This window comes from Aphelocoma coerulescens, chromosome 1, assembly GCF_041296385.1.
Source record: "Aphelocoma coerulescens isolate FSJ_1873_10779 chromosome 1, UR_Acoe_1.0, whole genome shotgun sequence".
NCBI lineage: Eukaryota > Metazoa > Chordata > Aves > Passeriformes > Corvidae > Aphelocoma > Aphelocoma coerulescens.
The window spans coordinates 818,428-879,375 of NC_091013.1; the positions used below are offsets into that span (position 1 = coordinate 818,428).

At 48.7% G+C, this 60,948-nt stretch overlaps 3 protein-coding genes and 1 long non-coding RNA gene across 9 annotated transcripts; all 4 read left to right on the plus strand.

Annotated features, from left to right (window-relative positions):
* Positions 1–6,818: 6,818 nt before the first annotated feature.
* On the plus strand, positions 6,819–19,439 carry IFNAR2 (interferon alpha and beta receptor subunit 2). Of its 6 annotated transcripts, XM_069004655.1 has the most exons (11): positions 6,819–6,960; positions 9,012–9,341; positions 10,506–10,602; positions 13,066–13,107; positions 13,392–13,521; positions 13,877–14,046; positions 14,601–14,789; positions 15,320–15,492; positions 15,752–15,914; positions 16,606–16,739; positions 18,104–19,439. In XM_069004655.1, exons 3-11 carry the CDS (start codon positions 10,572–10,574, stop codon positions 18,782–18,784), a joined length of 1,713 nt encoding a protein of 570 aa, XP_068860756.1. In that variant the 5' UTR covers positions 6,819–6,960; positions 9,012–9,341; positions 10,506–10,571; the 3' UTR covers positions 18,785–19,439. The 6 variants fall into 6 exon arrangements, with proteins under 6 accessions (XP_068860756.1, XP_068860485.1, XP_068860669.1 ...); XM_069004384.1 differs by lacking the exons at positions 6,819–6,960; positions 9,012–9,341 and having other exon boundaries at positions 10,514–10,602; positions 12,069–13,107; XM_069004568.1 differs by lacking the exons at positions 6,819–6,960; positions 9,012–9,341 and having other exon boundaries at positions 10,514–10,602; positions 12,069–13,107; positions 16,621–16,739.
* A 171-nt stretch (positions 19,440–19,610) lies between these two features.
* IL10RB (interleukin 10 receptor subunit beta) lies at positions 19,611–30,149 on the plus strand. The gene is made up of 7 exons (XM_069004931.1): positions 19,611–19,751; positions 21,946–22,069; positions 23,418–23,587; positions 24,436–24,623; positions 26,630–26,780; positions 27,043–27,200; positions 29,188–30,149. The coding sequence occupies exons 1-7, from the start codon at positions 19,703–19,705 to the stop codon at positions 29,398–29,400; spliced, it is 1,053 nt and encodes a 350-aa protein (XP_068861032.1). The 5' UTR covers positions 19,611–19,702; the 3' UTR covers positions 29,401–30,149.
* Positions 30,150–36,332: 6,183 nt separating this feature from the next.
* On the plus strand, positions 36,333–54,322 carry IFNAR1 (interferon alpha and beta receptor subunit 1). Its single transcript, XM_069005050.1, has 11 exons — positions 36,333–36,671; positions 40,943–41,063; positions 42,419–42,603; positions 43,923–44,080; positions 45,326–45,473; positions 46,558–46,672; positions 47,739–47,938; positions 49,214–49,368; positions 50,210–50,363; positions 51,791–51,945; positions 52,979–54,322. The coding sequence occupies exons 1-11, from the start codon at positions 36,473–36,475 to the stop codon at positions 53,204–53,206; spliced, it is 1,818 nt and encodes a 605-aa protein (XP_068861151.1). The 5' UTR covers positions 36,333–36,472; the 3' UTR covers positions 53,207–54,322.
* A 2,963-nt stretch (positions 54,323–57,285) lies between these two features.
* LOC138117605 (uncharacterized) lies at positions 57,286–60,735 on the plus strand. Its single transcript, XR_011154733.1, has 3 exons — positions 57,286–57,351; positions 58,553–58,646; positions 60,606–60,735. It is a non-coding gene; the product is annotated as an uncharacterized lncRNA (long non-coding RNA).
* Positions 60,736–60,948: the final 213 nt, after the last annotated feature.

Below are 60,948 nucleotides of genomic sequence, written 5' to 3' on the forward strand. Positions count from 1 at the left end.
ACCCCCAGACCTCACCAAAGCATCACCAGTGGCCTCCATCCCCTCTTTCAGAGGGGAAGGGAAGAACAGCGTGGGAGAACTTCTTGTATCACAGAATCACAGAGTATTTCACTCCTCACACGTGTAAATCAAGAAAATTACCAGCAGCAAAAGGCTCCCACCCACCTGCTGCTCACTGGAGCCTCAGCACCTCCTGTGCCACCATCCAGAGTCAGAAGCAGCTCAGTGAGTGCAGAGCAACTCCTGAAAGTTCCAATAATTACCTACAAAGAGAGTCCATGTTCCTTTCATCTCATTAGATAATCTGCCCACGTGTTTAGCACCAAGGCACCCACTCCTTAATTGGAAAAAGTCAAGGGCAGAAACTAATTAGCAGCATTAATCAAAAGCAGAGGTCTAATGATAATTAACAACACATCCCCACTACAATAAGTCCTTTTATTAGGAGGTGTTTCAAATTGTAAAATTAAATGAAGAGTTTTACAACAAGTGTTTCCAGTTGCCATCTTCTGGCAGAACTCTGCAGTATTTCCTCAAAATAAAGAGTAGGAATCAGGCTCAACACTGATTCTCCTCACAAGGCCTGTAAGTATTTGTCCTGTTTTGCTAAAAAAAGAGAAAGCTGAAATTCCCAGGTCACTCTCCAGGTTATTGCAGCCACTGGCCAGAGCAGTCTGGGTCCTGCCTTGGGCAAAATGCTCCCTCCCATCCTCACTCCAGAAAAAAATCCACACAAGGGGAAGGGGAAGTCACCAAGTCTTGCTACAGTGGGTGTTTTGCTGCTCTCCACAAGCATGGGAGGCTACAAGGCTTAAAAGGGTGGCAAGGACCTCAGATTTGGGGGGAATAAAGGATTAATGAACTGCAGAAAAAAACCCCCAAACCCCAGAGTCACCACAGAGGTCTCCAGGGAAAAGAGGGCTGGAGGGGAAATCCCCCCATCCCAGCTCCCCCCTTCAGCCCTGCCCTGCAGGAAAGTTCTCCAGGAGTGTGAACATGGTCAGACACATCCCAGAAATGAAATCCCACTGCTCAGGGTTTGGGTGCTCAGCAAACTGGGGCTGCTCTGGGTTTGCAAGAGGGAGGAACACGAACTGCACTCCTCCCATCCATGGGATGCTCCGGGGGGACTCCTTCCACACTCCCTCCACACTTGCACCTGTTCTTTCCTGGGATTCCCATTCCAGGGCCAACAGAAATGCATCTTCAGGGCAAGTGAGAAATTCCCATCCCATGGAGAGACAAGGTCAGCAGTTGGTTGCTGCCAGCTGAGCTGCAAATGACATTATTAATGACATTATTACAATATTAACAACAATTTCCTCAGTAAAAAGAGGCTCTGATGTGTCATTAGTGATTATTTACACACAGGAAAGCATCAAGGGAGGGCAAACCTCAAACACAGAGGCTCAAGGTTTCAGCCTTTTACACTCTCAGGAAGGAAATGCCCACAGAAAGTGAAATCTGTGCCCACATCCGTGAAGCTCCTTCCAGGTCCATCTTCTCTTCTGCCGTGTCCCAAGGGAAAGGAGGAGAGGAAATGGCCTCAAATGGCACCAGGGGAGGCTCAGGTTGGAGATTGGAAACAATTTTTCCCTGCCAGAGTGGTGAGGCCTTGGGATGAGCTGCCCAGGGAGTGGTGCAGTCACTGTCTCTGGGAGTGCTCAGGAGGAGTCTGGATGTGGCCCCTGGGGACAGGCTTTGGGGTGCTGCTGCTGCTGCTGGGGTGGCACTGGGTGATCCTGGAGGGCTCTTCCAGCCCTGGTGATTCTGGAATTCTGTGATCCTGACAGGAGACTTGCAGCCCTTCCCCAGCTGGGCAGCTCCTAACCCTGTTCACTGCTCGTTTCCCATCTACCCAAATGCTCCTGTGAGCCACAAAGCTTGGCCCAATTCCAAACTTAACAGGAGCAGTCAAAGACCAGGGAGAGCAGCAGAAATCTTTGTGCCACACCAATGTGTCCAGAGCCTGACAGCTTTTGGAGCTGAAAGTCCCACTGGAAATTAAAGTTCTCCACCCCTTCTGCATCTTTCTCCACTCTTTTTCTACCATTCCAAGCCTCTTTACTCACACTCATTTAATGATCTCATTTATTTCACTGAGACTATTCCTGTGAGTAAGAGCAAGGATGTAAAAGGATGAAAATGCTTGCAGGGCTACAGGAACACCGAAATTCCATCACCTTTATTCAGCACCCATGGGCTGGTTCGTGCATTCCATGTTAGACACAGAGTCTGTCAAATCCTGAGGAAAAACTTCCCAGGATGGGAAACCCACCAGCTGTCCAGAAGTTTACAGAAGGGAAAACAGAAATAAAACCCCCTGAGGTCCAGTCTTCACCTGTCCCCAAACCCAAGGTGGTGGGGATTTTCCAGCATCCTCCTCCTTAAGGACTCTTCTGGGACAAAATAAATCCGATTGCTCCAACACCACTTCTTCGTCATTTTGCTATTCCTGTGTTACACCTTAGTGAAGAGGCAGAGCAAAGCAGGAGAAATAGAAATTATTATTTCATCTGCTGTGTGGACGGAGAACAATCGCCATCCACATTGATTAACCCGTGGGGATTTAAAGCCCACAGGCTGTGAAATCCCAGCTGATGCAGGATCTGCTTTGGGTAACACTGATTGCATGTTGCTGTGTTTATATTTGTCTGAGAACACTGGGAAACCAGTGGTGCCACCCAGGGAATGATGTGCTGTCACATGCTCCAGCCTGTGCAGTTCCTGCAGCTCTCTACCCCTACCCGGTGCTAAGCAATGATTAAAGTTACTCTAAAGCTGAGAAATCGGAGAAAAAACCCAAACCAATTCGGAGATTTTAGCAGCCCCAGAAAGCATTTGATGGTCTTTTAGCTCAGTGCTGGTTTTTAATGAATATAAATCACCAGAGATTCTGCCCCCTGGCTGCAAACGCTGCGAGGTTCCTTGGCCTCGCTGAGGTGCCACAATCACACAGAATTTGGCTTAAACACTCGTAGAATCACAGAAATGTAGAATGGTTTGGGTTGGAGGGACCTCAGTGATCATTTAATTCCACCCCTGCCATGGCAGGGACACCTCCCACTGTCCCAGGCTGCTCCAAGCCCCAATGTCCAGCCTGGCCTTGGGCACTGCCAGGGATCCAGGGGCAGCCCCAGCTGCTCTGGGCACCCTGTGCCAGGGCCTGCCCACCCTCCCAGGGGGGGATCTGAGCCTGGAATGGGATTTTAAACAACCTTGCCAGAAAGAAGAGGGTCCTCAGCAAAAAGAAGAGTCTTGCCAGGTTTCTAAGCCAACAAAGGCACCAGAAATTTGCCTGTGTTTTGAGACAAACCCCAGAGGTGGCAAAAAGTGACAGGAATGAGTCATTTACTGAAGAAACACCAGAAAGCTGCTCTGGCTCTGGCCTTGCACAACGATTTCTCTCAAAACAAACAAGCAGAAGCAGCTTTTGTGGGGACAGAAACCACAGCTTTCCCACCACAAAGCTGTCAGCAAGGCACAGCACAGGGCCAGCACCAGAACACACACGAAGGATGTGCTTGAATAATAGTAGTAATTTTTAAAAATGAGTTACTGGCTTTTATTTTGAGTGTGCTGATCCATGACACAACGAAAGGTTTAATAAACTGAGTTCTGCTCAGACAGAACTCTGTCTTCCAAAGGGCTGATGAAAACTTGCCAACACAAAGAGCATAAATAGGTTTATATTGAATTTTAACACAAGTATTTCTTACCAGACTTCCCAGTGGCTTTTCCAGTGCTTTTTTCCTAGGGAAACAGCATCACCTTCAGGCCAAAAAAGGACACAGTCCATTTTTTTAATCGGGAAAACTTAAAAAATTACTTCTCAAAATCTTGTACATTTTTGATTTCTTTCTGATCTGAGATTGCAAAACATGAACATACCAAAAAAATTATGGGACTGAACAGAAACTAAAAAAAAAAAAAAAAAAAAAGAGGGAAGGATCAGTCTCTCCTAGTTTTGGATGCACTGAAGTTTCGGAAGAGCCCACAGAGAACAAATCAAGACAGCAAAAAGAGAGATACATACGTTTTTATTCTCCCTTTCTTTGCAAAGGGCCACTTTTACCAGCTACTGTGGCAATTGTTCTGCAGGTGAAATCCCCAGTGACAATAACACAGTCAAAAGGGCAATGTGGTACATGAACAGGAGAAAACAAGATGTTTCCGGCTGTGCAAGAAGACCTTCTCAGCAGAAATCAGATTTCTGCCCCAAATTCAGGCATAAAATACTAAACCACGGAAGGAAATGCTTCTGCCATTGCCCTAAAGAAAGAGCAAACCCTCTCTGCCCAGAACAGAGCAAAGTGAGCAGCCCGGGCTGGCGGGAGGTTCCCTGCTCATGGCAGGGGGTGGAATGAGATGAGCTTTAAGGTCCCTCACAACCAAATCAATTAAATGATTCATTGGTTTTAAATCAATTTTGATTCGCTGTACCAGGGCAATCCCAGTGAGCTCTCCAGATTGCTTTCTGTAACTTCATTTTACAACAAGAGCAGCCGAGAAACAAAGGGCAGAGGCTGCAGTGAACAGGAAATTCAGCGTTTCAGCTGCCTCCTCAAACACCTCGTTTCTCATGGTATGAGCTGCTCTCCATCCAGCCTCAGCCTGGGCAGCTTCCACATGGAACATCCCTGAGAGAGAGAGAGAGACCCACCAGGGACAGCACAACGTGGGGGTCTGTGTGTTGAGCTTTGATGGGTTACCCTTCTTTCTCGGGCCAGGGTAAGGGAGCAGAGGAGGCTGCTGGCCTGCTACGTTCTTTGTTTCACAGTCTCACAGCTGTCTTGAAGGCAGAGTTTGAAGGAGGTTACATGATAAAGCCAAGCAGCAGCAGCAACAGCAGGCAAAACAGCTTCTTCTTCTAATTCCAGTTTCTTCTATATACTTTTTTCTTACAGAAGTGTGGATTATATTGGTTAACTGCCCAATAAGATTAACACACGATTCTAGTTTTCTTTTTCTTAACCTATCCTGGTCTAATTTGAACAGTCGTAAGCCTTACACCAGTGTTACACAGGTATTACACAGATTTGCAGATGCAGTTTCTATCAGCTCTTATTGTTTATGTGAACACTCCATCTAAAAAATGTGAACAGTGTCATTCTATCTAGATTTTGTCTAAAGTAAAGAATTCTGTGAAAAGGTAACACTGCTGCAGCAAGAGCTGTGTTTAAGTTCTCTGCTGCAGCTTTTTCATGTTTAAGGCACTTAGCATATATTTCTACTGCAGTTAAAAATCTATGTTTCTATTTCACTTTGGTGTGGCTTCATGTATCAGCTTGTCCAAAGGTTTTAATTCAAGCCCTGTGCTTTGGCTTCCCTCTGAGTCCAGAGGAGCTTTCACTCCAACATCTGTGTATGCACACACTCATGGAGGCATGGAATGGTTTGGGCAGGGAATGATTCCTAAAGGGGCTCCAGGAGAGCTGCAGAGGGACTGGGGACAAAGGCTGGAAGGACAGGAGCCAGGGAATGGCTTCCCAGTGCCAGAGGGCAGGGCTGGATGGGAGATTGGGCAGGAATTGTTTCCTGGGAGGGTGGGCAGGCCCTGGCACAGGGCGCCCAGTGAAAAAAAGTCAGAGAATATCCTGAGTGGGAAAGGACCCACAGGATCACCCAGTCCCACCCCTGGCCCTGCCCAGACCCCCCAGCAATCCCAGCCTGGGCATCCCTGGCAGCGCTGTCCAAACGCTCCTGGAGCTCTGGCAGCCTCGGGGCCGTGCCCATTCCCTGGGGAGCCTGGGCAGTGCCCAGCAGCCTCTGGGGGAAGAACCTTTCCCTGCTCTCCAGCCTGAGCCTGCCCTGGCCCAGCTCCAGCCGCTCCCTGGGTGCTGTCCCTGTCCCAGGAGCAGAGATCGGAGCTGTCCCTGCGCTGCCCCTCGGGAGGAGCTGCAGCCCCGGGGAGCTCTGCCCTCAGGCTCCTCTGCTCCAGCTGGACAAGCCAAGGGACCTCAGCTGCTCCTCGTGGGGCCCCTGCAGACCCTTCCCCATCCTCGTGTCCCTCCTTTGAACTCTCTTTCTTACACTGAGACACCCAGAACTGTCCCCAGCGCTGGAGGTGAGGCTGCCCCAGCCCAGAGCAGAGTGGGACAATCCCCTCCCTAGCCAGGCTGGTGATGCTGGCCCTGGTGTCCCCCAGGACAGGGATGGCCCTCCTGGCTCCAGGGCACTGCTGACTCAGATCCAGCTGGCCGTGGACCAGGACCCCCAGAGCCCTTCCCTTCCCGTGGCACGGCGGGAACTGTGGCTGCCCCTGGATCCCTGGCAGTGCCCAAGGCCAGGTTGGACATTGGCGCTGGGAGCAGCCTGGGACAGTGGGAGGTGTCCCTGCCATGGCAGGGGTGGGGATGGGATGGAGATGGGATGGGATGGGATGGGATGGAGATGGGATGGAGATGGGATGGAGATGGGATGGGATTTAAAGTCCCTCCAGCCCAAATCTTCTGCGACTCTGACTCTACACAAGGCAGGGGACCAGCCACCGCTCCCGCAGCTTCCTCGTGTTACTTCAGCGAAAACCGCAGAGCCGGGGGTGGAGGGAGCCGGACGGGTGACAGAAAACGAAATAAAAACAGAAGAGGCCTTTCCGCGAGCGTGCGGGGGCAGCGGCGCGGCCCGGGAATCCCCGCTCCGGCCCCGCATCATGGCGGCGGCGGGCGGGGCCTGGCGGGAAGGGGCGGGGCCTGGGGCGGGGCGGGGCCTGGGGCGGGGCCGGGGCCTGGCCGGGGCCGGGGCCTTTCTGGCGGTGTGTGGGCGCGGCCTGCCCGCCCCGGGGCGCGGTCTCTGTGCGGGGGGCGCGGCCACCCTCGCGCCGTCATCATTTCACCCTCGGCGCCGGCGGGCCCGGCCCGTCTGCGGCTCCGTGCGGGTCCGTGGCCATTGGTAAGGAGCGATGAGGAGCGATGAGGAGCTGGAGCCGGGCCCCGGCCCCTGGGGGTTCCCCGCCGCGAGGTACGGCTGGAAGGTGGTGGTGTGTGCGGTGTCGTGTCCCCCCCGCTGCCCCTCGGTGCGGCCCTGCGGTGACAATGGAGCGGTTCCCTGAGGCGGAGCGGGGCCGGGCTCCCCCGTGCTCGGCCGGGCGGGAGGAGGGGTCTGGGCCGCTGCCCGGCTGCTCCGGCTGCGCTCGCTCCCGGGGGTTCCTGGAAGGGTCCGCGGCTCCCGGAAGCGCTTTGCTGGCGCCATGTGGGGCCCGGGGCCGTGTCGCGCCCCCTAAACCGCGCACGGAGCCCCAAAACCCGCCGGATGCGCCTTTGGCAGCGTCCCCGCTCGCTGAATTCACCCCGGCGATAGCCTGGGAGGTGCCTGGGGAGGGGTGTGACGTGGGAGTTTCATCAAGGCCTGATATCTGTGAGGAACACGGGCTGCCGCGGGCTCTCACAGCGCTTCTTGTCTCGGGCGTGGTTTGCTGTGTCCCCCGCCCAGGCTGGAGCATCCCCGAGGGTCTCCATGTGTCCCACACTGCCTCCTCCACGGGCATATCCCAGGATCCCTGAGGCTGGAAAAGCCCTCCCAGCCCAGCCAGGCCCAGCTGTGCCCGATGCCCACCTTGTCCCCAGCCCAGAGCACTGAGTGCCACCTCCAGCCCTTCCTGGGACACCTCCAGGGATGGGCACTCCAAACCTCCCTGGGCAGCTCTTGCCAAGGCCTGACCTCCCTTTCCATGGGGAAATTCCTGCTGCTGTCCACCCTGAGCCTCCCCTGGCCCAGCTTGAGTCTGTGTCCGCCCCAACACTTTGGCAGCCCATGGAAAATGGGCTGCTGGTAATGGCCTTGAGTTATTGAGGATAAGTGATTTCCATATCCAAAGTCTTCCAGCAGTCAAGGGAATAATGCTACAGCCATAGTGTGGATCCCTGGGTGGATTCAGTGCTAAAGGGGATTGTGTCAGACTGTTCACTGGTGTCAGTGATGGGACGAGGAGCAACGGCCAGGAACTAAAACACAGCAATTCCAGCCCAGCCTGAGGAAGAACTTCCTCCCATGGAGGGGCAGAGCCCTGGAGCAGCTGCCCAGGGAGGGCCTGGAGTCTCCCTCTCTGGAGACATCCCAAACCCCCCTGGACACGCTGCTGGGTCACCTGCTGCAGGGGACCCTGCCTGGGCAGGGCTTGGACTGGGTGATCTCCAGAGGTCCCTCCCAACCCTGTCTGTGCTACGATTGACCTGTGCAGAGTTAGAATGTTCCTCTGCAGACTTCCCTGCTGTCTCAGTCTCTCTGCCTCTCTCAGTAGTCCTGTAAGCTGGTGTCTGTAAAAAAATAGACCATCTGCTTGTTTCAGAGAATTGGGGGTGTTTTCTGATGAACTGAGGTAGAGCTTTTCAGAAATATGAACCACTGACTTTCAAAACCTCAAAGCTGCCTTTTTTTTTTTTCTTTTATTCTGACTGGAAGCAAATATAACCCCAGCCAGCCTGAACCTGAGAGCCACTCAATTGATCCCAGGGCTGGAGCCCCTCTGCTCTGGAGCCAGGCTGGGAGAGCTGGGGGTGCTCACCTGGACAAGAGAAGGATCCAGGCTCAGAGCCCCTTGCAGGGCCTAAAGGGGCTCCAGGAGAGCTGCAGAGGGACTGGGGACAAGGCATGGAGGGCCAGGAGCCAGGGAATGGCTTCCCAGTGCCAGAGGGCAGGGCTGGATGGGAGATTGGGCAGGAATTGTTCCCTGGGAGGGTGGGCAGGCCCTGGCACAGGGTGCCCAGAGCAGCTGGGGCTGCCCCTGGATCCCTGGCAGTGCCCAAGGCCAGGCTGGACATTGGGGCTGGGAGCAGCCTGGGACAGTGGGAGGTGTCCCTGCCATGGCAGGGGTGGGAACAAGGTGGGCTTCAAGGTCCCTCCAGCTCAACCCAGAGTGTGATCCCATGAATTCCAGCTGTGGATGCTGTGGCAGTGTGACTCTGAGGTTTGGGAGTGCTGGGGGCCCCAGGCAGCTCCCAAGGGATCTCCTGTGAGCACTGCCTGGGGTCAGTGGGGCTGCACTCACTGGTGTTTCCATGGCTTCTCTGCAGGGATTGCTGCAGCTCTGAAGAGGAAGAGTAACGAAGGCTCATCAGAGTTCTGACAGAAATGGTTTTCTCCTGGAATTTCCCCTGCAATCTCCCTGGCACTGATGGATCTGCAGAGGACATCCAGCTTTAGACAGTTGTGGAAACTCTGAGATGAACACATTTTATCACATTTTCTGAAACATTTTAAGGTGCCAAACAGATAACCTGGCTTTGAATATGCATCATGTAAGAGACTCTGTTGTTCAGCATCCAGAGCCACACGGGAGCCGCTCGTAATTCCCAGAGTGGGATTGTTGTTGCTCCTGACAGCATGGACAGCAAGGATCCAAGGTACACAGTTCTGCTGGGTATGGAGTGCTTTGAACAGGGCCTGGGATTAATTGCAGCGATTAACACGGAAAGGAAGTCATTTGCCAAGTGAATTCAGCATCTCCAAGGCTTTCTCCTGAAGGGAAAATTTTGAACAACCTGGAAAGTCCCATCCTGCAGGTGCAGCTGCTCTTTGAAGCAACTTCTGCTTGAATGAGTAAATAAAATGAGGGGAAAAGAATGTTTCCTTTGGCTGTGGAATTACCACTTGCACAGGTGCACATTCCCAACATTCATCCAGTGACTTCCTGCAGTCCTGCCAGAACTCTGAGCACAGGGAGATTGACATCTCAGATAAGGGGTTTTTAGTGCACCTGCTTTGAACAGATGAATTCTATCCTGTGGTAATATATGAATATACTGGGTTAAGCTTGACCATCGTGTGCTCTGGCATGATTTTAAACTGGTTCTTTTGCAGAGAAAATAATTCCAGTTGTATTTGCAAATAATGTTAAATTAAAAAGCAGTTCATTTTTATTAAACCTGAGGGGAAGGTTCTTTAGAAATAGCTATACCCTTGCCCAGCTAATTCAAAACCAGGTCCTGCAAATATTAATATTCTGGGGATGTTAAATAGAGTAAAAAATAAGAGGAATAAAAAAAGAGAGGGAGTATTTTAATAGATCTTATGCACTAAAAAGTTGTAACATAAACTTCATGACTTCTTTATAATTAATTTTTTTCTAAGCTCCCTGTTGATATTTTCTCTTTCTGGAAACATTTCTTACAACAGTGATGAGTTTATTTCAAATAAACCAAGCAATGTTTGTTTTCACTGTATTAGTGAAGTTTGAGTGAGTGGCACTGAATTTTCAGATGCTGTCTTAATGCAAAGTTAATCGAAATAATCATACAGTGGTTTCTGATTTATTTGAAATGGTAAGAGCTGTTTCCATGTGAAAAAAGGAAAGTGCTATTGCCACAAAATGGACTAAAACTTCGACAAAACAATGAGGATCAGTGCCCCACCCTAGCAGTAACTATTTCAGTACCACTGCCCTCCCTCAGACACTGGAGAGGTTGAAATAAGTCTGTACAGAAACCTTGGCTTAAGTCAAAGTGATTTAGTAAGCTAATTTACTAGGATAATTCAGTAAAATGTGCTTGTTTTGCATGTATTTGTAGGTGCAGAAGCAAAATGTTTCTTCTGCAAGCAGAGGGGTTTATTTGTTAATCTCCACGGGAGCCCTGATGGCTGTGCCAATGCTGCTCTCTCCGCTTGGTGAGTACCTGAACCTCGTGGTTAGAGAGAGCAGTGCAGGGAGCTCATTCATTAACTGATAATTCTGCTGAGATACCAAAGTACGAGACCTTCATGGTGCTGTAGAACTCTCCCTGGAATAATTACCAAAATAAAGATGCCTTGTCTTATCTCTACATCCTCTGTTCTGTGCATAAACCATGATCAGAGGGTGGAACGGAGCCCCTCTGCTGTGGAGAGCACTGGGAGTGCCCAGTCTGGAGCAGAGGAGGCTCCAGGGAGAGCTCAGAGCCCCTGGCAGGGCCTAAAGGGGCTCCAGGAGAGCTGCAGAGGGACTGGGGACAAGGGCTGGAGGGCCAGGAGCCAGGGAATGGCTTCCCAGTGCCAGAGGGCAGGGCTGGATGGGAGATTGGGCAGGAATTGTTCCCTGGGAGGGTGGGCAGGCCCTGGCACAGGGTGCCCAGAGCAGCTGGGGCTGCCCCTGGATCCCTGGCAGTGCCCAAGGCCAGGCTGGACATTGGGGCTTGGAGCAGCCTGGGACAGTGGGAGGTGTCCCTGCCATGGCAGGGGTGGCACTGGGTGGGCTCTAAGGTCCCTTCTGATCCAGGCCATTCCCTTCCATGATCTGCCTCCTTGCATGTCCAGGAACTAAGTTACATGTGAGGGTTTTCATTCCCTACTCTGATTTTTTTCCAGCACTCCTCAGTTTCAGGATTAGCAGGTGAAACAAAAGGTTTGGCTGAGCTGTAGCTGTTGTGACAAAGGGGTTTGTTAGGATCCTTTAATTCTGTAAAAAGGATAAGATCATCATCCCAGAATCCCAGACTGGGTTGGGTTGGGTTGGGAGGGACCTTACAGTCCATCCAGTGCCACCCCTGTCCCACCCCTGCCACACCTCCCACTGTCCCAGGCTGCTCCAAGCCCCAATGTCCAGTCTGGCCTTGGGCACTGCCAGGCATGATAGAAACTGCAAGTGGACCAAGATGGTAACGAAGAGTGCCCATGCAGTTTCCAGACCATCTTTATTTCCCCAGGATGAATTTTCCCAGTTATTTTTTCTAAGACATTTGTTCTTGTCTGTGTCTCTTTTGTAAAACACAAACAGTTTCGCAACTGTTCAGCTTCCTTTGTTAAACTTGTTTGTTGAAACAAAGTTCAGAGGCAGTTTGAACATGAAGGGAATTTGGTTTGGGTAGAGAAGAGGCATTGAAAAATCAAATAATGTTAACAGGAATATGCCAACAATTCAGCAGACACAAATTATTACAAATCTGAGTGTGTGTTCAGATAATAATGATAATAACTGTTAAAATATTGCTTTATTTTTCCCCACTGGATGGTTTTTTTCCAAATGGGGGATTTCTTACCTGGTAAGAAATCCATTGTTCTAAATTTAACTGCCATTAAACCCATTTTTTGTGGATCTCCATAGAGATTGTTTAAATCTTCTAATTTGTGGCCCAGATTTCTTGTCTCTTTTTTCACAGTCATGCTGACTGTGGCACATCTTGTTGACACATCAGATCAAGACAAAAGAGAGTTTTAAGGAAGATAAGGAAGGAACTTTCCAGATTTTTCCCATGGAATTCATGTGAAACTGAGAAGAAATGTGTTTGAAATTAAAGTAATGACTGCTTTGGCCAACTGCGTGTGGGAGTCGGCATCTCCTGAGTCAGAGGAATGACCACAAAATGCCTTAAAATAAGAACAGGAAGTTTCTCCTTGTTGCACTCAAAGCAGAAGGGAGGCTGAAGGGTCCTGAGAAAGAGGAGTCAGAACAACAATTTTCAAGGGTTTTGAAGCACTGTGTTGAAAAGATGGGAATGATGAAAAGCTGGGTTGGTCAAGGAGAAGAATCCTGGATGCAGCAAGACCCAGGACGGATCACAGTCTCCTGGGGGGGTTTTACAGGAAGATGTAGGAACCTCTGGAATGGCAGCATTGCCCAAGGAAACTGTGGCTGCCCCTGGATCCTTGGAAGTGTCCCAGGCCAGGCTGGGACAGTGGAAGGTGTCCCTGCCCATGGCAGCGGGGGAATTGGATGATCTTTAAGGTCCTTTCCAACCCAAACCATTCTGGGCTCTATGAGGATGAGACAAGCAATAATGGAATGTTTTCCCAGATCAGTCCTAAAATTCTTGTGATGGCTTGAAGAGGTGTTTGAAATACAGTCAGAGTCCTCTTAAGACATGATTTGATGAGATTATCTTGGGTATTTTTGCTGACACTGAGTCTTGAACCTCACGTGGAGGGAGCAGCGTAGGGATCCGAGAACCAGCTCCTCCGAGCCCCAGGTTCATGGGCACTTCTCCCAGGCTCTGGAGAAAGGAGGGAAGTGTAGGAAGTCATAGGAAGATGTGAAAGAAAGTAACAGTTCCACCAGGGAATGTGGAGTATGAACCTAGTTGTTGCAAATGAGTATTTGCAGTAAAAATCAGGTCCTGTGGATACACCAATGCATTAATACAGAGTTTCAATTTCCAGTGTACCTCATCTTTCTGTCTACAGCTGTTTGCAGCCAGCCTGGTAAGAGTTTTATCATCTTTAAAATGCTTTTCCTAACACATTTCATAGCTTGCACATCCTCACCAAGCATCAGTTTGAAACGTCATGCTTTTTGGAGACAGAGCTTACAGAAATGTAATCCATGTGCACAGTGCTTTGCATTACTGTGTCTGTTGTGCTGAGCTCTCCCCTGTGGCTGCTTTTTGGGGGCAAATCCTGAGCTGCTCTAAATGGGTTTATTTATTAGAATTGTTGCAAAGCTCAGGGTTGTTTGTTGGGTTTCTTGTGTTATTTTTCCTTTCTAGAAAGAATTTCAGAAGGGCTTCCTTACAACCTCCAGATGGATTCCCACAATTTCCGGCACATTTTGTCCTGGCAGGCAGAACGTGACCCAGCTGTGCCAGCATCCTACAATGTGCTGTACAAAGGCCACAGGCAAGTCACACAAAATAAGGCACAAATTTTACTTCTAATGTTTATTGACCCAAAGAGGAGGGAGGTTTGGAGTTCCCATCCCTGGAGGTGTCCCAGGAAGGGCTGGAGGTGGCACTCAGTGCTCTGGGCTGGGGACAAGGTGGGCATCGGGCACAGCTGGGCCTGGCTGGGCTGGGAGGGCTTTTCCAGCCTCAGGGATCCTGGGATTCTTGGAAAATACTAAGGCTGAGGTTTTCTGTGTTTTTCTTGGTTTTTTTCTTGGTTTTTCTGTTTTTTTTTTCCTGAGAAATGCTCTACTCGTGCTCCCATGGTTTCTCATATCAGAGAATTGAGACTATTTTGCTCTTTTCTGCAGGAACCAGAACTGGATGAGTGCTAAGCAGTGTTCAGGTATTTCCCAGCTCTCCTGTGAGCTGACAGAGGAGTTCACGGAGAGATCCTTTGTGTATTATGCACAAGTTCAGAGCATTAGAGGAACTCAGGTGCTCAATTCTTCTATACTGCATTTTGTGCCATTAACTCAGAGTAAGTTCTCTCTGCATTTCTTCTTTATGTAGATTTTATTAACAGCTGATGCCTGAATTCTGTTGCTGTAAGACTCTGAACTGACTGGATTGGTGGCCATTTGTATGTAGTATTCCATATATCTGATACAAAGCTTTAAATATATAGATAAGTTTCTAAAATGAGTAGTTCTGATAAAGGAGTGAGGCTCTGGTTTTGAAATAAATACATATATATACATTATAGGTATAAAGGAAATACAGCTGTGCATTGACAAACACAAAGAAAAATCTCTGAACTGTGTAAGATACACAACTTAAAAAACAACATTGGTTTTGTGTGTTCCAGTAGTGAATGTTGAGTTAAAAAATGCCAGGTCTGCACCACGTGTAGGGAAGAGATTTGTTTGTCCATCAGTCTGCCCTTTTCCCTGCTGAAGATACTTGTCTTTAGTGCCAGAGGTGGCTTCACCCTTGGCTCTGCTGAAAATTCTGTTTTGGGCCAACAGAGGCAGAAATGGAGGAACAACTGGAGGACTGTGGAGGATAAACTGTTTGTGTTCCCTCTGAATTCAGCAGAGGCAGCTGCTGTGTCCACTTCCAGTGTCAAAAATGAGGGAACACTGGAGGGGGTGGGGAGAATGGGCACAAGGATAACTGAAGGACTGGAGAACATCCCTGAGGAGGAGCCCTGCAGTCCCTCAGCAGCTGGTTTAATAAAAAGGACAGGACAAATGGAATGGCCTGAAGCTGAAGGAGGGCAGGGTGAGGTGGGATATTGGGTAGGAATTGTTCCCTGGGAGGGTGGGCAGGCCCTGGCACAGGGTGCCCAGAGCAGCTGTGGCTGCCCCTGGATCCCTGGCAGTGCCCAAGGCCAGGCTGGACATTGGGGCTTGGAGCAGCCTGGGACAGTGGGAGGTGTCCCTGCCATGGCAGGGGTGGCACTGGATGGGCTTTAAGGTCCCTCCCAACCCAAACCATTGCAGGATTTTATTCTGTGCTTAAACCTCAGCTTTAATTTCAGGTAGACCCAAAGTTCACATCTCTGAAGCTGAAGCAAAGCCTCTGTCCCCTTTCTGCTTCTTCCCTTCACTCCTTTTCCTTTAAAATCTGGCCATGTGGGAAATGAGGATTTGGCTGCAGAACTTAAAATGTTGCAAGGCCTTGTGGATTTACAGCAGTGGCCCCTCTGGGGTGTGGTGAGGCAGCTCTGTATCCGTCAGAGAAATATAATTGGTCCTGGATAAAGTGTGTATTTTTTCCATCATTTTTCCCTCTTTCTTGTTTTCCAACAGCAATTCTGGGACCACCAGAAGTGAACATCACTTCTTGTCCAAACTGCATCAATGTCACCATAAAGCTGCCAACCTCTCACCTCAGAGACAAGGGAAAGCTGCTGTCTTTAATTGATATCTATGAAGAGCTGGATTATAATATCACACTGAAGTCACTGGATGGAGAGCATAAGGTAGGGAAATTTGGGGTTTAGTTGTGCTTTAGGGGAGGAACACAGAGGACATAAAATAGCTCTGATGGTTAACAAGTTCCCAAAAAGAAACGTGAATAGAAGCAAAAGAAAACATACAACTAGATTGCTTAGAAGAAAAGAGAGACAATGGCCCACAGAATCTGAGCTTCCTTTCACTGCAGGGGAGCAGGTCTGGAAGAGTGAGCAGGGATCTCTTTTTAGCCAGTAACTGACTTCAAAACCTTGTTTTTCATGGCAGAGGCCACGGCAGAAAACCACTAAAGAAGTGTTTAGTACTGTCATTGAAGACTTGTACCCCAGTAGGAATTACTGTGTGTCTGTGGAGGTCCGTGCATCCCTGAACAGACATTCCATTCCCTCCTCCTGGAAATGTGTCAGTACGGACTTGGCGGCTCGACAAGGTAACGGAGCTGTGGGGCACGAGGGCTTGGTCTGAGTGTGCACTGTTTTCTTTTGGTGTAGGGACATTTACAGTTCAATCCTAAAAAACAATAGGTGATCACAGAACCATGGAATATCCTGAGTGGGAAGGACCCCCAAGGATCATTGATCCAGCTCCTGGCCCAGACCCCCCAGCAACCCCAGCCTGGGCATCCCTGGCAGCGCTGTCCAAACGCTCCTGGAGCTCTGGCAGCCTCGGGGCCGTGCCCATTCCCTGGGGAGCCTGGGCAGTGCCCAGCAGCCTCTGGGGGAAGAACCTTTCCCTGCTCTCCAGCCTGAGCCTGCCCTGGCCCAGCTCCAGCCGCTCCCTGGGGCTGTCCCTGTCCCAGGAGCAGAGATCGGAGCCTCAGTGTCAGAGAGAAACATTCCAAGAGAGAAGCATTTGTGGGTATTTCGGAGTGAAATATAAAACCCCATCAACTTTGGGGAAACAAATCTCTTGGCAGCCCCCTGAGCCATGCTGATCTCCACTGCATAAAGATGGAGTCATTTATTTTTTAATTCCTGAATCTAATTTGAGTTCTGGTCTTGTTTTGACTTTGGCTTTCACAGATCCCTTCTAACTAAAATTATTGCTGATTCCTAATAGCTGTTGTGACTGTGAGATCTGAAATGTGGTCATGGGACACTTCATCCATGTGTTTTTATTAGATGTTTTCACTCCAGGGTATCGTGAAGGTGCGGTGGCTGGTGCTGTCTGTGTTTCCCTGATTATTGCTGCAGTCATGATGTGTGCACATGCAGCAGGTTTTACTCTCCTGAAGGTTTCCTTACCTCCGACCTTGGTATGTAACAGTTCTCAGATCTGCCCTTTCTGGTTGGCAGGAGGAAGTTTAACAACTGGAATTTCCAATCCTGTGCTTTAGGTACAAGTTATGTAAGAGCACAGAATGTTTGCGTTGCAGTTTACCTCAGTCAAAGATGATTTCTAGGCTGCTGAGTTTTGTCTGATCTTCAGAACAAATATCCAAAAGCATCTCTTGCTACTTCTGTGACAAGCTACTAATGGAGAGGATCATCCCACCCTGGTCAGGGGGAATATCCAGAAATATTCCACCCAGTTCTGGTCCCCACAGAGCACGAAAGGTGTGGACAGGCTGGAGAGGACCCAGAGCAGGGCTGCAGGATGAGCAGAGGGCTGGAGAACCTGCCCTGTGAGGAGAGACTGGAGGAGAAGTTGTTCCACTGTTTAATAATAATAAAATAATCTCTCTTGGACTTTGTGATCAAGTGTTTTAGCACTTGAGGGAGTCAGTCCAGAGCCAACAGATGTTTTATTTTCATAGACTGAACTGACACTAAATTTCAAGCAAAAATAACAAGATTTCTTGTTTCTCTCCTTTATCTTTGCTTGCTTGTTTTAATTTTTACAGTCTCTGACTTTTTACATTTAATTCTGTAGGGTTTTTCAGCATAAACATTTTCCATTTTCTACAAACATACCCAGAGCAGATTGGTATCACTTTTTTCTAAGACTCTTGCCTCATGTTTCTGTCCTTTGCTGTGTCATTACTTTCACATCCCAGCAATTGCTGAACACTTTACAAAGGAGTGTCTAAGGTTTATTTTTCATTGTCCACATGATCAATGCTTCAAATATGGAATAATCCTCTGAAGTGCAGAGGGAAGATGGGGCTTGGGATGTTAAAATGGGGACAATTGCTCCAAAAGATAATTTCTAAAGGACATGCAAATTGATCAGCCATGATAGGTGACTGCAAAGAGTGTAGAGAGATTGGCAAGACTCACCTCACTCTGGGAGGGTGGGCAGGCCCTGGCACAGGGTGCCCAGAGCAGCTGGGGCTGCCCCTGGATCCCTGGCAGTGTCCCAGGCCAGGCTGGACATTGGGGCTTGGAGCAGCCTGGGACAGTGGGGAGGTGTCCCTGCCCATGGCAGGGGTGGGAATGGGATGATCTTTTAAGATCTCTTCCCACCCAAAGCATTCTGGGATTCTGAGATGTTCAGGAATGGAGAAGAAGGAACAAGCCTAGATAGCCTGAACTCTGCAGAAAAAGCCAAAACTATGGCACAGAAGGAATCATTTGTTTGACAGCCTCATGACTGGAGGTTATTTGGGGTTTTTGTCATGGTTTTCTGTGCATGTCTGCAAATGTGGCTGAGTTAATTTAATTCCTTTTACTCTTCCAGGCATGCATCAGGAAGTTGGCGTACTCACCTTGGGTGTTTGAGTCAGAAAATCTGTCCTCTGTGGAGATCATCCCCAGAGAGGTTAAAAGCAAGGCCAGGGGGTGCAGAGGCAGTGCCAGTGATGACAGTGACGGCAGTGACAGTGACAGCAGTGCCCTGTGTGACCGCGACTACGCGAGGCGTGCGGGGCTGGGCAGGGGCAGAGTCCCCCAGGGCTGCCGCGGCCCCGGCACCCTGGTGCAGTACTCAGTGAACAGCACCTGTGAGCACAGCGGCAGCCAGGCCGGGGACACCCCAGCTGCTGAGCCAGAGCTTGAGGAGCACGCGGGGGACCCTGAAGGAGACACAGACCCCAGGAGTGAGTTACTGAGCCCTTTCTCTGAGGGCAGTGGCAGCTCACAAGGGAACAGTGAGTGCTTCACCATCAACTTACACACGGTGCTGCTGGGAACCCTGGAGCCGGACAGGGACAGCCCTGCAGCTGCTCCCTCGTCCCAGGAAGATGCAGATGACTGGCACTGTGCTCATGCTCTGGAAGCAAAGCTGCTGGAGGACACGGGAAGTGTGCAGGAGGCACCTTGTTCTAATGACTTCCATGAGTGGCAAAACTCCTCTTCTTCTGAGGAAAGTGGCTCTTCGGACTCAGACACTGAGCACGTAACAGGGTACATGAGGAGATGAAGGAGGGAGAACTGCTGTTACTTTATAACATAGGAACCAGTGTTGTCCAACTTTTATTTCTGGACTAAACACACAGATCTTGTCCTTTCATTAACATCCTGTGACCATGGACTTCTGCAGAAAGAGCTGGTACTGTTTGTCTGGAGAAGGAGCCAGAGAGATCTTAGAGACCCTTGCAGTGCCTAAAGGGGCTCCAGAAGAGGGGCTTTGGACAAGGGAGGGAGGGACAGGACACAGGGAATGGCTTCAAATTGACAGAGGGCAGTTTTGGATTAGAAATTGTTCCCTGGGAGGGTGGGCAGGCCCTGGCACAGGGTGCCCAGAGCAGCTGGGGCTGCCCCTGGATCCCTGGCAGTGCCCAAGGCCAGGCTGGACATTGGGGCTTGGAGCAGCCTGGCACAGTGGAAGGCTGGTCTCTCAACCAAACCACTTTTTCAATTTTTTATTTTTATCTCAGTCAGTCGATTTCTGTGAAACCTGTTCTGCTGGATGGATGCTGCATTCGTGCAGAGAAAGCTGATCAAATGGAATAATGAGGGCAGAGACAGGAATACTCAGCTGACAAAAGACTGGATCGAGGCATTAATACACTTTTTACTTTTTTTATATACAATTTTGTACAATTACTGACAAGTATTAAAATATTTTTATGACATTTAAAGTCCCCGGTGTGTGAGGGAGTACCCCCGCTGTGTGAGGGGGAACCTCCAGCGCCCGAGTTTGAACCCCAGGTGTGTGAGGGAGCATCGCCGGTGTCTGAGGGTGAAGCTGCGGTTTCTGAGGGAGCAGCCCCGGTGTGCGAGGGAGGCTCCGCAGCCCGCCCCGCCCCGCCGGGAAGCGGAAGGCTTTCGGGGTTTCGGGGCGGCCCCGCTCCCGCAGCCATGGCGCGGCCGCCCCGCCGCCGCTGAGGGAGCCGCCATGGCCGCCGCCCTGCGGGGCGCGCTCTGCAGCGGGCTCCTGCTCTGCGGTGAGTCCGAATGGCGGCCGGGCAGCCAGGGAGGGAGGCAGCCAGGGAGGGAGGGAGGCACGGAGCGGCCTCCCGGTCCCGCCTGGCCGCGGGGCGGCTGCGCCCTCAGGGGGAGCGGCAGCGAGCGGCGCCTGAGGCGGCGGTGCCTCCGCGCTGCCCGAGCCCGGCGCGGCTCCTCGGGGGCTGTGGGGAACCGAGCGGCCCCGGGCCTGGGCCAGCAGCCGGGCGGGAGGGCCCCGTGAGGGCAGCGGGGACAGTCCAGCCGGCTGGTGCCGGGGTCCCGCCGCCCGCGGACGTTTTTGTCCCGCAGTTCAATCTGTGCTGGGAACAGGGACGGTCCAGCCGGGATTGGGGCATTGTGCAAGTCCCGGCGAGGAACGGCGGGCGTGGGGGCGAAGCGGCGCCCCGAGGGCTCCGTGTCAGTGTCTGCAGGAGGGGCAGCCGGGGGGGGGTCGGGCTCTGCTGCCGGGGAACAGGGACAGGAGGAGAGGGAACGGCCTCAGGCTGGGCCAGGGGAGGCTCAGGGTGGACAGCAGCAGGAATTTCCCCATGGAAAGGGAGCTCAGGCCTTGGCAAGAGCTGCCCAGGGAGGTTTGGAGTGCCCATCCCTGGAGGTGTCCCAGGAAGGGCTGGAGGTGGCACTCAGTGCTCTGGGCTGGGGACAAGGTGGGCATCGGGCACAGCTGGGCCTGGCTGGGCTCAGAGGTCTGTGCACAAGCTTGAGACCCCAGAGGTATTTCCTCGTCTCTTTGGGTCCACAGTGCCCAATAAAGCAATTTACCTGGAGGTTTTTAATATAGGAAGCACTCTCAGGGAAGTGAACCTTGAAAGGAAACGTGCTTTTTCCTGGGAATTTGCATGCCTACCTCAGACCTCATCCTCAAAGCAGGACTCCAAGAGAATTTAGAGGGACTTTGGACAAGGCCTGGAGTGCCAGGATAAAGGGGAATGGCTTCCCAGTGCCAGAGGGCAGGGCTGGATGGGAGATTGGGCAGGAATTGTTCCCTGGGAGGGTGGGCAGGCCCTGGCACAGGGTGCCCAGAGCAGCTGTGGCTGCCCCTGGATCCCTGGCAGTGCCCAAGGCCAGGCTGGACATTGGGGCTTGGAGCAGCCTGGGACAGTGGGAGGTGTCCCTGCCATGGCAGGGGTGGCACTGGGTGGGCTCTAAGGTCCCTCCCAACCCAAGCCAGTGTGTGATTCAAACTCTTCTGCATTTGTGATGTGCAGGAGCTGTTTGATTTGTTGGGTGCAAGGGTAACACTGTAGGACCAGAGTCTGATACAGGTTTTGTTTAAGCCAGGTTTAGATTTCAAACTCCTGTCTGCCAGAGGGGAGTGACTGACAGATGAATTTCGTTCATGTTTGCGGCCACTGGGGACATGGCTCAGGGGTGATTATGGTGGTGCTGGGGTGACACTGGGACAGGGTGACCTTGAAGGTCTCTTCCAGCCCTGATGATTCTGTGAGCTACAGACATGTAAAATGTATTATTTGTCTTGGAATGTCTGTCATCAGGTGTGACTCCTGTGACATTTAAGTGCCACTTAAACGCTGCTCTGTTCTGACAGGGTTTGTTTGCATTGCTCATTCGTGGTGCAGTAATGGGCCGGAATCTTTGCTATTTTAGTTTCAATCCCTACAGTTATGTAAAAATAATTAAACCATAATAGTAATGGACTTTTCATTGATACTTTAAACTACTTTAGGGTTTCTTTTATTCAGTTCCAAGAAAGGAGAACAACTGGGGTTTTGTCACTTCTGGATAGTGCTGATTAATGATACCTAATTATATTCAATTATATTTAATACCTCTCTTACTTTCAGAGGTGCTTCTGGTTTATCTCTGTTTATCAATCCCCACGCCCTTGTTATTCCTACAGTGCTACTGGAGCACTGCTTAGAAAAATTGGGGTTTGACAATCTCGGGGAGAGTTCATGCCCCGAGTCCTGGGCAGCACCAGCTCAGTCATGCACAAGAAATGTTGGTGTCACAAGGACTTACTGGAAGTCACTGGTGCCAGTAATCTGTTTTGTTGCATAAGGAGGCAGGAGAGGCATCAGGATTTAAATTCATTTAATTGAGCTCTGATTTTAAATAAGCATCTAAGGCAAGGCAGAGGCTGCATTTAAGTTTTGGATGACTAAGAAGTGCTGGAGGAAACACTGAAATGTTTGGGTTTGACTCCTCCCACAGTTTCTGGAATGATCCCAAAGCCCCGAAATGCAAGAATTACTTCAGTCAATCTTCACAGCACTTTGCAGTGGGATGCACCAAGGTTTCCCAAAGGGAATGTCACCTACACTGTCCGATCCAAGAGGTAGGTCTGGGGCTGGGCTGGCTGTAATTCACATCTTACAGCTCTGTGTGGTTGGGATTTGTGTCCTTCTCAGAGGACAATCAGGAGCTGTCCCTTTGTTTCAGCTTGTGAGAGGCTTCCCTACTGAGCTGAAGGACAGGACAGAGGCATTTTCTGGGCATTCACACCCAAGGCAGCTTTGTCCTGGGTTTTTTTGGAACCACAAACACATTTTAACATTGGATGTTATTGGCTGTATGTGTGGTTTTTCTCTCTCATGGAGCTGTTCCCGGTGATTGAAGAGACCTGGTCGTGTTACCCCTTCCCTGATTTCTTAGATGCAGCCATCCCATCCCATCCCATCCCATCCCATCCCATCCCATCCCATCCCATCCCATCCCATCCCATTCCCACCCCTGCCATGGGCAGGGACACCTCCCACTGTCCCAGGCTGCTCCAAGCCCCAATGTCCAGCCTGGCCTTGGGCACTGCCAGGGATCCAGGGGCAGCCCCAGCTGCTCTGGGCACCCTGTGCCAGGGCCTGCCCACCCTCCCAGGGAACAATTCCTGCCCAATCTCCCATCCAGCCTTGCTCTCTGGCACTGGGAAGCCATTCCCTGGCTCCTGTCACTCTCTGCCCATATAAAAGTCCCTCTCCCTCTTTTTTTCTGAGCCCCTCCAGGCATTGGAAGGAGCTCTAAGCCTTCCCCAGAGCCTTCTCTTCATGCTTAGTTGTGAGAGGATTTTTCTGGGTTGTGTAGCCATGGCCCCTTGATCAGTACATTTTGATCAATACCAGAAAGAAAAAAATATATTAAATATCATCTATTAAATCATATGTTGATCAAGGCCAGGATGGAAGGGGCTTGGAGCAGCCTGGGACAGTGGAAGGTGTCCCTGCCCATGGCAGGGGTGGAATGGGATGAGCTTTAAGGTCCCTCCAACCCAAACCTTCTGTGGTTCTATTCTATAACCAGTTCCTGGTCACTTCCCAGCCCTGTTTTCTCTGGCTTTTCCTTGTGTGCAAACCCTGGAGACAGCTCCCAGCAAAGTCCCAGTCAGACAGCAGTGCCCTGCAGTGGCACTGGCTGAGGGGTTGCAGGCTTCTCTGAACTCCTGCCTGCTGAATGGAGTGTTGTAACCCTGCCAGGAAAAGGGCATTTTTTGCAGAATCAGAATTTTAGTCCCTAAGTTTATCATGGATGGTAAAAATCCATGGGTATAAAATCCTTAATGTGAGTCTGACACACACTGGATACTCTTTTGTGTTCATAAGTCCTAACTGCTTGCACTAACAGCTTTGCTGCTTTAAAGCCAGTCAGCCAGTTATAACTGTTTCTTTTCTACACTTTGTTTGTGTTCCCTGCAGCATCAATTTCCCTGGAGACACCTATGAGAATGTGGGGACGAAGCTGAGGCTCCCCGAGTGTGACGTGTCCTCGCTGTCGGCGTACGGGGACTACGTCCTGCAGCTCCGGGCCGAGGCAGGACAGCTCCACTCTGCCTGGGTCACCCTCAGGTTCAAGCCCATGGATGACAGTAAGCCTGTCCCTGTTCTTCCCAAAAAAATACTGCCTGCACTTCACGCCCCTGCACAGCCTGGCTCCGTGGGAAAAGCGAGAGGATGCTGAGTATTTTATAATTTAATTACATTGAACTATAACGTTTTAGTTGTGACACTTGACAGAAAGCAGAGTAGGTTCACTGTCATAGTACTGATAACCTCTTTGGAGGAGATTTTCAAAGAAAGCATAATTTTCTCTTAAAATAAGGGATATCTCTGTTTTCTGGCCAGGGAGAAGTTGTCTTCAAGGAGCCAGACTTCCTGTACATCTAAATAAATTCAGTTACTTCCTTCTTCATTGCTTTGCCAGACAAAAAGCTAAATTTTTATTTTTTCCTACTTCAAAAAAAACCCACTTTCACAGAAATTAATTTTCAGCCAAGAAATTTTGGTTGCACAAGGCATAAATAATTCAAATGTTTTCATTTTTCAAACTGATCATAATCAAAACCCACATTAAAACACTTTTCTAGAGGGTCTTCTCGGGACAGACAGATGTTGTGACAGTTTGGCCCAGAAGGAGAAGTGAGTGATAGCCATGGAAATGGTCCTTCCTCTCCTGGAGTCACCACAGCTGGCAAAAGGGAACTGCCTTTGTTTATAGGGTGTGGGAATGGAGCCTGCATTGGTGTTCAACTGCAAAAATAAAATCCCTTTCCAGAGCAGTTCTCTGAGGAAAGGATTTATTTATGCCAGATCCAGGAAAATAAGTTATTTTCTTCTAATGCATTATTTAAAAGGTGACTTACCATGAGTTGTATAAAAATGTGCAGCTGAGGCAGTGTGAAGTTGAATTCCCTCCTCTCCTCTCTCCCGTGTGCAGCAGTCATTGGCCCCCCTGATGTGAGGCTGAAGTCGGGGTCCGGGGCCCTGCACGTGGATTTCTCTGGGCCCTTTGCCGAGCACGAGCAGGGCAAGTGGCCCCTGAAGAAGTACTATGGCTCCTGGAATTACAGGATCCTCTACTGGAAGAAAGGCAGCACAGACACAGACCTGACCTCTGCTTCCTGGGTATTGTGACTCCCTGACTTTGATCTGGGCTTTGCCTGGAAGACACCATCCTGGGGAAGTCCTGGAAGCTCCTGGAGGCCCTGCACAGGCTGCAGAGCTCTGGAGCCAGGCTGGGAGAGCTGGGGGTGCTCAGCTGGAGAAGAGAAGGATCCAGGGAGAGCTCAGAGCCCCTTGCAGGGCCTAAAGGGGCTCCAGGAGAGCTGCAGAGGGACTGGGGACAAGGCATGGAGGGCCAGGAGCCAGGGAATGGCTTCCCAGTGCCAGAGGGCAGGGCTGGATGGGAGATTGGGCAGGAATTGTTCCCTGGGAGGGTGGGCAGGCCCTGGCACAGGGTGCCCAGAGCAGCTGGAGCTGCCCCTGGATCCCTGGCAGTGCCCAAGGCCAGGCTGGACACTGGGGCTTGGAGCAGCCTGGGACAGTGGGAGGTGTCCTTGCCATGGCAGGGGTGGCACTGGATGGGCTTTAAGGTCCTTTCCAACCCAAACCAGTCTGGATTCTGTGACTCTAAGAGTAAAAATGATCTCGACTAATTACGATTAATCAAATCTGGTCACTACAACTGGGACTCAGAGCAAATGCAGGAGCTGTGTAGTTAAACAGTAGCATACAGAAAGAATTTTCTCTTTCTGTAATTATCAATAACTCTGTGTTTGTTCCCTCTCTGTGGGACTTTGGGCTTTTTACTCCCAAAAATATCTAAAAATGGGTAAGGCTTTTATTCACTGTGGTCACCTGCAGCTCTTCGGTTTGTATCCACTGCAATTCCCTTCCTCCCTCCCAGGGACAGCCTCTTCCACAGGCAGTTGTGTTACTCAGCCCAAAACACTTCTCCATACACAGTGCATGGAGAAAGGTCATTAATCATGCATTAATTAGAGCATTATGGCCTCTGTTTCAGGCAGCCAGGAAGCCTCTGACCAGCAGACCCCAGCCACAGTTAATGAGTGCTTTGTACCTCAGTGCAATTGTACATAGTGGGACTCCACCACGTACAGATTTGTATCTGTTACTGCACAGTTCTTTGCCATTCAGTTCCAGAAGAGGAGGGCTCATCATTTCCCACAAAGCAGTCTGGTTCTCCATTCCCAAACTCCTGAGAAATGCAGCTATTCCTGCACGTGGGATGCACTCAGCTGGATTTACCAGAGGAACAGAGCTGCACTTTGACTCTCTGCTTGGAACCCTTCCAAGTGCAAGTCTGGGAGATTCCCTAGGGATCAAAGAGGCAACAGGCAGAGGCTGGGTAACCTCCCAGGTTATTTGTGAGCTGGGGGCTTGCTCCAAGATCGAAACCTGGCTGGAGAGTCTCCTGTCCCTGAGGAGGGATACTCTGCACTTAAGGGATGTAACTGACCCTGAACAGCAAGTTCATCTGCTCAGCCACTCACAGCTCCCAGAAGTATTTTATTTCTTTCTTTTCTGTGGTTTTGTCTAAATGACAGATCACAGAATCACAGAATTGGGGAGGTTGGAAAAGCCCCCTGTGGTCATCAGTTCCAGCCATTAACCCAGCACTACGTGTTCACCACTAACCCATGTCCCCAAGTGCCACATCTACACATTTTTTAACACTTCCAGGGGTGGGGACTCCACCATTTCTCTGGGCAGCCTATTCCAGGTCTTGACAGCTTTTTCAGTGAAGAAATTTTTCCTAATGTGCAATCTAAAAGTCCCCTGGCACAGCTTGAGACCTTTTCCTCTGGTGCTGTTCCTCCATCCCACTTGTTCCCTCTCCAGTTAGATGGTGTTTGTGTGTAACAGTGCTCCTAGCTGATCTCATTTGGTTGGGTGGCAGTTTCTGGCTGCCACCAGATATCATTTATCATCTCTCATTAGCCTAAAACTTCATTAGTGCTGCTGGAAACAGCCCAAAGATCAGTGGTGTGAATGGTCTCACACTACAATTGTAATTGTACTTCTAATTCCGTGGTTATTCCTTAGCTAATTCCATAGCTAAGTCACTGATCTCACACTCTTCCATTTTTTCTGGTTTTCTCTGTTTTCAGGTAACTCAGGTTGACACCAAACACAGCTCTGAAATCCTGTCCCAGCTGGAGCCATGGACAGTTTATTGTGTCCAAGTGCAGGCGGTGATTCCCGAGTGGAACAAGACAGGGGAGCTGAGCAGGGAGCTCTGTGAGCAGACAACCCACAATGGTAACGTGAGGGACTGGGAAATCATGGAATCACACACTGGGATGGCTTGGGAGGGACCTTAGAGCCCATCCAGTGCCACCCCTGCCATGGGCAGGGACACCTCCCACTGTCCCAGGCTGCTCCAAGTCCCAATGTCCAGCCTGGCCTGGGACACTGCCAGGGATCCAGGGGCATTCCATGGAGAAAGTGATAATTTGAAAATAATTACTCAGAAATTAATCATGGCAGTTTTAATTGTTTTTTTTTCCCTTCTCTCTTGCAGGTGTAACCCCTGTGTGGATAATTGTGACTGTTCTGGTGGGATCCATGCTGGTCATGGTCACAGCTGTCACCGTTTGTTTCTTCTCCAGTTTTTATCTGTACAGACTCACCAAACACATTTTCTGCCCTTCCTACATTTTTCCACAACACTTGAAAGAGGTTTGTTCTCTGCCTAACATGTGAAAATCAGCCTTTCCAGCAGAGTCACCTGGTTTTTCAAGCTCTCTCTGCCAAAACATTTAGAGCTTCTTTTATTTTGCCTCCTTTCACTGGCACCTGATGGTCAATGATCTGTAATTTGTAATAATCAGCTTTTTATGGCTCAGAAACAGGATGGGTTTGCTGATTTTGAAGTGAGAGAGTACCAGGTGTCAACTTCAGTTCCTCATTTAACCAGTGAGCAACAGAAATCTCTGTCTCTCCTGCCTTCTTTTAGACTTAAACCAGCTCATTTGTTCTCCTGCAGCAAAGTCCTGTCACGAGTGTAACAATGAGTTTTAACTTCAGTGAAGTGTCTAAGGAAGGAACCTGGACTAGATCAGCTGTACCAGAGCAGCCTGGGCTATGGAAGGTGTCCCTGCCCGTGGCAGGGCTGGGATGGGATGAGCTTTGGAGTCCCATCCAACCCAAACCATTCTGGGAACCTGTGATTCTATGAAGTCTGAAAATTCAGCTAAAAGGAGAGCAGTGACAGCAGCCACTGCTGATGGGGACCCACTGCCCCTGTCACACACCTGGAACACAAAGAGGCTGCAGCAGGATCTCTTCCCAGAAACAAGCATTTACAAAATACACTCCTGTTCTAACCTGTGCTCTCCTGAGTTCCTGCAGTTCCTCTGGGGCTTTCATTTTGACTCACTTAGAGCTCAGCACCCTCAGGATGGCAGCTCACTTAGCACTTGGCTCCTGCTTTAGGTTGAACACATGCTCAGCACCAGGAGTGTCATGGAATCCCTGAATCCCAGAATGGTTTGGGTTGGAGGGACCTTAAAGTTCACTCATCCCACCCCTGCCATGGGCAGGGACACCTTCCACTGTCCCAGGCTGCTCCAAGCCCCAATGTCCAGCCTGGCCTTGGGCACTGCCAGGGATCCAGGGGCAGCCCCAGCTGCTCTGGGCACCCTGTGCCAGGGCCTGCCCACCCTGCCAGGGAACAATTCCTGCCCAATCTCCCACCCAGCCCTGCCCTCTGGCACTGGGAAGCCATTCCCTGGCTCCTGGCCCTCCGTCCCTTGGTTTGCAGAACCTGGAGCTCAGCAGCTGGGCAGGCAGCACCAGATCCACACAGGATGTGCTCAAGTTTCCTTTGCTTCCAGGTGGCTCTAAAGACCGGGAGAACTTTGGGCTTGTGCTGTGCCAGGAATCAAAGGTCAGCTGTGCCTCCCTAAAATGTGCTTTGGCCAAGGCAGTGCTTTCACTATGGGAATGTTTCAGCTGCAGGTTTGTGCCAGAACATTCCCAATCCCGGTTCGGCAGAGAAGGGTCTGATAGTGAAGATCTTTGTGCTGTTTTTTGTATCTACAGTGCACAGCACTCCTGACAGAGCAGCTGGTTTCTTATTCTAAATTCAATTCAGAATTGTGTCATCTGAGGGCACCAGGATGAGCAGAGGGATGGAGCAGCTCTGTGAGGAAAGGCTGGGAGAATTGGGATTGCTCAGCCTGGGGAAGGAAAGGCTCTGGGGTGATGTAATTGTGGCCTTCCAGTGCCTGAAGGGTTCCAGGAGAGCTGGAGAGGGACTTTGGACAAGGGCTGGAGGGACAGGACACAGGGAATGGCTTCCCAGTGCCAGAGGGGAGGGTTATTGACAAATCTGTCTGTGAACTCCCTCTCCCACAGCCCAGTTACCATTTAGTGTTTGTTCCCAATCAAAACTGTTTTATTTTCTTCAAGTTTCTATTCCAAAGAAATCTCTGAGCCCTGGAGTTATTCTTGCAGAGAAAGGCACTTCCATCTTGCTCCCAAGCCTGGGACAGGATATGAGGGAGGACATGACGCTGTTGGCCCTGTGGGACTTGCAAGGCCTGAGGAAGCCACTTGCTGTGTGCAAAACAATCCCAATGTTGTTTAATGATCCCAGTGTTTCTGAGCAAACAGCATTGGACAGCTGCAGAGACCTAATCCTCATTTCCTTTTTGTTTCCCAGTTTTTGAGCAAACCTCCCAGTGCTCCACAGCCTTTTCCTCCTCTTCCACAAGAAGAACTCCTGGTTTATGACAAGCTGACTGTGATTTCAGAAGAATCCCAAACCCTCAGTGATGGGAGTGGGGATGAGGCCAGCAGGACACCAGAGCACCCTCAGGGCTCTGCACAAGGAGACTCTGACTCAGGAGTGGGAGCAGCCTCAGGAAAAGCCTAAATATCCTCCTCATTCTTCCTTGGAAAAGGAGAAGCAAATGGACTTTTGGGTTTATGTCATTGCTGTATTCTTCAGCAGGAAAAATCTACAGACAAACACGTGGGCACAGACTTTTGACAGAATAATTTTATTTTTTTAAAGTACAAGATACTTGGCTTTAAATGAGGAATTAAATGATCCATAGCTTTTGCCACTGTTGGTTGTGGCTCCCTGAGGAGTTGTAGCAATTCCTGGCACTGATGGTGACATTAAAAAGCAAATGTCATATATATATATAAAAATACAAATTACTTTAATGAACTATTTATTGCAAAAACTAATCAAAATGTTTATAGAAGAAAATAATATTTTGTAAAGAAAGACCTGATCCGGTTTATTTTTTTCTAATGAGAAATGAAGTGTTTTTAAAGATGTCCCCACTGGCATAATCTTTGTATGGAATTTATTCTTCCCTGATGCAAAGTTGTGAAGTTTTTAGGGCAGGATGAACTGATGTCTGTAGAAAACTTGGCAGCTGAAACGGGAGTTAAATTAGGTTCATTTTAATTATCTACTCATGTGTATTCCTAATTTAAAAACTCTGGGGAGCTGTGACTCCCTGTTCCCAATCCAGCCTCCCCTGTGCCGGTGGATAAAGGCTGCAGCCAGCACTGGGGCAGAAGTGGGACCTTTGCACTGGGCATTCACTGGCTTTGTGTGTCACTGCATCAAAGTGAGAGTGAGAAATTAAATTCTGTCACCAAAAGGAACCTTCCAGGAGTGAAGTTGTGTCTCAGCTTGGTGTGGGAATTGCACTGTTTTGGGGGCTGATGTTTGTTACTTAATGCATAAATATCCCCTTTTTGGGAGTGGTTGCGGGAAGTAAACAGGAATTGATTCCATCAATTTTCATCTCCCAGCTCCCCTCGAGGATGCTTAGGAGGGATCTTCCCAGTGTCCCCAACTCCCTGACAGGAGGGGGCAGCCGGGGGGGGAAATCAGGCTCTGCTGCCAGGGAACAGGGACAGGAGGAGAGGGAACGGCCTCAGGCTGGGCCAGGGGAGGCTCAGGGTGGACAGCAGCAGGAATTTCCCCATGGAAAGGGAGCTCAGGCCTTGGCAAGAGCTGCCCAGGGAGGTTTGGAGTGCCCATCCCTGGAGGTGTCCCAGGAAGGGCTGGAGGTGGCACTCAGTGCTCTGGGCTGGGGACAAGGTGGGCATCAGGCACAGCTGGGCCTGGCTGGGCTGGGAGGGCTTTTCCAGCCTCAGGGATCCTGGGATTCTATGGAATCTGCATGGGCTTTTTCTTCACTTTTTAATTTTGTCATATTCTGCTTTAATGGGGAATGTGAAATTTACTGAATTGATTTTTTTCAAGGTATTTGGTTTCATTGGTGCTTTTCTCCACCTCTCCCCAAGGCTGCTCTGGGAATCCTAATCCTGTGTCTGCATCACCACTCCAAGGAACAAGTCCAGCTCCCTGTGTGTTCCCTGTCCCTCCGCCCACAGCAGCAGCTTCTTTCAATATTTTCTTTTTCCCCTTTCCCCCCCTTTTTTTTGGTTTTCAGAGTGGCAAAGCCCCCATGGTGTAACACCCACTGCACGTGGAGCTGGCTGAGGAAGGGCCGGAGATTCCCTGCCTTTCCCTCACTGTTCCTAGAGCTGCTTTCCTCTCTGCAACAGCTGCTTTGCATGGAAGGACAGCGAGTTCCTGTCAGCCAAATGTGGCTGGAATCCATCAGCTGGTTCCAAGGTTCTGCTGAGGGCAGAGATAAGGCAGAGATAAGGCTGTGCCACTTCAGTACGGGCTCACTGCTGAGGCCAACTGGGGGAGAAGAGAAATTACAACTTTGGCTGCTATGGGATATTGGGAGTTTAGGTGGAAGCAGGAAAAGTTTCTGCCAGGACATCACGGCCCAGGGTGCCCAGAGCAGCTGGGGCTGCCCCTGGATCCCTGGCAGTGCCCAAGGCCAGGCTGGACATTGGGGCTGGGAGCAGCCTGGGACAGTGGGAGGTGTCCCTGCCCCACAGACTGGGACACTTCCAGGAATTAGGAGCTGCTAAAATCAGCCTGGATCTGTTTTTTTAGGCTGACCTGCACTTTGGTTGGCTTCAGAAATCCTCCTGCCCCACACCCAGTCCTCCCAGGAAAGCTTTTGCAGGTGAGAGGCCTCTTCCTCAGCCACAGCTTCTGTGAGAGTCACAACGTGAGCCAGGCCTGGGGATAAGGGACAGCCTCTGCCTGTCCCCACATGGGCTGTGGGGCCCCACAGGAGCCTGGGACCTCTATGGGGAAGAAACAATTTAGAGGAGGAGCAATAACTTCGAGGGAAGCAGTAATTCAGAGGAGAGTTTGTCTTCAGCTGCGCTTGTGGACACTACAGCGACAATGAATCAATAAATCAGGTGAACTTTGACCACGTTCTGATGTAAACTGAAAGCACAGAGAGATGCTGGAGGCTGCTCACTCTGGTACAGCGTGTTCTGGCAAAGCCAGGAGGAAAACAGACCCCTCAGAAGGCCTGGGAGTGCTTTAGAAAAAGATTTCAGACCTGAAATGCAAAGAGTGGAATGATTAAGGAATAGGGAAATATGGGGAATACTGAAGGAGAAGAGACTGAGCTTGTGTTCAGCAAAACAGATTCCAGAAGAGAGCAATGAGGGAAGACAGAAAAGAACAGTTTAGAGAATTCCAGTCAAGGGAGTGGAGTGAGAATTTCAGGGAGAAAGAAACCAGAGCCCAGGACCACCCAAGGGGTCAGGGACACAGTCACCCCCCAGCTCCCCATTTTTATCTCTCCCTATTGGGAACTTTGGGGTCTTCTCTGCCCAGCAGGTCCTGGAGGTTCTGAGCCCCAATCCAGAATGAGTCAGAGAGGCTTTCAGAAGAGCTTTTAAATAGATTCTTAATCAGAAATACTTGTGCTTGTAAGTTCATGCTTTTTTTTTTTTCCTAAGGCAGACTGGGGAAGAGCCATTATCACCTGGCAAAATGTCATTTTCTAGGATTCATCATCCTAGAAAATTATTATTGAATAAGTGGGGTGCAAAGCAAGGCTCCTCCCCTTGAGACTGCTGCTGTGAAGAACAAGGCTGCAAAGAGCTGCTTTAAAGGAAGAACTGTGAATAATCCACAGGCTTTGGACCATCTGTGCAATGCACTGGAAATGTTTCTTCCCTAGGGATTGGAGTTCCTGCAGTTCACTGTGCATTCTCTCAAGCCATTACCGTAGAACACTGAGGGCATGGAAGGATGATGGCAGCACAAAGACAAACGAGAAGCCACTGGGGAGCCTGAGAGAGGGAATCCTCACTCCAGTATCACCGATGTGCATCAATAACCCCAGGATTCCCCCTGCAGAAAGCACCAAAGAATCTGATTAACAACTTTCAGTTCTTCCATTTTCCCTTCATCTCTGCCATCACGTCACTCAAATCTCCTCTCTAATTTCCACTCTCTCCTCTCTGCTCCTCTGGTTTTGTGACAGTTTTTGAAACCACATTACAGTTCCTCAGAGAGGGACTTTGTTTTCCCACCTGGGTGAGTGTCGTGACGAAGGCGATGGAAATCCCACCAGGATTTACAGTGGGTTGGATTTTAAACCGTGCTGACCTATGGGTGAAACCAGGCTCTGGAATTCCCCTGAACAGAGCAGAACTCACAGATCACTCTGAAATTCCAGCCTGGAAAAGAGGGGGCTCCAGGGAGAGCTCAGAGCCCCTTGCAGGGCCTAAAGGGGATCCAGGAGAGCTGCAGAGGGACTGGGGACAAGGACTGGAGGGCCAGGAGCCAGGGAATGGCTTCCCAGTGCCAGAGGGCAGGGCTGGATGGGAGATTGGGCAGGAATTGTTCCCTGGGAGGGTGGGCAGGCCCTGGCACAGGGTGCCCAGAGCAGCTGGGGCTGCCCCTGGATCCCTGGCAGTGCCCAAGGCCAGGCTGGACATTGGGGCTTGGAGCAGCCTGGCACAGTGGGAGGTGTCCCTGCCATGGCAGGGGTGGAATGGGATGGGCTTTAAGGTCCTTTCCAATCCAACCAGTCTGGGATTCTAAATATTCTCCATGAAGATGGAACTTGTGTTCAAAATTACGCATTTTGAAGGCACCACAGGCTGTAAGAAGAGCTTTATGTCAGGCTTTCCATGCTCTTTCAGCCTGGTTGATGCAATTTAGGACACTTCTGTCCTTCCAAACATAATCCCAGAATCATCAAGGCTGGAAGAGCCCTTCAGGATCATCCAGTGCCACCCCAGCATCACCCCAAACCCTGTCCCCAAGGGTCACATCCAGACACCTCTGGGACACTTCCACAGACTGTGACTCCACCACTCCATGGGCCTGACCCAAAAAATCATCCTTCCTGCTCCCCAGCCCTGGTGAGGCCTTGTGGAGAGCTGTAACCAGGGCTGGGGAGTCAGGAGGAGGACAAGGAACAGACTCTAAGGAAGATGATTTTATGTGGTCTGGGGAAAGAAGTCTGATGGCAGAGTAATGACAGTGTTAAAAAATTGGAAAGGCTTCTGAAAGCAGGGAATTAATCACCTGTGCTCTGTGCCCATGAGGGAGGTGAAAGCAGTTACAAGACTGCAACAAAACTGAGACAAGGAAAGTTTTCTAGTGATGAAACCCAAAAAATGCAGATGGCACTGCCTGAGAAGGGGGACACGAAAAAAATCTATTGGGAAAGGGTAGATAGATATGATCCCTCCTTGGGCTCCCTGAGGTCCTTCCTTCCTGAACCACTGTTCCTACAGTTTTCACATAAGATGAAATGCTGTATTTGCCACTTTCATCCTGTTCCAGAGCTGACATGAGAAAAAAATATCAAATTATGTCTCCTTTGTCTGTCAGCCAACAGAAATAAAACCAGAAGAGCCCAAAAGGCCTTGTTTCCTCTGTCACAGGAGTGTTTAGGGACAGACATCAATGGCCACAGGGACACACATTATCCTCCCCTGGCTGCCTGTGCTGTGCAGATAACGCTTTTCTCCTCACAGGCTGGGCAACACCAGTTTCTGTTTCTTTTTTATATAATATCAGTGAGGAAGTTGTATTCAAACTCAGCAGAAGATAAACTGTAAATATTTAGTAGGTTATAGAATGATTCTAGCAGCGCAAGGCTGGCTCAGCCAGTTGCAGTTCATGGTCTGCAGGGCAAAGTGGTTACCCTGAGGTGTGGTTACATAAAGAACTTGCCATAAAATGGTTCCTTATCAACTCTTGGGGCAGGAGGTAACAAATCCTCATGGAATTAATCTGACTCAGGCTCAGTAAAGCCCTGCAACACCCAGCAGTGTCCCTCACACGCTGCTGTAGCCATGGATTGATGTTCTACAGGCTCAGCAATCCTGGAGGGCCCTGGAGCAGCTCCGTGCCCAGCACAGGCTGAGGGAGCCGGGGCTGCTCAGCCTCGAGAGGAGCCCCAGCTGAGAGGGGCCCTCAGCCCTGGGTGTCCCTGGCTGCAGGGAGGGCTCAGGGCAGGGCCCGGGCTCTGCTCCGGGGCCCGGCAGCGGCACCAGAGCCACGGGCAGGGCCTGAGCCCGGCAATTGCCCTGCACAGGAGGCAGAACTGCTGCCCTGGGCAGGGCCCGGGCTGGAACAGAGCCCAGAGAGGGGCTGGAGCCTCCTCCCTGGGGATATTCCAGAATATCCACACTCCTGGGCCCTGGGCTCTGGGATGGCCCTGCTGGAGCAGGGAGCTGGCACCAGATGGGACCCACTCTGGTCCCTTCCAGCCTCACCCATCCTGGGATGCTGGGATTCTAGGACTCTGGGATTAGCAGATGTGCTCAGAGTACGTGCAGCACCTCATGGCACAAGAGGCAGCAGCAGCCAGGAACGTTTTTATCCAAAAGTCTGGAAAGCCTGTGTTCTCCCTGAGAAGCAAAACTGGTCATGTTTATAACAGCCAGGATGTTGAGGGCACAGACCTTTGCCCACCAGGGTTTCAAATCCTCCTCTGTGGCCTGCCCACTGAGGAGTTGGTGTTTGAGGGGGTGGGAAGCGAGAGGTGAACACCTGACTTTACCTCCCCAAGCCCTGCAGCCGGGCAGGCCTGTGGAAAATATGAAACAAAAAAAAAAAAAAGGGAAGAGGAGTTCTAATCTTATGATTGGAACTTGTGGTTGACAAAAGAGGAGCTGAGCCCAAGCCCCAATTCAGGGGCTGTGACATTCACACTGCATTTAATGCTCACTGCAGCATTCAACCAAACATTTGGGAAATGGAAAAACTGTGGCTAAACAGAGATTTCTCCCTTCCCACACAATCACAGAATCCAGACTGGTTTGGGTTGGAAAGGACATTAAATCCCATCCAGTGCCAGCCCTGCCATGGCAGGGACACCTCCCACTGTCCCAGGCTGCTCCAAGCCCCAATGTCCAGCCTGGCCTTGGGCACTGCCAGGGATCCAGGGGCAGCCCCAGCTGCTCTGGGCACCCTGTGCCAGGGCCTGCCCACCCAGCCAGGGAACAATTCCTGCCCAATCTCCCATCCAGCCCTGCCCTCTGGCACTGGGAAGCCATTCCCTGGCTCCTGGCCCTCCATGCCTTGTCCCCAGTCCCTCTGCAGCTCTCCTGGAGCCCCTTTAGGCCCTGCCAGGGGCTCTGAGCTCTCCCTGGAGCCTTCCCTTCCCCAGGTGAGCACCCCCAGCTCTCCCAGCCTGGCTCCAGAGCAGAGGGGCTCCGGCCCTGGAGCATCTCCGTGCCCCGGGTGTGTGCCAAGGGCTGTGCAGGGGTAGGAGGTGCACTCGGGGATCCCCGCGTGTCCCTCGAACTCGGCACGGTCCGATACCGCGACACCTCCCATCGCCTGGGGCGGCAGCTCCGGGAGGGGCGGGCGGGTCCCGACGACGCCCTCAGGGCGCCCTCACACAGCCCTGGCCCTCCTCAGGGCGCTTTCACACCGTCATCAGAGCGCTTTTACACCGCCCTTAGGGCGCTTTCACACCGTCATCAGAGCGCTTTTACACCGCCCTCAGAGCGCTTTTACACCGCCCTCAGAGCCCCCGCACACCCCGACCGCGCCCACCCCTCACAGCGCCCGGGCCGCTCCTGCGCAGGCGCCGCCGGCGGAGCTTCCGGCAGTGCTGCCCTGGATGGCGGAGCCCGGGGATGGAGCGGCGGCGGAGCCCGGGGAGGGATGGATGGAGGAGCCGGAGGAGCCCGGGGAGGGATGGACGGAGGAGCCTCGGGGCAGATGGATGGCGGAGCAGCGGCGGCTGTGGGTGCCGGGCGGGCGCTGGCTGGCGGCGGTGCTGCCCTTGCTGCTGGTCGCGGCCCCGCTGCCCTGCGCAGGTGGGTCCCGGGAGCCCTCAGGGAGCGGGGCTGGTGCGGGGCCCCCTCCCCGGGGCCGAGGGTGGAGCGGGGCGGTGCCGGAGCTCGGCGGGGATGCGGGGCGGGATAGCGGTGTCGGTGAGGACCTGTCGTGTTTCCAGCGTTTTCCTGGAATCACAGAATGATTTGGGTTGGAAAGGACCTCAAAGCCCACCCAGTGCCACCCCTGCCATGAGCAGGGACACCTCCCACTGTCCCAGGCTGCTCCCAGCCCCAATGTCCAGCCTGGCCTTGGGCACTGCCAGGGATCCAGGGGCAGCCCCAGCTGCTCTGGGCACCCTGTGCCAGGGCCTGCCCACCCTGCCAGGGAACAATTCCTGCCCAATCTCCCATCCAGCCCTGCTACCCTTTAGCTTCAAGCCATTCCCTTTGTCCTATCTCTCCGTGCCTTGTGGACAGTCCCTCTCCTCCATCTCAGTCCCACTTGCTCCCGGTGAATTGCACCGGCTGCAACTTCAGCGTGGGACAAAGAGCTTGGGAATCCCATTGTTTTGCTTGGAAGTCACAGTCTGGCAGAGTCTAAAGGATAAATGAGGAAATGAGAAGCAGGATGGCAGGATGGGGGTTTTGGCTCGAAGGGCAGGAGCTTGTGCCTTGTCTTTTGTCCTTACACAGCAAAAAACAACTCTTGCCCGAAACCTCTTGCTCAAAGAGGAAGTGCTGTGAAGTGTTACAAAGGAGGGCAGAGTGACTATTTGTACAAGCAGAGAGTGACAGGACAAAGGACAGTGGTTTTAGACTGCCAGAGGGCAGGGCTGGATGGGATTTTGGGCAGGAATTGTTCCCTGGGAGGGTGGGCAGGCCCTGGAACAGGGTGCCCAGAGCAGCTGGGGCTGCCCCTGGATCCCTGGCAGTGCCCAAGGCCAGGCTGGACATTGGGGCTTGGAGCAGCCTGGGTCTGGATGGGCTCTGAGATCCAACCCCAAATCAGTGGGTGATTCTAACTCTGGAATTTGGAGTAAGTGCTCTGCTGCAGTGACCTGTCCCCTTCCCCTGTGCCAAGCCCAGCTGTTCCCCGTGCTGCTGTTCCATGATAAAGCTCTGGCTCTGAGTTCTCCCGGGTTCTCCAGAGCCTTTCCTGGTGTCACATGTAAGGGGCCTCCTCTTCCTCCTTCTGCTGAAATGTTGACTGAAATTTTCCATTGGTTCCTGCACACAGGGATGTCATAAGCACCGAGCATCATGTGCTCTTCCTGGGATTTCCCCTGATAGCGGGGTTTGCTGTGATGCCATTTCTTGCTTTCTTCTGCTGTTCGATAGATTTTATTATATAATCATTGTTATTTTCAACCATCGTTTATTGACAGTGTTGGTTAAAGTCTATTCAATGCAGTAGTGATGTTTCTGTATTAGAACAGTTTGGGGTTTGTTTCAGTTTATTGGAATTTGACAGGGGAAGGAGATAGGCAGATGTGCTAAAAGCATTTCTGGTTTTTAATCTCTTCTTCCCACAGAAGTCTAATCTCTTATAATGGTTTCTCAAAACCAAAGTGTCACCATGCTTAAGTGAACAAGCAGCAATTAGTTTTAAATGTTTGGCTCTTAATCTTTAATAAAATAAGCCAGGAAGAAGTCTTGATTTTTAGGTTTTTCTTTGCATATTGAGTTACTACCTAAATCACAAAATTTCTCTGCTAATTAAACATCACTGAGTTTGCTCCTTCCTCCCTGCATAGCTGTTCATTGGTAAATTAATGATTTTTAAAATGAATTTAGGGAAGCAAGCACAAAACTCACTGGAAATAGGGAAATATGTGGAAGGGTGGATGGCTGGATCACATATTTGTGTCTGTAGTGGGAAGGATCAAGAAGGATCCTGAAAAACTGGATCAGTACTCCAGGAAACAAGTGCAGTGGAACTGAAGAGGGAAATATGCAGGGCAAAAAGAGGAAGGTTAAAATACGAGATCTGGAAAAAATAAAACTTCTACACAACAACTACGAGGCAGTTTTGTTGGTTTATTTTAAAAACCCCAAAAGTATCAGGGCACGGCACTGCTAATTAGAAGGAAAAGATTAAGTCATGTCTCTTGTAAATTAGACTTCCATTAATAAATCTCAGCCAGTTTATTGTGATTTTTTTTTTTACACTGCTTCAAGCAAGTTGAACCATCTGGAAGGAATACAAAAAAGAACAATAAAAATTCCTTCAGGAAGCTGGAAATTTGGCTTAAATGGAAAACTTAAAAATTGGTGCTGCCCTTCAGCTTCCTCTTGCTTGCGAGTTGTGTTGAACATAATTTTCAAGTATGTCTGAAATAAAAAAGAATGTGCTTGATATCCAGGGAAAGAAGGGACTGCAGAGGGCATATCCCAGATGGGATTTTGGGCAGGAATTGTTCCCTGGGAGGGTGGGCAGGCCCTGGCACAGGGTGCCCAGAGCAGCTGGGGCTGCCCCTGGATCCCTGGCAGTGCCCAAGGCCAGGCTGGACATTGGGGCTGGGAGCAGCCTGGGACAGTGGGAGGTGTCCCTGCCCATGGCAGGGGTGGCACTGGATGGGCTTCGAGGTCCTTCCAACCCAAATCTTCTGGGATTCTGGGATTTGACTCACCGTGTGTGGTCCTGCTCCAGGACTGGGTTACTGTAGCTTCTCCCAGTGCCATATTGTAATTAAAACATTGTATTGTTACACTGTTTGTATCCAGAGCAGATATTTGCCTTTCCCGGGATATTTCCCAGCTTTGCAAAACACTGGCCTGGCTTAAAACATGGACTGGGTTTGTTCTATCACCCTGTTCTTGGAACTGGGGAGAAAATCTCTGCTGAGAACGTGGATCCCAACAGGATTTTCTTCCTGCTCCCACACCTCCCTTTTCCCATCTGCTAGACCTGCTGAGGTCTAACCAGGAATATTGTAAGGCTTCCTTTGTGAAGGTGCAAAAGATAATCTGATTATCTGAATTTCTACCCAAGGCAAACAAAAATACTATAATCATTGAAATCTAGTAGGTTTTTATCAGTTGGAGTCTGTGGGGCCTTTGTTTGTCACAAACTTTTTGGCTGAATTGTAGCCATCTGTTGAATAAATATCTGGGGAAAAAATCGGTTTTATCCTTTGTTTTCTTATTTTCTGAGCAAATGTCCTTTGGCATTCTCAGGGTTTATCTTTGTCTGAAGAGCAACAAATTCCTGCCTTGTGGGAATAAATTCTGCAGTGGGAGCCACAAGGTTTTATTGAATTATTTGGCTTTCATGTTTTTTGTGCTTTCAGGAGTTATTTCCCAAAATCTGCAGCCTGTGGATCCCACTTAATTTGCCACAATAGTTTTGCAGAATTCAGTCTGTTTGTTTTCCACACGTTCTCTTTGTAGAAAGAGAACTTGTGTAGAGTAAGAAACAGCATTTGTGATGAAGAGCCTCTCCCAAAGTCAGGTTCAGGATAAGCCATTATTGTCCAAAGAGCCTTTGACTGCCCAGCTGAAATAGGATTTATTGGTTCTGATTTCTTCTTAACACAATCAAATATCAGATTGATATCAAACAGCAATTTCAGGGGTTTCAGATATGGTTTGGAAATGGTAACCACTGGGAAGTAATTAATAACACACAACAGATAAAATAGAAAGTCAAAGCCAAGAGATGTATTATATTTTTTTATTTTAATTTTTAAATTTTTATTTTAATTTTATTTTTTGCTTTATTTTTTTTTACATTTTATTTTATTTTTTATTTTAATTTTATTTGTATTTTATTTTAATTTTGATTCTATTTATTTATATTTTATTTTATTTAAATTTGATGGTATTTTATTTTAATTTTGATTATATCCTAAATTTTTGTTTTAATATTTAATTTTATTTTTATCGTATTTTACTTTTTATGTATTTTTGTTATTTTTATTCTTATTCATTTTTGTTTTATTTTCTATTTTTATATCTTCTTTATTCTTTACTTTTTAATTATTTTATTTTATTCTATTTAAAATTTTAGTTTAGTTTAGTTTTATTCTGTTTTAATTTTTATTATGTTGTATGTTTCATATTGTATATTTCATATTGTATATTTCATATTGTATATTTCATATTTCATATTGTATATTTCATATTGTATATTTTATATTGTATATTTTATATTGTATATATTGTATATTACCTGTTACCTATTACCTATTATATATATATTGTTTTATTTTAAATTTCATTTTAAATTTTATTTTAATTTTGTATTAATATTTTATTTGCTTTTTATTGTAATATTTTATTTAATTTATCAACTTTGTTGTTTCTCCCAGGCCAGAGCAGCCTGCAGAGCCCAGAGAATGTCCAGGTCTATGCTGTGAACACCAATTTCAGTCTGAGCTGGAATTACAGCGGGAATGATCCCAATGTGACATTTTCAGCAGAATTCCAGCTGTGAGTGCCTTTGCTCGGAGCCAGGAACGTCTGAGCCCTCTCTGTGTACCTGAGCACTTCCATTACCTGCTCTGCTGCTTCCTCCTGCAGCTTCCAGGGCCTTTGGGAAGCCGGGAGGGGGAGGCTGGGAAGATGAACTCTTGGAATGGAGTGGGCTCCTGGTGCTGGCCTGAATTTGTCTCATTCCTGTGAGAAGTCAGGTTGTTCCCTGTGTGATAAAGGCAGTGATAAATACAGAGCTTGCTGCTAATGCTTAATTACCAGAAGGGTTCTTTCAGAAGATTTATTGGCACACCTGCAAATGGAATTTAGATTTATTTATTCTCTGGTTCGTTGTTTTGGGGTTTTTTTTAACTGTGGCCACACACAGAGGATTTGAAGAAATTTCCAGTGTAACTTTTAACTCATTTGCCAGTGTTTGTTCACCCACATTTCTCAGCAGCAAGTTTAATCCCAGATGAAACGACTGAAGTTTTGTTTTAAAAGCTTTCCGTGCTTTCCTTCAGTTGCTTCATACCCCAATCCTTTTGCACACATTAGCATAGACATTTTGTGGCACCTCCCTGACAAGTAAATATTGAAGAACATTTCTGAGGTAAAATTACTGAAATTCTGAGCCATCTGGGACAGTGGAAGGTGTCCCTGCCCATGGCAGGGGTGGCACTGGATAGACTTTAAGGTCCCACCCCACCCAACCCATTCTGGGATTCTGTGATTTTGGATTTTTAAAAAATAGCTCTTCTTTTCCAATATGTAGGTGAGAACAGCTGCTTTGAAGATAGATTTACTTTTAAAAGAGTAAGACTGGTCTGAAAGACAAGGTAGCAGTTGAGAATAAACAATTACTGCTTCACGTCTGGGCCCCCTTTTTTTGGCCAGGACATTTTAAATGTCTGTATAAATCTCTTTCTTTACTGAGGTGTGGATGTGCGTTAATTAAAAAAAGAGCTGCTGAAAACCTGATTGTTGCTGAACTCCACTTCTCACCTCTGTGGTTTTATTTATTCCCTTAATTTGCATTCCTGGCTCATGTTGTAAGTAGTGGGTTTTTGCTGGTTTTATGCTCCTTTAACCACTTCTGTCAAGACTTTAAAATTTCTTCCAATGAGCTATAAAACCTTTGCCAGACTAGGAAATGTGATGATACCGAGGATGTAATTCTGCATTTTGGCAGTTCCAGGATAATTTTTAAGGAGATAACGCTGATTGCACTGGTGCTGGTGCTAGAGCAACATGGAAAGGGCTGATGTTTATTAAAGTTAACAAGAAAGGAAGAGTAATCTCAGGGGTTTAACTGCGGGTTGGGTTTGCCCTGGGGGTGTTTGTCTATCCTGGGGCTGTTCTGTGTCCTGCAGGTCGGAGCTCAAGGACACAGGCTGGCAGGAGCTGCCGGGGTGCCAGGCCGTGGCTGGCACGGAGTGTGACATCTCCTCGGCCATCTCGGAGTACTACGATGCCCACTACGTGCGTGTGAGGGCCCGGGCGGGGCACTCGGTGTCTGCGTGGTCCGGGGTCCTGGAGATGGTGCCGGATCTCATCGGTATGAGCTCGGGGATGGCTGGAACACTTGGGTTCCTTTAGCACCTGAGGGGGGCATTCTGCCCCTGTGCCCTGCTCAGGTGAGACCCCACCTGCAGAGCTGCTCCAGCCCTGGGGAACAACATCAGGAGCACCTGGAGCTGCTGGAGAGAGCCCAGAGGAGGCCCTGGAGCTGCTCCAGGGCTGGAGCCCCTCTGCTCTGGAGCCAGGCTGGGAGAGCTGGGGGTGCTCAACTGGACAAGAGAAGGCTCCAGGGAGAGCTCAGAGCCCCTTGCAGGGCCTAAAGGAGCTCCAGGAGAGCTGCAGAGGGACTGGGGACAAGGCATGGGGGGCAGGAGCCAGGGAATGGCTTCCCAGTGCCAGAGGGCAGGGCTGGATGGGAGATTGGGCAGGAATTGTTCCCTGGGAGGGTGGGCAGGCCCTGGCACAGGGTGCCCAGAGCAGCTGGGGCTGCCCCTGGATCCCTGGCAGTGCCCAAGGCCAGGCTGGACATTGGGGCTTGGAGCAGCCTGGGACAGTGGGAGGTGTCCCTGCCATGGCAGGGGTGGCACTGGATGGGCTTTAAGGTCCCTCCCAACCCAAACCTTCTGGAATTAGGGATTGTGGAAAAACCATGTGTGGTTTCCACTGCTGGTGACAGCAGGACAGGGGGGTTTTCCCAACAGGAATATAACACCAGGCATCTGCAGGTCATGGAATGTTACAATTCTGTCTTTTTGGAAAGGGAAATCTATTCCAAGTGGTGCTGGTTTCCTGACTGAATTTCCTGTCGCTCTGTATTTTCCCAGATTATTTCTTGGAAAAATCCTTTTTGACAGTCGATTTTTGTAGAATCCCAAACTGGTCTGGACTGGGAGGGACCTTAAAGCTCATCCCATTCCACCCCCTGCCATGGGCAGGGACATCTTCCACTATCCCAGGTTGCTCCAAGAACCTTTTCTCTGGAAGTCTGTGACTTTTCAGTGGTTCCAGTGTGGCCCTGAAGCCCTCCTTTGATGTTGGACTTATTGGACTGAGCTAAGTTTCTTGCCGTGCAGGTTTAAGAATGATTTATGCTGATTTTTTTTTAAAAAACATTTGCTGGTAATATTTCATTTTACCTGCTTTTACAACCAGGTGATGGTATTTGGTTGTTAGGTTAAATTTCTATTTGAAACTGCCTGAGAGTCATGAAAACTTAAGATGGTGTAGGTGATCATACAAAAGAATTTAAAATAAGATACCATAGGCAAGTATTTCAGCTTTATTATCACCTGCTTTTGGGGTGTATTTTCTCCAGGTAGACATGTTTAACTTCTTTTTTTCCTTCCATATTTGCAGCTCAGATTGGTCCACCAGGACTGGAATTGCAGTCCACAAATGGAGCCATAAAAGTTAAGGTTTCTCCTCCAGAGGCAAATCAGATGAAAAAAATATGGATCAATGATCTAAGTTTTAAATATAACCTGGTCTTCTGGGAAAACTCATCACATGCTCAGGTATGAGCCCTTCTTTTTTTGTTATTTAACCTTAACAGAACTGTCAGAGATGGACTTAAAATCATGCTCTGAAATGGAATTGTTTGGTTCTGTCACTGTGTAACTGCTCCTGTGTGGTTTGATAGTTGGGGGAGGTGGGTTTTTTTTTTTTGGTGGGGTGATTTTGTTCTTACTGTATGATTGTTTTATTGGGATTACCCTGATCCAGGGATTTTTTTATTGAGGTGTCATCATTGTGATCTGGTTTCCTAGGCACTATGTGTGTCCTGCAGAGCACCCAGAGCTCTCCTGTGAATAGAGGGGAGAAACTCTTCCTTTTTTATCTTCTTTAGGGAAATGAGTGTCAGCTAAATTAGGGTAGGAATTGAAGGGCAATCTGTGTTGTTTTTGGAGATCAGATCAAAATCATCACTACAGACTGGACCTGGAGGGGCTGGAGCGTGTCCAGGGCAGGGAAGGGAGCTGGGAAGGGGCTGGAGCCCCAGGAGCGGCTGAGGGAGCTGGGAAAGGGGCTCAGGCTGGAGCAAAGGAGGCTCAGGGGGGACCTTGTGGCTCTGCACAAGTCCCTGACAGGAGGGGGCAGCCGGGGGGGAGCACAGGAATGAGGGAAGGACAAGAGAAAACAGCCTCAAGGTGCACCAGGGGAGGTTGAGATTAAAGACAATAAATTTCCCTGCCAGAGTGGTGAGGCCTTGGGATGAGCTGCCCAGGGAGTGGTGCAGTCACTGTCTCTGGGAGTGCTCAGGAGGAGTCTGGATGTGGCCCTTGGGGACAGGCTTTGGGGTGCTGCTGGTGGCACTGGGGTGGCACTGGGTGATCCTGGAGGGCTCTTCCCACCTCTGGGATTTTGGGATTACACATTAAAGGAGCACAAGGTCCACAAGTCATGTAAAGTCTGGGAAACAAAAAGCAGGGAGGTGGCAGAGGAGAGGGGAGTGTTTGGGTGACTCAGGGATGGGAGTGTGGGGTTCACTCTGGAATATCTGGGGGTGAATTCCTGGTCGTGCCAAATCCCTCCCCACTTCCATGGCAAAGGAGCCCAAAATGTTCCTTCCTCTCAGTCACTGGCTAAACTGGAAACTTCCCTGTGGGATTTCTCCAGCTCAAACATTGTCCTGCTTTCTCCATGTTACCTTTTCAGGTGGGATATGGTATAAATGGGCTGAAACCCTGCAAAATGACAATTTACAAATCTCCCTGGGGAAGCACAGTTCCTCACAGGCTCTTTGTGGTTGTTTCTTTCAGCTGCAGAGTAAAAATATTTTCCCTGTTGACACCATTGATGACCTTGCCCCAGACACCACCTATTGCTTCAAAGTTCAAGCAAATCTCCCCATGGAGGCAAAGAAAGGCTTCTTCAGCCCCATCAGCTGTGTGAAAACCACCCAGAAAGGTACCCAGGAAATCAGTTTATCTGCAAATGATGGCTCAGATTAAACTGGCAGAGTGAGTTGTTCTGAAGCAACAAAACAGGGAGAAGGGCCAAATTCCTCCTCATTTTGGTATAAAAAGATATGTACATTTACCCTTCTCAATCAACACAAAATAGGTCAAAGGTAGGGTTTTTAATTGTACAAAAAGCTTTTTTGCCCTGAATTTGTAATGTGAAAACAAAAACTGCTTTCTGTGTTTTGGAAAACTCTGTTTTTGAATCAGTGACTGAATCAGGAGGAAAAGCAAAACAAAAGCCTTCGGGATACTTGGCACTCAGTGAATGCCCAGAAAGTTGAGCTGAGCTTAAAAAAATATTGGTTTTACATAATCCTTGGTGGATTGATTGTTACAGCTGCAGAGGAAGGGCTTTGAGGGGGCTGTTTGCCACCTTGTGGTGTAAAATTAAATTTGCTTATGTGCTTTTAGATGCTTATTTTAGGAAAAAATAACGGTGGAAAGTCAAATATTAGATTGGACAGGGTGGTACATCATAATTAGTTGATGGTACATTGAAATGTAAGTAATTGATGGTAAATGAAAATTACTTTATACATAAAAGACAATACACATCTGTGTTTTTAAAAATGTTAAAATAATACATGTGTATTTTTTAAATACTAAAATCATTAATACATGTGTATTTTAATATGACAATAACTTATACATGCAAGTTTAAATTGTTTTAATAAAATAGTAAAATAATTGATACATTCATATTTTAATAAAATATTGAAAATGAAGTAATTAGAACATGTAATAAATACAGATGTGCATTTTAGACATTTTTCTGCTTATCTTGTTCCCAAACCAGTTTATTTCTGCTCCTCTCAACATTTGTGTACTTTGATTTTTTTTCTGAATTGATTTTTAGCTGAGTTCTTAATTAAAGGCTTAATATGATGCTTTACATTGCAAGTCACAGGCTGTGATACCTTTATCATGAATAATATTTATATTTTCATTATTGACATGAGCAATGTCCATTCTCTGTCCATAATAGGAAGTTTTTTGGTAATTCTGGGTTTCCTTTTCCCCCTGAGCAGTGACTGACCTTCTGTGTGCAACCAACCTGAGTGTCGTGGCTTTGAACATGAAATTCCACCTGCTCTGGAGTAACCAGGGCAGACAACAGGGGACCTACAACGTCCAGTACCTCTTGTGAGTTCAGCCATTCCCATCTCGGCCGTTTTAAATCCCATTTAGTGCATTTTGCAAATATTTCCTAGGAGTTAAAATTTAATATTTGGTGGCTTTGTGTGTTAACTGGAACAGGACTGGCTCATGTGGCTGTTAAAAGGATTCCATGTAATATCTGATCCTGGAATTTCAGGGGACTGGGCTGCTTTTGGGAGTGTGAAACACCTGATGGGAGGGACTCCTAAATGCTCAGTAACATTTTTAAACCTGGGAAACTTGAATCGCTCTGTGGCTGTTTGAATGTGAAGAAATTAGATGAGTAAAAGGGAGTAAAAATGCAGGTGTTGGAGGTTTCAGTTGTCAACAGCTTGGATTTCTTCTAGGCAGACCCAAATAGGGGAGAAAACCCAAGGTAGCACATCAAAACCACATTGAATCACATTAAAAAAATGTTGTGGCACATAAAAACTCCATCAAGCCATATAAAAACCCCACCATGTTGCGTGAAATAACCTCTGTATCACATCAAACCCCATCATATCACAGAAAAAGCCCCTGTATCACATAAAGAAAATCACCTAAAAAATCATACTACATCAAAAAAGCAAGGAATGCCATAAAACCCCTATCATATCCCATAAAAACCCATTGAATCACATCCAAAAAATCCCATTAAGATGCAGTTCTACAAACCTATATCTCAATCTCCAGCTGTTGCATAAATATTGTGGCCAGCACCTAACTGAAGCGGAGGGATCCCCCTGGCATTCCTTGGGAATTCTTTTGGCATGGCAGGAAATAATGGACTGCACGGAGCTACATGAGAACTTTTCATTTGGATTTTCAGAATTGTCCACCCCACATGTAATTTTCTCTGCTGAGGCTTGGTTAGAGTCCTGATTTGTATTTCTTGGCCCTTTTATCTCCATTGTTCCACTTAGAAATGTCTCATATTAAAATGATTCTTTTTATTAATAGAGGCTTTTTTTTTTTCCCGTACAACTGAGCCAAGTGTAGCACAAGCAAACATGATTTTCTTTAGAGGTTCAAGGATCTCACGTCAAAACTCTGCAATTCTCTCCTGCAGTGGGTACATGAAGGACCTCAATGAGGATTACTCAGACAAGTGGCTCAGTGTCCCTGGGTGTGAGAACATCAGCAGCACCTGGTGCAACTTCACCTCCATCATCACCACCACTGGATTTTATTATCTGCGAGTGCAGGCCAGGGAGGGACACAACAAATCCTGTTTGTCCAGAGACATTAAAATAGATCCTCTGAAAACAAGTAAGGAATTGTTTTCTTCAATGTTCATTGCTCAGCAAACTTGTGCCAAATGTCTGTGTGAGCTGACAAGAGACTGGACAGGGGACTTCACAAGGCATGGAGGGCCAGGAGCCAGGGAAGGGCTTCCCAGTGCCAGAGGGCAGGGCTGGATGGGAGATTGGGCAGGAATTGTTCCCTGGGAGGGTGGGCAGGCCCTGGCACAGGGTGCCCAGAGCAGCTGGGGCTGCCCCTGGATCCCTGGCAGTGCCCAAGGCCAGGCTGGACATTGGGGCTTGGAGCAGCCTGGCACAGTGGGAGGTGTCCCTGCCCATGGATGGGCTTTGAGGTCTCTTCCACCACAAACAGAATCCCAGGATCCCTGAGGCTGGAAAAGCCCTCCCAGCCCAGCCAGGCCCAGCTGTGCCCGATGCCCACCTTGTCCCCAGCCCAGAGCTCTGAGTGCCACCTCCAGCCCTTCCTGGGACACCTCCAGGGATGGGCACTCCAAACCTCCCTGGGCAGCCCCTGCCAAGGCCTGAGCTCCCTTTCCATGGGGAAATTCCTGCTGCTGTCCACCCTGAGCCTCCCCTGGCCCAGCCTGAGGCCGTTCCCTCTCCTCCTGTCCCTGTTCCCTGGCAGCAGAGCCCGACCCCCCCGGCTGCCCCCTCCTGTCAGGGACTTGTGCAGAGCCACAAGGTCCCCCCTGAGCCTCCTCTGCTCCAGGCTGAGCCCCTTTCCCAGCTCCCTCAGCCCCTCCTGGGGCTCCAGCCCCTGCTGACTCTGTCATGTGGACACACAACCCTGGAGAGCCCAGGAAAAAACACTTTTCAATGATAGTGACATTAAGTCAAAAATCTGTAACTGTCTCCAAAGGGAAATTATAGCATTTTTTAGTTTTTATCTCTTAGTTTGTAGTTTTTAGCTTTGCCCTTTTTTGTTCTTTTGAGAAATACCTAAAATATTTTACTTGCTGCAATTATCCATCATAAGCATCAACAAATGTTGCTGTGTTATGTGGGGTCATATTCTACTTCCTGAGGTTGGAGTCAATAGTTATTCCATATATCATCTCTCCTGTAAAAAACCTTGATAATGAAATAATTCTTTTTAAGGTAACAGTGAAGATAATTGAAATATTTCTCAGGACTTGATATTCTGAATAAAATAATGAAATTTGACTTTTAACTTGTGTTTCTTAAAATCTATCATGGATTTCACTGACAGTATTTGATGCAATATTTTAGTTGTATTTTTTCAGTTGGATTTTAATTTTTTTTGTTTGTTTGTTGTTTTCAGATGGAATTGGCCCTCCTGGTGTAAGGCTGGACCTCAGTGACACTTTGCTCCACATCCTTATTTCTCCTCCGGGAGGAGCTGAGAATGAAGTCATGAATGGCCATTATGACTTGTCCTACAGGATCCTGTACTGGAAGAATGCCTCAAATGAGGAGGTATGAACTAATTAAATACAATACAAAACTGATTCTGACTTAAATCCCGAGTTTCAGCTCTCCCTAAGAGAGAGTCTCTCCTTAAGAGTCTCTCCTTTCCAAAAAAAGCTCATTTGTGGTGTATCAGTCTCAACAAAAGTCCGTTTATTGGGTTTTTTTGAATGAAAGAGTCTATCAAAAGCTGATCACTGTGACTTTTATCTCCCAGTGGTTGAGATTTTAATGTAACTCTTTTAGAAGTCTGATCAGTGTGATTTTTATCTCCCAGTGATAGGTTAAAATCTCAGTTTACGTGGATGTGGCTGTGTGCAGTGTGGTGGAAAAAGCTCATCAAACACTGAAGCCCTGCATGCTTTTAGCTCACATTTTCATGGATCTTTCCACGTTCTTTAAATACTTCTTAGGGTAAAATGTTTCACAGTAATTGGTAGAAGGGGGGAAGAAGAGAAGGAAACAAACTGCAGCAGGAAGGGGTTTCCTGGAAACTTGGAATGGTGGCATTTCAGAGTGGGGCAAGCACTTGGTTCTTGCCCAGGAAGTGTTTCCTGAATTTTGCTTAGGAGCTGAGGGGATGGTTTGTTTATTTAGTTTAATCTGAGTTCCCAGGGGGGTGGTGGAGGCTCTGGAAGTGTTCCAGAGGCATCTGGATGTGGCCCTTGGGGTGGTGATGGTGGGACTGGATGAGCTCGAAAGTCTCTCCAGCCCTGGTGATTCTGGGCTTGCAGCAGTGCCTGACATTTCACAGAATTCCTTCTCCATCAGAGGCTGCCATTCTCACCCGTTTTGAGAGATTCCTGTGCTGTCCACGTGATCTCATCCCTCCTTTTTCCCCTTTTCCCAGGAGGAGGTGAAGCAGAAGGAGGTGAAGCAGACCATAGCCACAGTCCCTGACATCTCCCCCTCCACGCTGTACTGTGTCAAAGTCCAGGCCTTCTCAGAGCCTTACAACAAAAGCAGTGCCTACAGCCAGCAGGAATGCATCCAGACCCCTGCAGGTGGGCAGAGCCAGGCAATTGTTCCCCCTCTGGAAGTGCAATTGTTGCCCCTTCACTGGAGATCTCACAGCTCAAAACTTCTGGCAGCACTGGGAGCACCTCGCTGGGCAGGGAGCTTCACTTCCCAGTCCTTTATCTTGGGAGGGAGCAGGGAATCACTAAACTCCACATTTTCAGGGGTATTTTATCCTTGAAACTGTCTTAATCCCTCTGGGAATCTCCTGTGCTGAAGAGGGAGGAGATAAATCAGATTTGTTAGGGCTGAAAGCTCACCTTGGTGGAAGTGAGAGTGGATGCACTCAGAGCAGAAGAACAAGGTCTGTGGTGAAGGTAATTGGCCACATAAAATTTATTAACACTAGGAAAATTTCTGACTCTCCAAACTGCCTTAAAGCTAAGAAAAGGTAATAACAGCAATGCCTGGCTCACATTTAGGATCCATTTATATTGTGGTCCTCACTGCTGGGTCATATCAAGCTTAAAAACAACCAAATGCTACTTTTTACCTGAATAAGATAAATACTTTATTTTACTAGGTTTACTCTTCCCCTTATCCTGCTATTTCAATGAATCTCTTTAAACCCCAAGCAGTGCCTTCAGGACAGACCATGCCCTGTCTTTCCCATGTTTTTATATCCCAATGTGAAAATCTTCCATTCTTTGATCATAAAATAAGACCTGATTATCTCCTTTGGGCTGTTTGGGAAGTGGTTGCTGGTGTCTGGTAATCTTAGCATCACCAACCACCCTTCAGTTTGTTGAGATATTCATGGAATCATGGAATGGTTTGTGGGGGAAGGACCTTAAAGCTCATTCATTCCCACCCCTGCCATGGCAAGGACACCTCCCACTGTCCCAGGCTGCTCCAAGCCCCAATGTCCAGCCTGGCCTTGGGCACTGCCAGGGATCCAGGGGCAGCCCCAGCTGCTCTGGGCACCCTGTGCCAGGGCCTGCCCACCCTCCCAGGGAACAATTCCTGCCCAATCTCCCATCCAGCCCTGCCCTCTGGCACTGGGAAGCCATTCCCTGGCTCCTGGCCCTCCATGCCTTGTCCCCAGTCCCTCTGCAGCTCTCCTGGAGCCCCTTTAGGCCCTGCAAGGGGCTCTGAGCTCTCCCTGGAGCCTTCTGTCCTCCAGCTGAACACCCCCAGCTGGTGGTGCTGGGGTGACGGTGGGACTGGATCATCTTGGAGGTCTCTTCCCACCTTGTTGGTTCTGTGTTCTTGTATTGGAAAGAATTTTGTGGCTTCTTGAAGCAAAATTATCTCAGATGATGCTGATCTCAACATCAGTTTCCCCTGGTGCCCGTGGGTGGGTGATGTGGAAACGTTGAATCATTTGATAAATTCTGCAGCACATTTGGAGCTGTGCTTTAATCTCTGCTGGTTCTGAATACCTCGACTGAATGGTTTTTATTCCCAATTTTAGGTACATCTTTACCTCTGATCATTTTTGGAATTTTCATGGGTGCCCTGCTGGTTGTCCTGCTGGTGGCCACCCCTCTTGTTTTTGTGCTCTACCAAGCCTACAGCAAAATCAAATACGTGTTCTTCCCCTCCTGCCAGCCCCCCCCGAACATCGAGGTGAGCTCGGACTTCCCAGTCATTAAACAGCTTCTTTTTAGGAAGATTAACTTTAAATATCATGGGAAAATGTTTACCTGTCATCCTGTGGTCTTGTGGGTCAGCCAGAGGTCATTTTAGAGATTCTGAGGTCTCCAGACCTTTGTCCAGTTTGCAGCTTGGCACAGGTGGTGCTTAGGAGGGGCCCTGTTCTAGAATGGACAGGGCAACACTCAGGTGTGTCTGGAAACCTCTACACCTGGAAGCTCCTTTAGTCCTTATGTGGCCTCTTCAGGCTCTAATCCATGAAATGTTGCAATTCCGTGGTGACTGACAACTGTGAGAGCAGGAAAAGGGTTGAGATAAAATGGAGTCACCCTTTAGTGTTGGATTCTGTGGGTGCAGGTGGGAGCTGGGATCTGTCCCAGGAACAGGGACAGGAGGAGAGGGAACGGCCTCAGGCTGGGCCAGGGCAGGCTCAGGGTGGACAGCAGCAGGAATTTCCCCATGGAAAGGGAGCTCAGGCCTTGGCAAGAGCTGCCCAGGGAGGTTTGGAGTGCCCATCCCTGGAGGTGTCCCAGGAAGGGCTGGAGGTGGCACTCAGTGCTCTGGGCTGGGGACAAGGTGGGCATCGGGCACAGCTGGGCCTGGCTGGGCTGGGAGGGCTTTTCCAGCCTCAGGGATCCCGTGAACTAAACTTTATCCTACAGGATCCCTAATTTTGAGTTGGTGAATTTAGGGAAAGAAGTGGTGTGTTAGGGGTAGAAAACCACATGAGGCTGCTCAGCATGAACATGGAATCCCAGACTGGTTTGTGTTGGAAGGGACCTCAAAGCCCATCCAGTGCCACCTTGGGCACTGCCAGGGATCCAGGGGCAGCCCCAGCTGCTCTGGGCACCCTGTGCCAGGGCCTGCCCACCCTCCCAGGGAAGAATCTGATAAATCAGATCTGTGTGACTGCAATGTTAAGCAGAATTAGTATTTAATTACTTAAATCAGTATATCATTATTATTTATGAATGTTCATCTCCTCCCCTTCTGCTTCTCTCCTCAGGGGTTTGGAGCACAACTTTTCAGCAGCCCTTACCTGTCCACTGCAGAGGAAGCAGTGGAGAGTTGCTGTGTGATTGAATCCATGATCACAGAAGAGGGAAATCAAATTGATTTTACAGACTACAACCATTCCAAACAGAGCAGTCGAGACTCAGGGAATTATTCCAACGATGACAACACTTCTGGGAGCAAAGGATCCAAAGAAACACTGGAAAAGGAAATGGTGTAACTTTGGGAAAACAAAACACATCTGTGGGACTGGCAACTTCACACACACTTCAATCCTCCTTATGATGCCAGCCCCAGCCTGAGGCGGACACTGTGACCTTTGGGATCCCGAGGGGGACACTGTGACCTTTGGGATCGCTGTGTTTGGGTTTCCCGAGCTGCCCTTGCCAGAGGGAGCTCCTGACCCTGGGGTGGGAATGGTCCCGGTGTCCCCACCCCGGCCAGGGCCACCCTTCTGCAGCAGGAGCAGCTTTGGGCACTTCCTGTACTTGAAGCCGATGAGCTGAGCAAACCCCTCCTGTTCCAGCAGAGCTGCTTCCCTCTGAGCTTTGCGTGGAGTTACTCCCACAGTGTTTACACAGCCAAAGAAATCCATGCTGGACACAATCCTGTGGAGTTGTCACACTTCCAGCCCCTGGGCAGTGCTTGGCTCAGCAGGCCCAGAGCTAAAGGTGCCAAGGGAGCAAGAGGAGCAGCAGTGAGGAGGCTCGGATTCCTCACAGGATTCCTGGTGGCATTCCTCATGGATGTGGCTGGGCATGCTCTTAGTGCTTGTTCTGTGTCTCACTCCCCATCCCTGGAATGTCCAAGGCCAGGTTGGACATTGGGGCTTGGAGCCACCTGGGACAAGAGTGGAAGGTGTCCCTGTCCCTGGCAAGGGTGGAATGGGATGAGCTTTAAGGTCTCTCCAAACTCTTTCTGGAATTAGCAGGACCCACGTGGAATTCAGGAAGTGCCTTTAGCAGAGGGATGAGCTTGGCACTCAAAGCTTTCCCAGCTTAGTCCTGTCTTGCCAACAGACTTTTCTTTGGACAAATGATCAGGATGTGCTGCAGCAGCATTTCAGTTTCCATATTCCTTATTTCCCATACTGACTCCACTGTCTTCCAGAGTCATTTTTTAAAGCTACCTTATTTTTTTATGAAGAAACTGCTTTGGAATCAGCTGGGTTTGAGCATCCCATGGGCTCTTGTTGTTTGTTCTAACAAGGAACTCTTGGTGTTGATATATCCTTTTTTTTTTATAATTTTGAAGAGGTTACCTAATTTTATAAATTTACTGTGTTTATTTATGTTCATTGAAGAACATAATAAATTTTGCACATTTGCTTCTTTTCCGTTCTTGGTTCTGTGTGTTTTTGGGGTAGTGGCATGGAAGCTGCCCTGTGGATATTTGGGAAGTTTCCAGGAGTTGTCTTTCCTGAAAAACCCAACGTGAGGGATATCATGGAATATCACATATAAATTATATCACCTGTAAATTGAATGAAGGCTGTCTTGGGAGGGGGGCATGATTTGGGCAAAAGTTAATTCATGGGAAGGATTTCTCTGCCAGCTTTGAAGCAAGGCACCCAGTGAATGTTTCTGAAAGAGGCAGGATGATTCATAGGCAGTCCACATTTTCCTCTGGAATGCAGAACCACATAGATGCTAATGAATGGATATTTATTGTTGTTATTATATTTTTTGCTCTAAGTGGGCTTGTAGAAAATCTTGTATCAGCTCTTCCCAGTGCGGCCAGAAGGAGCAAAACCAGAACTGTGAGATGGAAAAGCTCCTTGATTCAATGGGTCTTTAAATATCTAATATGAATATTTTAATAATAATGTTTAATTAATATTTTAATAACTCATATTTAAACCGGAAAATTAAGGTCCTCAATACCTAAGTCAGCCTCACTCTGATTTTTCAGGTGTATCCAGAAATACTGGAAAAAGGATTTGACCGACCTTTTCCAGTTCACAGAACTGTTTATCACGGAGTATAAAGGAACTTTGTTGAAATGGGTTTGTTCAGTTCCAAGGTCTTTCTGAGGAATGTGGCCCTGGAGACGATTTCCTTTTCCTTGTTCAAAATATTCCCTACAAGATGAGCTCGGAGCTCTTTCGCAGCCTGAGCGATGCCGCAGTTCTGGGATCTCTTCGCTGGATTCGTGCCCGATGCCTGTTGGAAGCCACGTGGAGCCCGGATCCCAGCGGGGGGAGCGAGAAAGAGAATCCAAACCAATAAGGTTGATAAATGAACTCCATTTATTAGCAGTCCAAAGGCACTTATATAGTATCCCAGCTTGTTAGCTCCTAAGTGGTTTAAAGCTTACCAAGACACATTTCTATTTCTACATAATTGGACCTACATTGGCAGTTTTCCACAGTCTTGTTATGATCAAAAGAATTTTGTGCTCACCTCCCTTGTTCACTCCCGGATAGCACAGCTGCAAGTTCTTCACTCCCTGGTTTTTCTCAGGCCTGTTTGTTTCCTTCACACAGGGACTTTCCCATGGAAAGTGTCTCTCTCACACACAAGCCTAAGAACTTCCAGGCCTATTGCTTGCACAGTTCTTTTATTGATCCCAATAATTCTATTTCCCAACAAATGCCCTGCCTGGAGTTGAGTTTCCCCTGTGGACGCTGCAAAGAGCAGGGACGTTCCTCAGACTGGGCGTTCCTGAAGCCAGAAACGCTCCACCCGTGCCGGTGTTGTGGGGTGCGTTCGGTGTCAGCCTCCAGCCCCCGGGGCAGGAGTTCGGTGTGGGGCACCGGGGGCTGCGAGCGCTCCAAGGTCCGCGGGCGGTCCCGTGGCTGGGACTTCCCTGCCGCTCCTGCCTTTGGATGGGCTCTGGGCCCGGCTCTGACACTGCCACTTGTTTGTTTCTTTGTACTTCAGCTGGGCTTAGTTACGGTGGGGATTTAGTTCGAATTGCTTGGGCTTTATTTATCACTAGGCTTGGTTTGTTTAGAATTTATTGGGTTTTATTTGTTATTCGGTTTTATGTATTTGTAATTGATTAGGCTTTATTTATTTAGAATTTATTTGGGTTTATTTATTTATTATTTGAGGGGTTACTTATTTCTTTGTAATTTATTATTTCTTTATTTGTAAATGTATGTAATTTATTTATTTCTTTTTTAGGTTTTACTTGTTTATTTTTTTAGAATTGATTAGGGATTGTTTACTTACTTTTAGGAATGATTTCTTAATTTATAAATTTTTAGGTTTTATTTATTACGTTTTATTTATTTTGAATTGATTAGGTTTTATTTACTATTAGGTTTTATTTATTTATTTATAATTGATTAGGGTTTATTTATTTCTTTATTAGGTTTTATTTGTTTATAATTGGTTAGGGTTTATTTATTTATTATTAGGTTTTATTTATTTGTTTTATAATTGATTAGGCTTTATTTATTTCTTTATTAGGTTTTATTTGTTTATAATTGGGTAGGTTTTATTTATTTCTTTATTAGGTTTTATTTGTTTGTCTATAATTGATTAGGTTTTGTTTTCTATATTATTAAGTTTTATTTATTTAGAATTGATTTGGTTTTATTTATTTATTATTAGAGGGGTTATTTATTTCTTTGTAATTGATTAGGATTTATTTATTATTAGGTTTTATTTGTTTATTTTTTTAGAATTGATTAGGGCTTGTTTACTTATTTTTAGGAGTGATTTCGTAATTTATAATTTTTTAGGTTTTATTTATTATGTTTTATTTATTTTGAATTTATTAGGTTTTATTATTAGGTTTTATTTATTTATAATTGATTAGGCTTTATTTATTTCTTTATTAGGTTTTATTTGTTTATAATTGATTAGGTTTTATTTATTATTAGGTTTTATTTATTTATAATTGATTAGGCTTTATTTATTTCTTTATTAGGTTTTATTTGTTTATAATTGGTTAGGTTTTATTTATTTATTATTAGGTTTTATTTGTCTATAATTGATTAGGTTTTGGTTTTTATATTATTTTTATTTATTTAGAATTGATTCGGTTTTATTTCTTTGTTGTTAGTTTTTAGTATTATTTCAGAGCCATATCCTTGACCCAGGTGAGAAACAGAGAGTAACTGGTAGCAGAGAATTCCCGGGTGGGGAATCCGTGTGGGATTCGGGTGCTTTTGCGGGGAGGCTTTGCAGAAGGGGAATGGAGCAGGGTGTGTGGCCGTGCCCGCTGCATTTGTGAGTTCTGCGCTGCTGGGGCTGCCCGAGGATGCGATTCCTGCTCGCTCTGCTGGAGCTCGGTGTCCTGCGGGAGGGGAGGCGCAGGAGCGGGGCCGGGCGCTCCGCCCTGGTTCCTCCCACGGCTCCGCGGCTCTGCTGCTGGCGATTCCCCCGGGATGAGATCAGGAGCCCCTGGGGATGGGTAATTCCGTGTGAATGGGGAATGTAGGCAACTCTGGGGCACATTCACCTTCCCCTCCGTGATCCCCCTCCCTCAGCTCTGCGGGGCCACGGCTGGAGCTCCGTGTCCAGAGCAGGAGCCTTGGACAGCCCGGAGCCACCAGGGAACGGCACAGGGAGGGTGAAAGGAGGGGAACGTCTCCTGTGGGGAAGGGCTGGGAGAGCTGGGACTGCAGGAAGGCTCCAGGGTCTCATCCATGCCCAGGGACACTGCAGGGAGGGGCGAAGGGACAGGGCCAGGCTCCGTCCAGCGTGCCCAGTGCCAGGGCTGGGGGCACAAACGGGGCACAGGAGCTTCCCTGGAACATCTGGGAACACTTCTTCCCTGTGAGTGAAAAGCCCAGGGTGCCCAGAGGAGCTGCTGGAGTCTTCCCAGCCCTGGCAGTGCCCAAGGCCAGGCTGGACATTGGGGCTTGGAGCAGCCTGGGACAGTGGGAGGTGTCCCTGCCATGGCAGGGCTGGCACTGGGTGGGCTGTAAGGTCCCTCCAACCCAAACCATCCCATGGCTCTCTGAAGCCTGGAATGTTCCTGACAGATGGGTTTAACCCATCTGGCCACAATGCAGCAGAACAAAATGAAAATTCTCTGATACTGCAATTCCATTCCCTAAATTCCCACCTTCCCTTCCCCCAAATTTCCCTCTCTGCAGCACCCAAGGAAGAAGGGCAGGGATGTGCTTTAGGAATCCCAGAGCATCCAAAGTGCCACTTTTGGGCAAAGAGAATTATTTGCTATTGCTGCCTGTGCCAGATAATCTGAATTTCCCCTAAAACTTGCTGTAGTGATTGATCATGGACTATTTTAAATACATTTCTAGGAATATAAGCAAAATTACCTGCAGCTTTTATGGCAGGACTTACCTGAGAGGAGTGGTGGCCTTAGGAAATTCTAGTTTTCATCACAGGTGATAATTCCTGTCTTGTTTCCCCATCACAAAAACCACTCAACCCTTAAAGCTGTCATTGTATTATAATTAACATTCCCCTAAAACCCCACGTGACATTGTGGGCAGCCAGGGAAAATTAGTTAATTTGGCTTCTTGGAAATGTTTTGGCAAACTTGAAAAATTTGTGGTTTGATTTTACAACAGAATCCAAAAGATCTGGAAATCACTGGACAGCAGCTGCTGGCTTGTTTTGTTTTTCTTCTTTCCTTTGCACAGGAAACAACTGAAACACCAGGAAATCCTGATTTAATAGAGAGAGGTACAGCCCGTGGGTGTTTATTCAGTGATGTTGAACCATCCCAGCACCACAGTAAGTGCAAAATTCCTGTGATTTGCAATTAGACCTCAATAAAAGCAACTCATGGTGTGGTTCATGTGGCAGAGAACAAAAGAAACATGGGCTGGAGCACGATTTTCTCATGGAGGCACTTGGAAAATCCTGTATTTTAAAATTAGTTCTATTATTATTATTATTTTTAGTTTTCTCTTTCCTGCAGTTTCTGGGAGAGATCCCAGAAATCCCATCATCAGTACCAAATCCAGCCCTGTTGCCTTGGTGATGCCTTTTCCCTGAGGCAGCAAAAGCAAAGCATTTTCTCAACACAACGGTGGCAGTGGCAGCTCTGCTTGGCTTTCAGGAGCTTAATTTCTCCTTCCTTCAGTGGTGGATTTCTTTCCATCCAGGCATTTTTGGGGAAAGGTAGAGGGGGTTCCTGGCACACCTGTGTTGGTACCTGAGCTCCATCTGCTGACCGGGTAAGAGCAAATAAAAAACCAGAGCCATTAAAAGCGTCTGCAAAAGCGATTCCACTGCATCCCTGCAGCTGAAACACAGCCAGGAAATCCCATACGTGGAAAGCTGAACAATCTGGAGCTCGTGGGCAGTCTGGGGTCCTTCCCCACGGGAAGGAGGATACATTTACAGTGGCTTTTAGCTTGTGTTGGCACTAAGGCTGTAAATGTACAAATGGGATCCCGTGCCAGCTGCCCCTCTCACAGCCCAGGCCCCCAGCCCCAGCCGGGGCTGGCACATCCCTGCAGCTCTGGGGTGGCTCCTCTCAACTGGAAAAACTCTTCCTTCCCCTGCCTGCCTCCCTCCCTAGTCTGGACTTGTTTATAAAAGCAGCACTGTTCACCTCCTCTCACTTCTGCCGAGCTCCTTCACTGAGTCACAGGCAATTTCTTTTCACTCCTTCCCAGCAAAATGCCCTTTTTGGGGGTTGGGGTTTTTTGCAAGGCCCTTGGTGGCCTCCTAGAAGCTTCTTCACTTTTCTGCTGTGGCCACTTTCCCTCATCCCTCACTTTCTCACAGGGGAGGCTCAGGTTGGAGATTGGAAACAATTTTTCCCTGCCAGAGTGGTGAGGCCTTGGGATGAGCTGCCCAGGGAGTGGTGCAGTCACTGTCTCTGGGAGTGCTCAGGAGGAGTCTGGATGTGGCCCCTGGGGACAGGCTTTGGGGTGCTGCTGCTGCTGCTGGGGTGGCACTGGGAGTGTGAATTTTCTGTTGCCAGCACCAGTGTTCAATCAGAGAAGGTGCCTTCGGATGTTCCTTAAAGTAATCTGTTTTCATCTCCTACACATCCCCCTGAAAACTCCCCCACCAAAAACTGCATCCACGAGGGATCCTCATCCAGAGGAGCCACGGAGCTGCTCCAGGGCTGGAGCCCCTCTGGAGCCAGGCTGGGAGAGCTGGGGGTGTTCACCTGGGGAAGAGAAGGATCCAGGGAGAGCTCAGAGCCCCTTGCAGGGCCTAAAGGGGCAAAAAAAAGGAGGGAGAGGGACTTTATATGGGCAGAAAGCAACAGGACCAGGGACAGTGGTCTTGAACTGCAGGAGCACAGGGTTAGATGGGATGTTGGGCAGGAATTGTTCCCTGGGAGGGTGGGCAGGCCCTGGCACAGGGTGCCCAGAGCAGCTGGGGCTGCCCCTGGATCCCTGGCAGTGCCCAAGGCCAGGCTGGACATTGGGGCTTGGAGCAGCGTGGGACAGTGGGAGGTGTCCCTGCCATGGCAGGGGTGGCACTGGGATTTAAGGTCCCCCCCAGCCCAAACCTTCTGGAATTCTGTGGTTCTACCTAAATGTCACTGTGTCTTGGGGTGACTTTATGATGTGTATCCCATATCGCTGCCTATGCCCAAAATTAATTGTTGTGCCTTTCTGTGCCTCTAAACTGAGCCTGAGAGGGGGAAGGAAAAAACTGAGCAAAACTTTTTCAGGGCAGTTTGCAGCTTGTTCAAGGTCACACAGAGATAGCAGGTTTTTTTTTCAGCTGCGGGAGGAGAGCGAGGAAGCACCCGGCTTGCTGCTTTCCAGTCAGCTTTTGGCCAGTTGTTTCAGCTTCTTGTTCTCCGGAGAGAGAGAGAGACTGAGAGTTGGACTTTGTTTTTCCTTCTCTGGAATTCCGGATTTTCTCCCTTTTATACTGGACTGTTTTTTTCAACCTCAGAGCACATCGGGAGGACTTTCCATCGGGCACAGAGGGCCTGGCCCTGGCCCAAGCCCCAGCGCCGAGGAGACCAAAGGGAGGACTCTTAACACTTTCCCAGGTTTTTTTTTCCTCCACAGTGAAACATTTTATTATTTAGCCTTATTTTCCTTTTCCCGCGTGTTTG

Bases quoted from the DNA above. Each gene is read 5' to 3' on its own strand.
- IFNAR1 (XM_069005050.1), top strand. From the start codon at position 36,473: ATGGCGGAGCCCGGGGATGGAGCGGCGGCGGAGCCCGGGGAGGGATGG. The intron at 36,672-40,942 runs GTGGGTCCCGGG...TGTTTCTCCCAG, and splicing joins GGCCCCGCTGCCCTGCGCAG to GCCAGAGCAGCCTGCAGAGC. The intron at 47,939-49,213 runs GTAAGGAATTGT...TGTTGTTTTCAG, and splicing joins AATAGATCCTCTGAAAACAA to ATGGAATTGGCCCTCCTGGT.
- IL10RB (XM_069004931.1), top strand. From the start codon at position 19,703: ATGGCCGCCGCCCTGCGGGGCGCGCTCTGCAGCGGGCTCCTGCTCTGC. The intron at 23,588-24,435 runs GTAAGCCTGTCC...TCCCGTGTGCAG, and splicing joins GTTCAAGCCCATGGATGACA to CAGTCATTGGCCCCCCTGAT. The intron at 26,781-27,042 runs GTAACGTGAGGG...TCTCTCTTGCAG, and splicing joins TGAGCAGACAACCCACAATG to GTGTAACCCCTGTGTGGATA.
- IFNAR2 (XM_069004384.1), top strand. From the start codon at position 12,996: ATGAGTATTTGCAGTAAAAATCAGGTCCTGTGGATACACCAATGCATT. The intron at 13,522-13,876 runs GCAAGTCACACA...TCTTTTCTGCAG, and splicing joins GTGCTGTACAAAGGCCACAG to GAACCAGAACTGGATGAGTG. The intron at 15,915-16,605 runs GTAACGGAGCTG...TGTTTTTATTAG, and splicing joins GGACTTGGCGGCTCGACAAG to ATGTTTTCACTCCAGGGTAT.